Genomic DNA, 72,089 nt, shown 5'->3' with positions numbered 1-72,089 from the left:
TTTATTTTTATATAAGGCACTGCGCCAGGACCGGTATATATATACTACTAATATATGTCGTACCTGCTCGTCAAAAACATTGAATTATATGTATTAAATGATAGTAATTGTATAAAATAATAGCGCGTCATATATATGTATAATATATACTTATTTATTCAACGCTAAATACAAAAAAATATTAAATAAAACTCACCTGCCTAAATTATTGTTTTCTGGTGAGCTGTGATCTTAGTTGTGACTTGTTGAAAATGTTACAAATGGTAGCAGACTTGAAGTGCGCCATGCATTAAATCCCCATACTGTTGTTACTTGATATTATCTCTTTTAATACATGCATGCATCAATGGATACTATAATTATGATTAAATTCACTGATTACGTGGACAAGAAATTCATCACATTGTTAAATCTAACAGTGAAATTAATCATAATTACCTATATTTGAATGTTGATCGCCTCCACAGTGACCAGTAAAGTTATGGTCTACAATCAATGACAGATGAATATATTGTGAGAGAACATGACTGTTATAACGATATTACTTCAGACCAGATTCATTTAAAACAATATATGTCATACCTACTCGTCAAAAACATTGAATTATATGTATTAAATGATAGTAATTGTATAATATAATAGCGCGTCATTAATATGTATAATATATACTTATTTATTCAACGCTAAATACAATAAAAATATTAAATAAAACTCACCTGCCTAAATTATTGTTTTCTGGTGAGCTGTGATCTTAGTTGTGACTTGTTGAAAATGTTACAAATGGTAGCAGACTTGAAGTGCGCCATGCATTAAATCCCCATACTGTTGTTACTTGATATTATCTCTTTCAATACATGCATGCATCAATGGATACTATAATTATGATTAAATTCACTGATTACGTGGACAAGAAACTCATCACATTGTTAAATCTAACAGTGAAATTAATCATAATTACCTATATTTGAATGATGATCGCCTCCTCAGTGACCAGTAAAGTTATGGTCTACAATCAATGACAGATGAATATATTGGGAGAGAACATGACTGTTATAACGATATTACTTCAGACCAGATTCTTCTAAAACAATATAAGTAGTATATATATACCGGTCTTGGCGCAGTGCCTTATATAAAAATAAAAGATCACAAAGAAAACAATGTGTAAAAAGATCTGAAAATTGAAATGCAATTATAATAAATTAAATTATTTTTTCGCAAAACTTATGAAATTAATTAATTAAAATCCAAATGAAATATTTCTTAAAATATTTTTTAAAAAAAATCTAAATGCAATAATCAATAAAATATTTTTTAATAGAATTATTCTATTAAAAATAAAAATCTAAATGCAAAAAATGTATTAACAAGAAATTGAAAAAATTAATTTTAAAATTAAAAATATAATAAATAATAAAATAATGGATACAACTATCAAAAATTTTAATAAATTACAAAAAAAATGAAATGCAAAGAGAAATAGAAAAATCAATATTAAATAATGAAATCTTTGTTGAGTTTTGTAAATATGAATATTATAATACTTATAATAATAATTATATTAAAATAATGAAATATAATCTAAATAAAATTCCAATTAAAGGAAATATTTTAATTGTCGATCATGGAGATAATATTTCTGGAAACGGAAAGCCTTATGCTTCTAAAATACTAGAATCACCAACATGGCTTGAAATTTGTAAAATACCAAATGATTTAATAAATACAACCGGTACTTATTTTTTCAAATATCTCCATGATATTTGTGTCGTTAAAAATTTAGGAAATATTAAAATATGTTGTCTTGGTATGGGAGGTACAGATTTCGATCACAAATTGCTTAGAATATAACTATATTATTAGTTTAATTTTTAATAGAATTGTTCTATTAAAAAAAAATGTTCAATATTTACCATTTCCCATTTCCCATTCGGGTGAGCGTTATTAAAATCCAAAAATCTTTAAAAACGATTTTACACTATGTTACCACGAGGGGGACTTATAAAGAATTAAAATTAAAAATGTTTGACGCAAAAATAAACATTCTAACATGAATAGAAACGGAGTTATACTTAAATGAAAAATATGAAGCGGGGGTTAATCTTTTAATATGTAGTGTAGATAAGCATATAAAACATATCTGTGTTGATCCGACTTGAAAATACCAAATAATAAATGAAATATAGGACTTGTAATATTTAACTCTGTCGAATTATACGAACTCATTATTAATACAAAAAATTCAAAAAAAGATTCATTTAAAACAATATATGACGTACCTACTCGTCAAAAACATTGAATTATATGTATTAAATGATAGTAATTGTATAATATAATAGCGCGTCATGAATATGTATAATATATACTTATTTATTCAACGCTAAATACAAAAAATATTAAATAAAACTCACCTGCCTAAATTATTGTTTTCTGGTGAGCTGTGATCTTAGTTATTGTATCATTGCGCCCTGCAATAAATCTCCATGTTGTTGTTACTTGTTATTAACTTTTTCAATACATGCATGCATCGATGGATACTATAATTATGATTAAATTCATTGATTACGTTGACAAGAAATTCATCACATTGATAAATCTAACAATGACATTTATCATAATTACCTTTATTTGAATGTTGATCGCTTCCAGAGTACTGACCACACTGCGCACTGCAACAATGCAATGGTAATCCTTGAATTCTGTACTTGTGGTGCTGATTTCCATGTGTTTATAAGTTATAAAAGTGTGGATATCCGAATATCCGATATTCTAAGTATTTTATATAATATATAAGATATTCACACAATTACCTGTTATCCTCCCATTTCCACTTAAATACTCTTCGCATAGTGTAACATCGAAGCTTTTAGAGACGCTACAACTGGACATTCTCTTATCGTACGTTTTCTTACTGCAGTACACGCTGCAATGAATGCTGGTTTAACCAATCAAGTAGGCACAGGTACTGATATTTAAATGTACAATATCTATAAAAGTGTGAATATTCTATGTATTTTATATAATATTACACAAGTGACAAGTCTTACACACTCATCATATTTCTGCACATGGACTCTTCGGTCTTCGCATGGTCGATGAAGCTTACACATTTATGTCAACCGAATATTTATAGCAGCTTCAAACCGTATCTATAACAATTAACAATATACACACATTGAAAATAGACATATGTCTGTATCTATGAATAATGAGTACATAATATAATAGTGTAATTTTAACATAGTGAATTTCTCATTAAATTTGAATTTAAATTATGCTTCAAGGCTTGTTACAAAGAAATATTTAATATTTATGTTTTTTGACGAAAAAATGTTGATATATTATTTATAATTTATGTAGAATTATTATACTTAGTTACGTAAAAACAAATAAATATCTACTGGATAATATATTGTAGATTTAATAAGCATATATTATTTTATATTTATTATTGGAGTATTTAACAACTTGATCATCAATTGTGTGACATTTTATTTAATAATTTATTAAACTTACAAAAAATAACTATACCAGAGGCATATGAGTATATAATATGGCATGTAACCAAACATTTTGTGGTATACTCAAAATAATTTAAAAAAATATTGAATCAAAAAATAAGTAACTATCATTCATGTATTTTTCTTGATTATAATATATTTTGTTATATATTGTTAAGTGTATAATGCTGTAAATTTTGTCTGTTTACCTCCATAACAAGTGCCTACGCTTCAAAAACATTGAATTGCATGTTAGGATATCCGATATTCTAAGTATTTTATATAATATTACATAAGTAATGTAATCGTGACATACTAAAATAATAATAAGAAGATAAAATTGAAATTCGAGTCCCCTTCAAATATAATATGTATAATAATATAACATTTTAAATGAAAAAATAATATTTACCGAAAGCATAAATAATTCCGTTGAACGTTTGTACCTTCCAGCCGGAGGGATGAAGACGTTCAAACAAATAACGACAATCGCGTTTCAAAAACATTTACCACTGGCTATCGGGTAGTACGGACGTGTTGCGGAGCGCACGCCGACTGAATGACTGATGGCGTTAGCCGGCATGCAGCGGAACTGTTGCCACTGGCACTATCCACTTGCCCACGACTGTCCTGGCGGCTGGCTGCGCAACACGGTGTCACCGTCACCGCCTTTTATGAGAGCGCGGCTAGTATCGATATACTCACATTATCGATAGTGTTCTCTGACAATCGATATATTTATAAAATAATTTAATCGTGTTCTTTTATAATCATTTTTGTACGAGTTGTAAGACGCGTTAACTATTCAGTGTAATAATTAAAGTTAAAACTACAATTAAGAGGACGTGGACCCGCAAGTGTTGTCTCCGTATTACACACGTACGACATGGACAAAACGCGTTTACGCAGTCTGAGTAGAACTTGCTCAATTTTGGTTTTATATTAAAAATACCTATTATAAAATTGAATTGTGACAATATGTCTGAGGGCCAGTCGTGTCGTTTTTTTAAAAAAATTAAATTTTGAAAAGTTAAAGGTATTTTTAAAATGTATGATACAAATCCGACTGTTTAAGAAGCCACGATTTTATTCGTCATTTCTGCAGTAGCTCAACTGTAATCTGTTTTTATGTTTGAAATATACCTTTAATATTATGTCTGTTTGCGAAAAATGTACATGCACAATGCACAGATAATATCATTGTTTACGCACTCTGTGTTTGTGTCGTAAATAAAGACTGGCCGAAATTATAAACTACAAATGAATATAAATGTTGTTACATAAATATAAAACTATTTGTCTATTTATATTAAATACATGAAAGTTGTATGGAAAACGCCGATCATTTTATTTGAATACCACGACTAGCTGAATTAGGTATATAAATTGGAATCTAGGAAAAAAAATCCCCAAAGCTATATCTAACCGTACTGTTGGGTACAACGGCTGTTAAAAATAATAAAAATATGTACAATTTGAATGATAATTATTATATTATTATAATATTCATAAATATGTATATATTATATTATGATGTTGCTGTATAAATATTTTTTATTTATTTATAAACAGATAGGTATATACCCGTTACTAATAAAAATTAAAAATACAGTAAGTTGAATCTCAATTTGACAAATATTATACTGAATTTAAATAATATTCTATTATAAATGAGTTAATATTTTTAAAATTAATCGTATTCCTGGTTATGAATCCTAACATCTTAAATGGTTTTTTAACTTAAGTATTAATATGTAATTATATACTACAATATTATCAATTTTATAATAAAAGACAATAGACATAACTAATAACATTATCTAGACGAAAAAAAGTAATATAGGTAACACCTCAATTATTTATATCTAGTGGGAGGTAATTTCGACGACCATTATATAAGTAACAAATTTGTTTAGATTTTACTATAAAATTAAAGTATCATAGTCAATATATTATTTCTATTTACGATATACCTACGCCACTGGGATGAAAAAATGCAAACTTCTAATAAAATTTAAAGTTAAGATTATTATCTAGGCAATATCATAGGATTTTATATTATATTAATTTTAATATAGAGAGTTATACAAGAAGTTCCATCACTGGATGGATTCTTCTCTCAAGCCTCCAACCCATCAACTTCTACAGCGCTTGTACTCATTGTAAAAAAAATAAATTTATAGATAGTATATTAAATTAATGTAACACACACACAAAAAAGCGTGTTATGAGTTTATTTATTATTTTATGATGTACAATTATATATAAGTATTTGCTTTATGGATTTTGGATTTTATTCAACAGTACAGTTAGGTATAGCTTTGAGGATTTTTTTTCCGATTATATATATGACCATAAATTGCGTTATCGAAAAAATATAGTTGCAACTTTGAGGTTACTATATAATAATTATTGATTAGTTAAAATGTATTGTTTATTATCGAGATACTCGATAAACGTAGCACCGATTTTTAGGTGTGCTCATTTTTTTCCGGGCGAAGTCGGATGATCAAGCCCGGATTAAGGATCAATTGGGCACCAGGACACCATACACTTAGTGGGCCCCCTTTCAACGTTAACTTCAAAATAATTGCATATTGACGAATTTATATTATTGTATAATTTTTTACATAATATGTCATTGTACACGGGTTTTTTTTAACAATTATGGATCGATGATATGGAATTTCGTTAAAACAAAAAGACATGTTTCTTTATTTTTAACAGGAAATTTTTTTAGACACGCAGTTGTATACTAATAAAAAAATTGACTTTATTTTTTCAAAAGGTAACCACTATATTTTTTATGAATTCTGGTAAAGCTTTTTTCCTAAACATTTTGACAGTCAATTGATCAATTTTGGTTCGCTAAGTTATTAACTATGGTCCTCTAAAGTTTAGTATAATATTATGCTTTTAACTGAAATACCTAATTTACAAGACCTAAATAATTTTTTTTTATGACTACCTTTTTATATACTTCAATAGTTAAATCAGTAATCTAAAATGCTCAAAAAAAAAAAAAAAAATATAAACAAAATTGTAGGCAAACGTAGTTTGATTATTTATAGTAATTTTTCGTGATATAAAATTGAGAACAATTTTATTTTATAATTATTAATAATAATTTACCTATTATACCTAACTTACTTGAATATTTTTTTTTTAAACTGTATTAGACGGGTTAAAAAAAATATATTTTGGGGATAAAGACGGGCCCCCAAAATCAATGGGCCCCGGTACCGTGCCCCCCCTTAATCCGGGCTTGCGGGTGATACAGCTTATATTAATATAAGCATCCTAAGCCACAAGTCTACAAGTTACAACTAATAATATTAATATGAATAAACAGTGAAGCTATGTCCTACGTGAACGCGGTGAGTGCGGACGAATTATATTCTGACCATAGTTGAAATATACAAGCTTAGTGCATTAATTATACTTATACCCCTTCTAGATCAAATATTGCGTTCCAAACGCATGCGAAAATCAAACTGTTTTGTTTTTCGCCGCGTTTGCCGCGTTCACGTAGGACATACGTTTACAGACATTTACGTAGCTCTAGCGTAAAGGTTTGCATTTATACTGCATTCGCTTACGTAGATTGAAGTATTTATATTAAACTATTATAACATTCATTTTTCCAATAATAATTAATCTTAAGAGGACGCATATGTTGTCTTTGTCTTACAAACGCGTAACATACAAATTTACGCTCAGAAATTCACATTTTATGCAGTTAGCTTAAAAATTTGAGTCAGTCGACCTATTATGAAACTTGATGATAAGAAAATTATTTGTATTTTGTTGGATGTTTTTTTACGATAATTCAGTTTTTAAGTAAGTTATTGCGTGTATAATAAATGTTAATTAAAAATGCTAACAACTCATTTAAAAACTGAATTATTGTACAAAAAACTTCCGACAAAACACAGATAATGTTCTTACCATCAAGTTTCATAATAGGTCGATTCACTCTAATTTTTGAGCTAACGGATCTAATGCGAACATTATTTCTAAGTTAGTTAGGTAGGTACTTATTTGTAATTTTTAATTGTATAAAAATCACATTTAAGCATATCGAAGTAAAAATTGAATATACCTACTTAAAAACTTAATTAATAAAATATTTTTTTAACTGCACAAAAATATAGTACATTAAAAAAAAAAGGTGGATAAGTGGATGTCGCTCTGCTGTACAATAGGTTACAAGTGGGTCACTGTAATGAATGGTGTTAAATTTGAATTCAATGATATAATATCATTGTATAAGAAAAACGATTCTGAGCGAAAACGGTCAGTCAGCCTATGATATTACCAAGTATATTTGATGATATTATTATGAATAAAGTAATTTATATATAACCTATTTACGTGGAGCCTTGTTTAAAATTTTCAATCCATAAAAGTTAAACATTTTATACATTTTTAACTACAAAATAATTAATAAATTATAAATTTGATAAATGTTGTCAAAATTTGAACTTTAAATGCTTATAAAAAAAAATTGTGCCTATGTATTTTTAATATTTTTCAACTGCTATTAGAACGATATATCAGGAGCCTTTGATTAAATGTTCACGCTTTTTTACCCAACAAATAAAAATTTATTGATATTTATAGAAAAACAAGCTAAAAAAATTGAAAACTAACAATGACCGTAAACAGCTCAAAAACAGTCAAAATATTTTCAAAATTTTATGGTGTATAGAAAATGCTAATATAAACATTCAGTGAAATTTTCAAGTATCTGCAATCATTCGTTTTTTGATTACAATAAAATAAGAAAATTGTTACATGAGAAATCGAGTGAATATCAAATGTTGTATAAATATAAATTTCAGACGCTCATAAAAATTTAATTTAAGTTTCTTGTAGACATTTTTGTTTTGATAAAGGTAGACAAACTTATGAGTAATCTTATATTACATTTTCAAATCTTAGATTTAAAAAGAAAAATTTTTATGAATTCTCAACTCAAAATAATTTGCTATTATTCGTGATTTTTCCGTATTTTGTCAAAATTTGAACTTTAAATGCTTATAAATAAAAACTGTGACTAAGGATTTTTAATTTTTTTCATCTGTCTTTGAAACAATAACCTAGGAGCCTTCTATTAAATTTTCAAGCTTTTTTACTCGACGGATAAAATTTTATTGATATTTATAGAAACAAAAACTAAAAAAATTGAAAACGGACAATGGCCGTAAGTAGCTCAAAAAGAGTCAAAATATTTTCAAAATTTTATGGTTTATAGAAAATGCTAATATAAACATTCAGTCAAAATTTCATGTCCCTACGGTCATTTGTTTTAGAGTTACACCAAAAACCAAAATCGATTTTTTCGAAAACAGATTTTGCGTAAAAATTCCCGTTTTTCCTTAATTTTTCTTTTGTTTTTCACGTAGTTTTTGAAAAATACTGGGAAATTTTTACTTTTGACTCCCCAGAGTACCAATTAGATTTACTTTCCTATCAGAAAAGTTACTGTTGAAGAAAATCCAAGCACTTTTACTGTCCTAAAAGGTGATGACAGACACACAAAAAAAAAAAATTTTAAAAATAAATTAAAAAAATAAAAAAAACACACACATCATTGTAAAATCAATACATTCATCGCTTCGCTTAGAATCTAAAAGTTAACGAGTTCCTACCTATTTGGGAAAATAATTAAAAATTAAACCGACCTGCTTACGCCCTAATAAAACAATAGTTTGTCAGAAGTAAACCATCGGTATCTACTATCTATCTATATCAGTATGACGGTATTTCTCTTTCTATCTCTAAACCCATCCCATTATCCCAATATATGTTTGGTGAGAGCTTTTAAATATTGTATTACGTCGTAAAGAAATTGTAGATGCTACATATTTTTACAATCTATACTGAGAAGTGGATTCTGTATAAATGAAGGGTGCCAAGTAACCAATAGAAATGAGGTAGGAAGTTAGTTAGCAACTCTCTAGTCCCCACATTTTGGCAAGATGATTATCTTCATATGTTCGTTGCGGAAATACACACTAATGCAGTGTTTCTCAATCTTTTTTGTACCGCGACCCAAATTTCCCTCGAAACATCTTTCACGTGGTTTAACTTTTCAAAAAGTAGTTATAAAAAACAAAATTTGTTTATTACTTTTATTAGGTGTTTATTATTTTATAGGTTTATAATCAATATATTTTTACAAAATAATGTACTTTTAATAATAAGGCGTATATACGTAATATCCGTCGTAATAAATAAATATACCATGAATTATTATTTATTACCCACGTAATTATTGGTACTATATTACTATAATAATATAAGTATAATATTAATAATAATTAATTAATATACTAATATACTAATATATAATACTAATATTAATTTAACATACATTTCTTGAAATCTATATAATTCAAAAAAATTTTCACGTCCCACCAAAAATTGACTGACGATCCACTGTTTGTGAAGCGCTGCACAAATGTATACCCATACACACATAAAACTGTGAGGTTGTTTTGAGTTCTTTGTTAGTCAATTCCATACACATTCGAGCGTTAAATTTCGCTCAGGGCCCAAGGAGTGTTGATTTGACTACGCTGTGTACTTAACGTTTATCTCCAGGTAGGACGACCAATCTAAGATAGTCAAAATAACTATTATTTTTAGTTTTAATTAACTTCATAAAAATTATAGTTGCAACTACATAGCTATATGTTAACGCAACTATTTCATGGAGTTACAAAACTACTGATTTGTTTGTTAAAATGTGTAAAAAAAATGCAAAATGCATTAACGCACGGCTCGGTTTCGAACCGCATACAATGGCTAAAATGGGAATTCTTACCCAAAGCCTAACCGACTGAACAACTACCTAACACATCTTACAATGGGAAAACGGTATTATTTAAATGGAGATCTAAGTACCTATTATTTGACTACTAAGGTAAGATTAACTGTAATTTGTATATGAATTGCATCCCGATATCTGTTTATCGTTAGCAATAAGACAAAATTATAATATACATATTTATTTATACTACCATAATAGTAAAAATAGTAATGTAATCATTAACCAAACTTGTGATTGGTGGCAATCGGTTGATGACAATAATTGATATCGATATTACCTATAATTTATAACATTATTTTATCATGAATAAATCAACTACATAACTAGTTATAACAACGTTCATTTATACTTATTTTAACTGTTAAAATAATTCAGATAATGGCTTGAAACTTGTAGTAAAACTAACCATCCAAAAATATTAAACTAAATAACTTCGATTCTCAAAATTGCAATTCTAATGAGTTATTTCAATACCTTCAAATAGTGAAGGTACTATATTTAGATTAACGTTTCATGTCAGTTAATATGACTGACACATGTAGTTAACTTCAATTTTATTGGTCAAGAACATAGTAAAGAGTTAAAACAACTAGGTATCCCATTTCTATGTGTGTACTATATACATACGCTCAACACATAATTGATATTGGATAAGCTACCAAGCTCTAGCTGTAGTATTGTAGTATGTTATACTTATTATTCATACAGGAAATAATATTTTATAAAAGTATAATATTATATTATATATATTATAATACATTCCTATGGTAAACGGTAAAACAAGTCCGCGGAGAAAAAATTGTAACGTTCAGTGTATGCAAAGCTAGGCAAGTTAACCAATTTTTTTAACTAGTTAAAGTTAAGTTATCCTAAAATCAAAAATAACTAAGCTAAGTTAAAGTTAGTTTTGAAAAGTTACTGAATTTGAATAACTAAGTTAAGTTACGAATTTTCATGAAAATAATAACTAAGTTAAGTTAAAAGTTAAGTTACTTTTTTTTTAAATACCTTTAACTTACTCTTAAATGTTTTTTTTATCTCATCGTAGGAAAATAACTAGTTTTGGTATAAAGTAAAACAAATTAATAACAAATGCACAGACTATATTATTTTATAAATTATACAACTGTTTTAGATTATTGTTATAGCTGTACCTTACATACAGATAAAAATGATGTATTTGCAGTATAATTTAAATATTAGTATTTATTTATTAAAAACAATTAAATAGTATTTGAATCTTGAAATATGATTTTTTTCGATTTGTTTCCATTAAAATACAATAGAAATATAGAATGGAATCTAGTATAATATAGTACCTATTTAATCATATTCTACTCAAAAAATATAAATTAATCTACTGCTGCTAGTTCTGCTATAAAGCAAACTTGTGAAATTAATAATTGTTTTCAGTTTTAATGTTGTCTAATCTAAATGTTTCTTTTTTGAATTCGAAGGAAAATTTTTATAACATTGATATAAAAAAGAAAATATTTACAGTTCTCATTAAAATAAAAAATATTAAAATGTTACTTCAAAAATATTTTTACAGTCCTAATCTCATCAGCTTATTAAAAGTAGCAATCAAACTATTAGAACTAATAGAAGTGTTCAAAATGACAAAATTACTTAATTAATCCTAATAATTTATTCTTATTAGATTTATTATTAAAAAATATCATCGTTTGGTCATATGTTATTATTGTCTTAGTTACCTATTTTATAAGTCCAAATTTTACGCATGGTCATGAAGTTAGCCCCCCCACTTTGGCGGATTCACTTCAAACCAGCGGCAATATTTAGCAAATTAATTGCAAATAATTGCAAATTGGTTTTTAGGATTTGCAAATTTAGTGCACGCTCGCAAACTAAAAAAATGATTTGGGGGGGCTAACTTCATGCAGCCCCCCCACTTTGTCCGATCCGTTCCAAACCAACGCCAATATTTAGCAAATTAATTGCAAATAATTGCAAATTGGTTTTTAGAATTTGCAAATCAAAATTGGAATTTTGGCAAATTTTTTTGCAAATTTTGTCAGCCCCCCCACTTCGTCCGATCCGTTCCAAACCAACGCTAATATTTAGCAAATGAATTGCAAATAATTGCAAATTGGTTTTTAGAATTTGCAAATAAAAATTGGAATTTAAGTGAATTTTTTAAAAAATCGATAAAAGTCGCATTTTTTTATAAAGTACGAATTTTTTATCAAAAATCGATTTTTTTTATTTTATTAATTTTCCTTGAAATACAGATTTTTATTGATTTTTATCCAACAGATACATTTTTTCAGACTAGATTTTTTAAATTATGAATTTTCCATCAAACAGATTTGTATTCAATTTATATTTTTTACAAAAACCTAAATTGAATTAAATTCTAAATAAAATCTGTTAGATAAAAAAGCAATAAAAAAAACTAAAAAAAATGTAAAATCAATAAAAAAAACAATTTTTGATAAAAAAAAATTTGGGTAAAAAATTCACTTTAAAAATATTAATTAAAATATGTTTGATAAAATAATTTTATTGTATAAAAATTCTTAGTAAAATTAAAATCTTAAAAAAATCTGTTTGATAAAAAATCTATATTTAATAAAAAATCTAAATTTGATAAGACAGTTTATTTTTAAAATAATATGTATTTTAAAAAAGAAATCTAAATTTGAAAAAAAAATCAATAAAAATTTTGTATTAAATAAAAAAATATGTACTTGATAAAAAGATTTAGGTATATTTGAAAAAAAATCAATAAAAAATCTATATTTGATAAAACCATTAAAATTTGCAAATCAAAATTGGAATTTTGGCGAATCTTTTTGCAAATTTTGTCAGCCCCCCCACTTTGTCCGATCCGTTCCAAACCAACGCTAATATTTAGCAAATTAATTGCAAATTGGTGAAAATATATTTGTATTATTGTTATAATGTTTATGAATGTCTATGAATTTTACGAACACTAAAACTAACACAAAAACTAACACTTCTTGCGATCCGATCCAAACAAACTCCAATATTTAGCAAATTAATTGCAAATAATTGCAAATTGGTTTTTAGAATACGATTATATGATTATATGATTTATTATTTGTATTTTGTTTCTCTTATTTATTACACCATGCTACTAAGCAGTCTCGAGCTTCTGTAATATACATTATTTATGCACTATTTATAAATATTTTACTTTTAATAATTTTCAATAAACATAATTTTTACTAATTACTTTTAGTGTTTTGATATTTTGTATTTATAATCCATAATTAGTATATTCAATTTATTGTTTTTATTTAAAATTAATTCAATACTTTAATTTTAATCTTAATTAAATGTATTAATTATTTATGTATAAATCATTGTTATTAATTATTCTTATAACTTTTAGATACCTATACCTAGTAAACCTACATTATTTTAATTAATTATTTTTAGAAATCTTTTTGATCATTATTATTAAATTTAAAAAAATTCATAAACATTCATAAACATTATAACAATAATACAAATATATTTTCACAAATTTGCAACTATTTGCAATTAAATTGCTAAATTTTATATAATGCTGGTTTGAAACGAATCGGAAAAAGTGGGGGGCTGTGTGTATTAAATAAAAAATCTATATTTGATAAAACCATTAAAATTCAAAAAAACAAAATCAGTATTTAATTAAAAAATCTATATTTAATAAAAATCTATATTTGATAAAAAAATCGATATAAAATATATATCTGTTAAAAGAATCTATGTTTAATAAAAAATCTGTATTTAATAAAATGATCAATGCTAATAAAAACTAAAAATTAAAGTGACTAAAGATATAATATATATATTAAATATAATAATTATAATGATTCAAAATGATAAATCTCTGTTTTAAATATTTTTTAATCATTTAAGATTTTAATTTTACTAAGAATTTTTATACAATAAGATTATTTTATCAAACATATTTTAATTAATATTTGTATAATAATAAAGTGAATTTTTTACCCAAATTTTTTTTTTATCAAAAATGGTTTTTATTGATTTTACATTTTTTATTAGTTTTTTTTATTGCTTTTTTATCTAACAGATTTTATTTAGAATTTAATTCAATTTAGGTTTTTGTAAAAAATATAAATTGAATACAAATCTGTTTGATGGAAAATTCATAATTTAAAAAATCTAGTCTGAAAAAATGTATCTGTTGGATAAAAATCAATAAAAATCTGTATTTCAAGGAAAATTAATAAAAAAAAAAAATCGATTTTTGATAAAAAATTCGTACTTTATAAAAAAATTTGACTTTTATCGATTTTTTAAAAAATTCACTAAAATTCCAATTTTGATTTGCAAATTCTAAAAACCAATTTACAATTATTTGCAATTAATTTGCTAAATATTGGTGTTGGTTTGGAACGGATCGGACGAAGTGCCGGGCTGACAAAATTTGCAAAAAAATTCGCCAAAATTCCAATTTTGATTTGCAAATTCTAAAAACCAATTTGCAATTATTTGCAATTAATTTGCTAAATATTAGCGTTGGTTTGGAACGGATCGGACAAAGTGGGGGGGCTGACAAAATTTGCAAAAAAATTTGCCAAAATTCCAATTTTGATTTGCAAATTCTAAAAACCTATTTGCAATTATTTGCAATTAATTTGCTAAATATTGCCGCTGGTTTGAAGTGAATCCGCCAAAGTGGGGGGGCTAACTTCATGACCATATTTTACGCCTGCGCCCGTTAAGCTTTCTCGGCACCAACTTAATATATTTTATTTTATTTACCTGTTATTATTACTGTGATACCTGTGGTTCCATCCTTTTGTCTCGGGGCCTCTCATTATATTATTACCTTTTCCATTGGCGAAAATAGCGTATAGGATTTGGAGGGGCTAAAGCCTTACTTTGATAATATTGAATAAATTTAAAACAAAATGTAGAAATGTTAGGGGGGCTTAGCCCCTAAAGCCCCCCTTATTTGCGAATACGAATGAAAGAAATTCACGACGCCCCGGCCTTTGGGGTCTCGGCTCATAGTTGGCGTCCATGCTCAAAGCGGCGGGTAACCACATAACTCTCGAGTCTGCATGAGCAATATGTCTCGAGCTGTCACAAAATTATTATTTATTATATATTTATATTATGTATTATTATTAATTATGCATTTAAAATAGGTAATCATAATATTATTGTTATAAAGTTATACTTAAAAAAAAATTATTGAAAAAAATTTTATTATTTTAATTATAAATATTTTTGAATATGTTTTAATCGCGCTGTATATTTTAAATCAACATACTAGAGACAGCCTACTAGTCACCTTTACACACAATGTTATCTGGATTTGGAATATTGCCATTATATTACTAACGTCGAACAAGTAACTATTAAATAATATATCGCCATACCGGCCTACCTATAATAAAACTCTATAAACTATTTCACAAAATATTATAATATGGTCTCCGTAGTCAACAGTCATAGTAGTCATAACCGTAATACTGTAGCTATAATACAATAATGGATAGTATACAGTGTTAATCAAATATGTTAAAGAAAATATTTATCTTGGCTAGGTATCTATTTACCATCCAGGATCCAGCTTCCAGGTTGGAATTAATAGTCTTTAAGTCGTACGAATATTTTTTTAAACAATTTGTATGAACTACCTACTGAATAGTTTTATAATAATACTAAATATACTAATTAATATGAGTGATTGTAAACTCAGCCTTATTTTTTCAGGTAAAAATTACTGATATGTTAACTCTGCCGGAGTTTGCCAGAATAAAATATTATGCTAAGATCTTCTTATACCTATCTAATTCATAATTTTCTTATAACACTTTTGAGAACCATTTAGCATTACCCAGAGGACACCACGTGGAGGCGGTTCTCATTATCCTCCAAAAATTTTTTTGTTTTATTTTCATTTCTATATTATTATGCATAGAATGAAATTCCAAATTCTTACCTATATTAAGATGACGCCATACCCACATAGTGTTGTCTTCGTCGCACAAACGCGTAACACACCGAATTTACACTCAGAAATTCACATTTTATGCCGTTAGCTTAAAAATTAGAGTAAATCGACCTATTATGCAACGTGATGGTAAGAACATTATCTGTATTTTGTTGGGACGTTTTTTTACGATAACTCAGTTTTAAGTGAGTTACGGGCATTCTTAATTTACATTTATTATACACGCATAACTCACTTAAAAACTGAATTTCCGTGTGTATACAATCTATAAAAGTGTGGATATCCAATGTTCTGAGTATTTTATATAATATATTACATAAGATATTCAAAATTATTGATTAATATCTAAAAACTTCCTATAGAACACAGTTAATGTTCTTACCATCAAGTTTCATAATAGGTCGATTCACTCTAATTTTTCAGCATCGATATTTATTTATTTTTAAATTTTTAAATTAAACAGTCAGACAGTCACACTGACAATTGATACCGAACAAGAAGAAAAAAAAAACTGTGAAAAAAACGTCGCACTAACGAACAACAATATTAACAGGCGAAATAATTTGAACGCACGACGGGGAGGGAAACTTATCGAGCGGTCTGACAACCGGTGCAATGCCTGAATATCTCTGACTATTGCATCATTGAATGGGATGGGATCGGTACAATGCCGGAATTACTCTGACTATTGTATCATTGATCACCTCACAAACCGCTCGAAAAGTTTGACTGGGACGACTTCTTTCCTAGTCGCGCAAGTCTGCCCGGGTGGGTCTTACTACGACGTCGGAACACGGTCTAATCAACTAGTTCGGTCCGACCGGCCTTATATAGTTCTCAGAGGCGATCGCAATTGGGCGGTCTCGTGTTGTGTGACTGACCTTATGGTTGGCCGGTCCCGTGTTCTGTGACGAACACACGAAGCCGCAAAAGTACAACGCCGATGAAACACATAATTAATTATAATAATAATAGTGATAAGATAAATAATAATATAGAATAATAATAATATTCATGGTCTAAGAAAAATAAAATTAACCATAGATAATGAGTATCAAATGCAGCCCAAACAGTATATTTTATCAGTTTTATGAACTTTTTTTCATTTGGACGCGAATTTTTTCCTTGAGATTTTTTTCGGATACTTTTTTGTGGGGCTTAGCGATTATCCCTAATTGCACCTAAAGTGTAGTGTAATTTTATCTTAATTATCGTTATACAATGTATAGATCCAGGGCTCGTAAGTTCATGCACTAATCATTGGAAAAATAAGCATTAAAATATGCACTAAAAATGTCAGAAATGTACATTTATATGTACCCACTAAAATTTTTGATTTATGCGCTCAAAATATGCATAATATAAAAAATATTTACATATTAACACTTGGAACACTTGACTGTCGATTAAAAAAAATCGGCACCAAATTTCAATACAAAATGTTTCAAACTTCCTGCAACCGTTTGATTTTCTTTTGGGAATGTTCAAGGTGAAATATAAATATTTTTTTTATTGTATATGGTATACCTAATACAAAAACACGAAATCGAATGGACGAACGTTTGTTCGTCGGATGAACAAAAATTAATTAGAAAATATATTTACAAATTATAGGATAAATATTGTTCATTAGAAAATATAATTGCCGAAAAATACTTATGCTTAAATATTTTTTGTTAAAAAATAACAGTTTTCCGAAAAATATTTAAGCTTATTTACATTTTCTGATAAAACTTTTATTTAGACTTAATTTGAACAGAAAAATAATTCGTTCGAAAATATTTCAATATAAGAGTATTTCGTTTGAAAAACTAATTATATATCGGATTCGGGAATTACATTTATAATGCATTACGTTCAAAAACTTAATGAGTTACAAATTAAACTGGATGGGCTACGCCTAACCAAGCCCCCCTCCCTCGATCTAGTTGCGCCTATGGATCAAGAAGACACTCGATACTCACATAAATGTAAAAAATATTTTATTTGTTAATTTATGATAATGAGCTCTCCATTAATCTGTTTAATAAATTCAACAAATGTCAGGATAATGAACAAAACCGGTCACCGGCGTAAAATTTCGAAAAGTAGATGTTCATCGTTAACTGTAGGTATAATATAGTATAACAATTTCAAAAAAAATCGTAAAAGTTTTTTATTTCCTTGTATTTTTTACTTTGTAATTAACGCTCCCCCTGTATATATATTAGTGATGTACTGATATAGTATGTATTTATGTGTAACTATTACGTATATAGTACATTTCTGTAGTCTGCAGGGTCATAAAATACCGTACTAATGTGTCATGTTTTCCACCCTCCACCCATCCCAAATGACGGTAATCGAACTGGTTCCGAGATAGAGTCTACCTAGTAATATATTATATTATAGTTTTCGTCATTATCATATATATAGTATACTATTGTATACTTATAGATATACTGTACATGCTAGTATACAACATACTAGTACATAATTTTACTGATATTGGTAAATTGTGCACCTGCTTAATCAAAGCAGCCAATTATATAGAATACAGTAGAGAACTCTATAATATAGTATATATTATTATAGGTACTATAATTATAGTGGGTGATCACTGGGTATTTAAAACTGTTCATTAAATTTAAAAAAATTAATTACCTACATATCTACATAATGTTATGTGTCGGTGTATTGAAATTGATGAAAGTAAAATGTATACCTATTTTGAATAGGTAGGCTATTTATTAATATGCAGTACCCTATATAAAAATGCATTATGATCATTTAACATTTCAATTATTCTTTTGTCATCGTTCATTATCGAATAAGTATCATAATAGTCAATAGATATTACAATAGATATACGAATTTTGATGGTTTATAAAGTATAACACTACTAGCATTACAATACTAACCATCATGCTAAAAAAATATTTTGTATTTAACTTTTAAGTCAGGGACCAATATTGTGTATACAATTATGATGGGAGCCAATAATTGTATGCAAACGGTGTTTTTTCGCAGTACCAATAGTTGTCCTAGATCGGCTAGATTCCTAATGAACTCTTGTTTCTTGTTATTAATTGTATTCGTGGTTTTTTAATACCCATAAAGCGATTTGGTGCAATACAAGTGCAATACATAATATGTACCTACTAATGTATGTGCTCTTATATTTGAAATTAAGTGGGTGGTAGATATGCAAACGGAGTTCTTTCCCGGGACCAATAGTTCTCCTAGATCGGATAGATTCCTAATGAACTCTTGTTTCTTGTTATTTACCCTATGTAAACTTATTGGTATAACTTTTTACTGTTATCTGCATACCTATAGTAGATCAAATTTAAACCCCGTACAGTTTGTAGAATGTTAGGTATAATAACAACATAATATAATATGGTAAAAAAATATATAAATAGCGATAATGGTATTAGATATTATAATGTTATAAAATTTGTTTTATAAGTAAATTGTCAACACTCACAGTGGATATTTGATTTATACGCACGCAAGTCGCAAATACACACACAAATGATGATAGTACCAATATAATATAATAATTACGAAAAATATTTGATAATTATAATATAATATACTCATCAGTTTTTAAACAATTTAAGATTTAACCCCATAGCCCATGTGTATATTATGTGTCATATGTGTGTATATTTTCGTGCGTGCGGAAAAGTGTTAGTAAATAGCACGGTAAATTATAATCTACCGTGGTAAATAGTAATGCAAACTTTGTACCTATCTATCCTATCTCAGCGGGTGTGTATGCAATCAGCATCGCCATACATTTTACAACAGTATATGTGGATACATTATTAAATAACATAATATTCTAAACTGTATGTTGTACGGTAGTTAGTTATTAAAATAATATTCGCTGAAAACAATTTAAATTTGTATCTACACAGAAACGAATGTTCACATCAGTTCCATTATAAGGCGGGTTCTGTGTTTTGACTTATTTTACACATTTGTTAAACACAAATACACGTAATGAGTTACTCTGAACAGCGATTGTATTATATCGGTGGAAATTGTTCTGTAGCCTGGCCAACAGTTTTTTTTTATTTAAATATTAATGTCTTAATAAACTATTATTTTTAATATTTTTACTGTTTTAAATGGATAATTTTTGATAACTTCGATATGCTTAATATAATTTCGAACTAGGTAATTAGTTTATTAACTATAAGTTCCCACTTCCCATTGTTAAATTTAGATGAGGGGACAGAAAATATGTAGCCTTCATTTATTACTCGTAAGTCGTATTCTCGTATGCAAGAGATTACTAGATTAAATTTTAAATTATTGTAATTATAATTAACATAATAAATATAATAAAAGTTACAACATAATTTTACAACGTATCATTCCATATTTCAATGGGTAACCATAAGGCCATAAACCATTGAATAATAAATCACAAAAAATTACTTAGAGTAAGTATACTATTATAAATTATAATATATAGGTATGCCTAAAACATTTTTAAAACGTGTTTAATTTATTATTTGAACAGGATATCTACATTTTACATATAAATGTAATTTAAAGTGACAGATGGGTCAAGTAGGTCTACGGGTAATAATGTAAATTATTATTACCATACAATCGTCGTATATTTGAACGCCTTAAGGGAGGGGGGGGGGGGGGGGGTAAATAAAGTGTATTCGGCTAATCGGGAATACCCGAGCATTAAGTGTATTCTACATTTTTACCACCTGCATTACTTGTTATTTTGTGAACGAGAGTGGCTGTGTAGAATTCTCATAATAGGTACGTAAAAGGTTCGATGGTTATCAGTATCTAATATCCATTTTCAAGTTGAATACTCTAATGTCTGAGGGACTGAGTAAATACTTAATCCATTTCACATTCCTTGGTGAATACCTACCTGTATAAAATAAAATATATATTTATTATTACGTTAAATAATAAATTATGATGGTTCTTTTTCAGAGGTCATTTTATTTTTTTATTATTCTTCATTATTCTTCAGAAGATAATACCCGATGTTCACGTGGGGGCCCTAATAGTTAACATGTTACAAAATTAAATGCAAATTCATTCATAATACAATTAAATAATACACATGTCTCACATAAACTAAAATATCAATATAAATAAATACATATTTTTCTTTGTTCATAAATATAACACAGTAATATGTACAATTCGTATAGTTAATACAATATAAAGCTACTTATACAAAAGTATAAAACTAAAATTATCAATATACAATAGTTAATATTAATTAATAATTATTAAAATCCTCATAATATTATATTTGATGTAATAAGTAATGCAATAATCTAATAAATTTGTTATAAGTATGTATATATGTTGTTCTTTTAATAGCCAAAGCTTCTTTATTTTTTTTAATAATTTTGAAAGAGTCTTACTATGTTTAATTTCTAATGGTAATATATTTTTAATTATTGACCGATATAAGTACCTATAACCTATATGAATTATGTTAATTTTGTATGTATGGTTGGTACTTATTGATATTAGATATATGTTCAATATTATATCAGTGTTGTTTTAAAAGCAAAATTACTTTCATGTATATTGTAAACTCTAAAAATTAATACAGGGTATCCTAATGAATATATTATTTTTAACGAAATATGAATTGAAATATAGATTTGTGGTATGTCTACATCTTAGGAATAATATTTTCGATACTTTTATACCAATATAAAAAAATATGTGTACCTCTAACTTATAAGTTGTGAGTTCTTACCTCAGTATTTTCAGTAAAAGTATCTAAAATATAATTGTACTAGGTTATAACTGTTTTTAAGTCAACTAGTAGGTACTTTTATAACTAGTAATTATGGTGTTATACTAACTTATTTATACTAAATCTATTATGATACGTAAGACAATTATACTGAGGTACGTAATAACTAATAAGTATATACATAATCGTGCGGAAGATTATTATCCAGGCAACCCTGTGGGCTTTTTATTATAATTTAATTTTTAAGCGAGTTATGAGTACTTTAAGATGTGCACACAATTTAAAATTTTAAAATACTCATAGCTCGCTTTAAAATTAATAGATCAGGGTTGCCTGGATAATAATCTTACCTTTAGATTTTATAAGAGGTCAATTTACTCTAATTTTTAAAGTAACGGTTAGGCTACACGTGTTTTTCTGAGTGTAAAATTTGCTATGTTGTGCACTTGTAAGACGGAGACAACACATGCGGGTATCACGTCGTCTTAATAAAGAAACCTCCCAGAATATACCTACTAGACGAAAAAGTTAGTGAGTACCTACAAAAACAATTTTGAAAAATAATTTAATCTGAACATTTTAAAGTTATATAAATAAAACTACGTAACGGACCTTATACCTGAAATACTTTTTTAAAATGTGAATGAGATATTTTTGTTTTAAATTTGAACAAATTTTTTTTTGTTATTCACCGGTAATTCATTTCGTACAATGATTTCTTGGTATAGCAGTATAAAATATAAAAAATGAATAGCTATTAGTAATACATTTTATTTCGAAAAATAATCAGTATAAAGTAATAATTATGTATTGGATAACCCCAAGGTTATTGTGTATATTGACCCTTTGTTTGAACTTTTCTGGATAAAGATTATTTGTTATAATGGTCTTTCAAACATAAACAATTTGAATATTCAAATGTCTAATTAATATATTGTGCAACTTCCGAATAGTATCGATAACGCTTTTAATTTTACTTACAGACAATATAGGTTTTGTAGTTTGCGATAAACTATTGTGGGTAGCTAATGGCAACTTCACATTTCCATAATTAAATTGTTGTCTTATATATATTATATTATAAAATAATATATGTACATTTAAAAAATATAACCTCTACGCTTCATATTATGATCTATTCATTTTTATAACAAAATACATCTGTAGGTATAATGTAAAATTATGCATCGTGATGTTATCGTTATTATCATATTGTGCGTATAGTAATCATTTGTAATGCTCTATAAATTATCATAAATGTTAAAATAGTTTTTTTAACGTAATAATATGTTAACACCACATGAATTTCACAAGTGTCAAACTGTCAAGCGATTTAAGTTTAATATTATTTTATCGTCACGTCTTAATTTGCATTTACTCTTCGTTTTTAACGCTACCTATGCCCAGTTTAATCAGTTCTATACACTATTGTAAAATACTACAATTTCCCAAGCTAATAGCTTCCCGTCGTTCGTATTTCTCGTACACTGTACAAGTGTAGAATGTAGTACCTACTGTACATGTATGGTGTTTTAGATTCTATAATATATGTTTCTGATAATCTGACCGCTGAAAATTATCTTCTGAACGCATTGTCAATAAGGCACGACAAAACTACGTTATTAGCACGCGTGAACTACTTTTGGTTAATATTTAAGTAACATTTCGTTCAACGACCAGCGTAGGTCATACTATATAATATAAAGGACGCCCCACCTGTCGGTATATTTTTTTTTATAGGGCATACAGTATAATATTAAATAATTTTACCAACATCGTGGCGTCGAAATTCTTTTTTTCCAGCCGACGGCATATTTTACTTTTTGGTTCTCCTGAGATAATAACGAAATAGTATGCCGGTTTTACACGCCACATTGTACGCGTTTACGACCCCTGTCCTGTCACAAAGGGTAATCCAATATATTTGAAAAGGGCGTGGCCGGGAGAATGGCAGCTGCAGATGACTACAGGTATTTCGAGCCTTGCGGCGCGGCATTATGTGTATATATATACGATATATTATATTATTGTTATTGATGGGAATGAGAAAGCGTGACGTGACCTCGCACCACCCCTCTCGTCGATAAAACCACCCTTCGAAAAGCCGCCGAATTCTTCTCTCTAGAACATAATATTACTAATATATTTTATTTTATATTATACCACTGCCGCCAGAGTTTGCTTTGGACCGCACCCATATAAAATAACACGTATTTCTACCACGAAGCAGACAGCAATTTATATTATTATAGTGGTATAATTGTATTTCGAGAAACCATCGTCGACCCTTGTCACATAAAACATTTTTGTTCGTCTGGAATTTGTGTAGGCTTTCTTTGCCCTTCGCCTGGCGACCGATCATTATTTCTTTATAAATTATTAGTATTGTAAAACGTCCCGTGTGATTCGAATATACATAGAAAAAAAAGATAAGAAAATGTTGTAATATAAAATAACAACGTGTATTTCGAAGAAAAAACTATAGGTACCAGATTTAATATATATAATATTATGTTTTGATAAAATCATAATTAAATACAGGCAGTTGGCTGTAGAATTTATTAGATACCCAGAATTACAGTGTACCTCGTCGTGGCTGTTACGACGTATTTTCTTTAAAAAAATAAGTATAATATAGTACCTAAAAATATAATGTATAATATGGCGGATTGCCTGAACGTCTGTACCAATGTGATACATGACTTATGTTGTACTGCCTTTAAAGCGATGGTAATTTTAATGTTTGAATGTAATACCTAAATTATTGTGTAATTGTTCCATATAACGCTTTAAGACTACTGAAAGAGCTTGTATAATAATTAATAAGACCACAGTCTGTAATTTTCTGTCAGTCAGTAACTAAATTGTAATGATTATAATTTAATACGTTTTATTTATTTTTCATCAAATATATTAAAATAACATTGTTATTCATCAGTGATTATTTTAATTATGAATAATAATCACCAAAAGGATTATTTTTTGAAAATTTCTTATATTATTAAAATTACTAAATAGTAAATAACAATTATTCCATACTTATCTTTCTTATAGGAATATCTATATAGAAACTCTGTTCCTGAATCCCTCCTCCCACCAGACTTTGTATGAAATTCGGTGATATACTAATCGTGTAAACAATAACTAAAAAAAAAAAAAAATAATTTTCCTTATTTTTAACAATAATAGATATTCTATCATGAACAACATAGCACGGCATACGTGGCATTAGAAAAAATAATTTCATTAATAGGGAGCGGATGTTTATGCATTTATCTTATTTAAAAAAAAAATCTATAAATTAATATAAAAGAGTAAGATATAAAATTTGTTTCATTACTTAAATAATTCAAATTAACAACTTAATTTTGCAAACTTGTTGGATTTAACTAATCATGATAATTTAGTGCATATATTTTTATGATTTTTTTATATGTTTAATACTCCGTATACTTAGTTTCTTTCTAACATTTTCAGATTCACTGACAAGTTCAAATAGTTTAATTTTTTAATTATTTGTTGTTAGAGCATAAACTTCTACTCCTTAATCATTAACCAAATAAAGAATTTTTTATTTCAAGAAGCATATCAACTGATTAAAACATATTTGTATTTATTTTTAAGCTATTGCATAGCTTTCATAGCGTGCCTGGCGTGGTGACCGAAAAAAAATGTTCGTAGGTAACGAAAAAGCGTGGCTGTAAGCGCTAAGACAGCGGTTCCCAACCTGGGGGTAATTACCCCCTAAGCCCTAAGGGGTAAAAACACGATTTTTTGAGGGGTAAAAGTTAAATTATTTATTTTTATTTTAAATACTCATTTTAAGTTTACTCATGTAAATGATCATTATTTTTTTTATTACTCAACTTTTTTTTGATAGGGAGGGGTATTTGTTAATATCTAACCTGACTTATGGGTAATAGTCTCAAAAAGGTTGGGAACCACTGCGCTAAGATCTCTTCGCGCGGCGAATCAAACTAGTCGTACGCTGTGCTATCTGTGGTCGAAGGTCGGCGGTCGTCAGCTATTGTTTGCCGGTATATTTGCAGGTAGCAGGTTTGAATGTACCTATAATATACGATATATATTATTGATGAAATTAGCCATAAATCGGAGTTGTCGACTTGTTTCTTTTATTATCGGTCGTCGCGCTCAAAAAGTGTAACTTGAATTATTATCATACAAAAATAAATAGTTATAATTGCATGATAGCTATAAAATTGCTATGCAATAGCTTTACCGCAGCAGTCCCCGTGCTCCTCAGTTTTGATATTGCATTGTTTTTTCATTACTAATTACTCTGTGTACCATTGTCGTGACTACAATTAAAAATTATATACTCGACGACTACATTAAAAGTGTTAATGTATATTTTATTATACTTTATAGGATTATTTTATTAAATAAAAATATTATCCTCAGCATTGATATTACAAAATTGGTTTAATTACTTCTCGCTTCTATATTACTATAGTTAGGTAAGCTTACCCTGCGAGCGTGCTAAATTCCCGGCTTCCACACGTATTTTAATACAAAGCAATAATCTATAGTTCCAATTAATATAATTTTAAATTTTAAAAGAAATTGTTTAATCTTATTATTTTGGTAGTATACATATGTTGGATAGTATGAATTATGAATCTATAATAAATATTTATACAATAAATAATAAATTGTAATCTTAATATTATGAAAAATCGTAAAAAAGGACGTACCTACAAGCATAATATGTTGTCTCCGACTTACTAACACATAATAATATACCAAAACATGCGTCCAGCAGTTCCAATTTTGTGTATTTTGTTATCTTAAAAATTAGAGTGAATTTATAAATTTAGGTATACCTACTATCAAACTGAAATGTAAGAACATTAACTGTGTTCTCTCGTTGGGTTTTTACGATATTTTAATTTTAAGGTGAATTATGAGCATTTTCAAAGAAGAATATTTTATATTTTGATAATATATATTATGCGTCAGTAAAGGCGCGTACAGACGGAGCAGCTTTTTCCGCATGGTATTGCTGTGCGGCATGAGTATGAATACATAAATACATTTTCCGTGACTTTTTTTGATTCCGCACGGAAAAATTTCCGATCGGCCTAGTAGGCGGTCTACAATTCTACATCAAAGGAAAGCTGCGGGGCATGTGTCGCTCGCCTATGCCACGTGTGTGTGGACGTATTTTCGGCAAAGCCGCGCGGCATCAGTACTTATTTTTTAAGCAATTAGTAGCGGAACAAACTTTTTCAAATGCCGCACAGTGTAGACATGTATTTGCCGCGCGGCGTGCCGAGGGTCAACAGCTGCTTTGTCTGGACGCGCCTTTAAGAGTGGTAAAACGGAGATAACACATACACCTGTCGCACCCGCATATTATGCTGTCTTCGTCCTACACACGTACGAGTGTACGACATGGACAATGTTCGTTTACCTGTAGTTTCAATAGTATATGCTTCAATAGTTTTGATATTAGAGTGAATTGACCTATTATCAAATTTTAAGGTTAAAATATTTTAATTTTTAAGTGAGTTATGACTATGTAAAATATTACTATGTAAAATTTGTCAGAGACTATCGTGTTCCAGACTCAGTTAAACAATTTTTTTCCTACCTTTTCTGTGTTCCGATTGCGTCCTATTGTATATAGTAGGTAAGCGTTAAATACACCTAAAGCTGCGTCCACACTAGTTGTGCGTCACTTAAGATTTGGTTGCTATGCTTAAGCTATGCGTTGCTCTATGGATCGCTTGCGCTGCAAGAAATATTTGCGGCACAAATTTTTAAACAATATAATTTTGCTCAAGTGTGGACCCAGCTAAGTATATTTGGGCCATATGATGTACGTGAACATTGTAAAAGACGTGCTGTAAAGTCACTGTCAATCCAACCTTTAAAATTGATCAAAAACGAAATTTTAAACAATTTAGAACTATCTTCAATTTATTGTTCATAATGATTTAAAAACAGTAAGTTCGTAAGGCTATGTATATGACAGACGACGAAAAATATAAGTCCCGAATTTTCCAAGTCACGGAAAGACGTGTTTTTACTTTTTACATTTGAATTTAATAAAAACTCAAGACGATTTATGGTTTTATGGTTAACCATTCATATATATTTTCTGAAGAGTGAAGACAATAGTTTTGAGTGTATTACTTGTGATTTCAACCTACGATTTATGATCGAGCATGATTTTATAGATTTTTTTGCCGATGGCACATAAAACGACATTATTATATTAAATAAAGTTATATTGTATTTAGTAAGTAAGTAAAAAAAAAATTGTCCGTATATTTATTTTATAAATAATAAATTGTGCGTAAGTTATTATAAAAACCCGGTTTCTTTACACCTTACACAGCTACACGGGATTTTGCTACTAATGTAAATTACAATTTCTTAAAATGTTACATTCGTGCAACTTTTTGTACTTCACGGTGTACCTATGTGTCAGTATAAATTGTCACCCGCATATAGGAACTGCACTCGATCAATATTTAGCGGGTGGCGCAAACGGACTCACTAAATTTGACAACACACAGCAATAGTACTGAAACATAATGTAATATAGAGGCATTTTAAACGCAACTTTAATAAAACGTCTTGATAAAAATGGGTGGTTTCAGAACGTTATAAATAAATAATAATATTAAATAGGTACCTACTTATCTTATTGTTTTTCCATTTGTATTTATATTTATATTTATTTATTATTAGGTCATAATATTACATACATTATGTTATGACTAAATGATCCTTATGTAATACGAAATATGAATACATTTGAATTTTTAATCCTACTAATATATGATATTTAAAACCTAGGATTTTTACATATGGTACAATTGACTTCGAATTACCGAAGTATTTTTAAAATTAATTTTTTTTAAATATGTTTGATATATGTGATATATATACCTACTAATAATAAGATAAAAAAACAAAAAAAATAAAATTATAAAAAAAATATTAAAATTTATTGTTTGAAAATATAGTAAAATATTATGACACTCCTTAAAAAATTAATTATTTCAAAATGTGTATTAAATTATAAAATTATACATATATTTTTGAGTCTGTTCATTATTTTACCTACATATAGCATAATATAAATTATAAAATCATAAAATCAATATAATATATTATTTCTGTGTACATTTTATGACATTTATGTCACTCATGAGAACATATTATTAGTTGTACCAAACTAATTACGATGAAACACGATTGAGTAGGTGAATTATACCTTTTTTGCAACACGATTGAATATTTGGGCGATTCCATTTTCCTCGAAAAACGAAATACCGTTTTCCTCCACTGACCATTTTCCTCCAATATTTTAGTCAGTGTTGTAATATTACATTCCGTATTATAAAGATGGAGTAAGTAGGATTACATTTTCAGTTGATGATTACATTTTGGTACCGGCTATCTATATCAGCTGTCGATTAAGCCTAATAAAGAATATTTTTTATTTTTTTTGGCTGATTATCGTGTACACTGACAGAAAAACAAAAAAATAAAACCATACATCATTGTAAAATCAATACATTCATCGCCCTACTAAGAATCTAAAATTTAGGGGCACTCATCGAGATTACAATTAACATTACTATCCTATATTTTAAGTAGGACCAAATCACTCACATTAAATCGTCATCTTATCAAAATCGGTTGAGTAGTTTTAGAGTGCGTTGCATGCGTGTTTTTTTAAAAATATATAGATTATAGGTAGATAATAATTATAAATAAATATTGATTATTAATTCATTCTAGAATTTCATACTATTTTATCACATGGGCAAATTAAAAATAATAAATTGTGGTCGTCGCCAGTTATTTGTTAGCTTAAACATTAGAGTGAATCGACCTATTATGAAACTTGATGGTAAGAACATTATCTATGTTTTTTTGAAAGTTTTTTTTACGAGATTTCAGTTTTTAAGTGAATTATGCGTGTATAATAAATTATAATTGTAAATTAAAAATGATCATAACTCACTTAAAAAATGAATCATCGTAAAAAAACTTCCAACAAAACACAGATAATGTTCTTACCATAAAGTTTCATAATAGGTCGATTCACTCTAATTTTTAAGCTAACAGCATAAACCGTGAATTGCTGAGCATAAATTTGGTATGTTACGCGTTTAGAAGACGAAGACGTGCTATAATTTGTAGTTGTGTTTTTTTTTAATACCTATGTAGTTGAAAGTTGAACTTTTTTTATTTTTTTACATCTCAGAATGACATTTATTATTCGTACAACTTTTATCTAATATTCTAATGCAACAGCGTTTATCGTCTAGGCAACCTCATGGGATTTTTATTATATTTTAATTTTAAAGCGAGTTATGAAGTTTTTGATGTGTACAAACAGTTAACAATTTTAAAATAGTAAATACACATAACTTGCTTTAAAATAAAAATATAATAAAAAGCCTGTGTCATTGTATAGATAATAGTCTTAGGTACCTTTAAATTTTATAAGAAGTAAATTCGCTCTAATTTTTTAAACTAACGGATGTGTTTGGCCGAGCGTAAAATTTGCTATGTTACGAACTTGTAAGACGGAGACAACACATGCGGGTATCACGTCTGCTTAAGATAAGAATATCTTAAGAAAGAGAATAATATTTTTGATGCCTGAGGGAATGACATATCGATTTGTCTAAATTTGTTTAAACTTAATTTAAATTTACAACATTTTTTTGTTTATTTTGAAAGTCAAATAACAATAAAATATAAAATCGATATATCATTCCCTCAAAAATATTATTCTCTATCTTTTTTGGTATGGGTGATTTAACTTAAAGATTACATAAAAACATAGAAAAAATGAATCTGCGTTAATGCGTTTTATCTATGTTGCGCGTGGGTCAGAGAAAGAAAACAAATAGTGACACATCCTTTTATCACGGAGAGATTCGAGTGCTTCGTAAACTATCGGTAACTTTTCTACTAGGAATGTATGAACATCGTGTGACTGTGGAGCTCTCATTTAGTTAGGTATTTAATTATTATTCTCGATCACATTGGTGCATATGCGCATGACCCTGGTACCATAACCCGTATGGCTGTATGTACGTATCTGATATTGTGAATAATAATATTATTATGTAATTGTGTATTTAGTTTTTAAAATGATATTTTAAACGTATGTAATATAAAAAAATACCCAATACCATTGATTCTATAATATAATATATGAGGGGGACAGAGTGGCCGAGTGGACTAAGGCGTCAGTTGCGATGCTCACCGACGCCGGTTCAAAACCTCGGCCATGGATGGCATTTTTCTTCGGGCAAGACACGGTGTCCGGAGAGAAGTGCCACCATCCCCCTTGGCAGATACCTACGGATACCCACTAAAAAATCTACCAAACTAACAAACACACGTGTTTAACCTTCAGTATCCTCCCCCACGGTTAAAAACCACCCAAAGGCCTAAGTTGACGCGGGTTAATTAATAATAAAAAAAAAAAAATAATAATAATAATAATAATATAATGTATTATAAAATCAATGCTAAATCTGAAAAATACATAATAGTATAATAATATAATAATAATAATGGAAAAATACCGGGGAATAAGCTCTGTCGTAGGGTTTATGCGTACCTTGTAATTGAATAGGTCAATATATTGGATGTGTTAAATCCAATAAAATCTAATTACATATATATTTAAGACTTAAACTTAATGTTGGTTACTGTTGACATAATGATAAGTTCGATATATGAGGAGCAACATCACACACTCACGCACACTCCGCCAAATCATTCTATGGCCACGATTCAAACAAAATTACTAATGCGACCACCTCCAGCAATTCGCCGTCGTTTAGCGTGAGATGGCAATCGCAACGTGCAGCGAAGTATTCCTGTTGGCAAACCGGTCCGTTGTTAGAGTTCGTGGATTATCACGCGCAATGTCAATGCCAAAATATTATATTATTATGCCGTCCACCGTTTTTAATAATAGACGTACGACGATTGACGAATATAGTAAGTTAAGGATAGTGGTACGTCACAAAAAATGTTTTCTTTAACTCTTTTCGTCATGATGGACGATGATTATTGGTTATAGTTACTGCTGAGTGCTGACCAGTGGCCACATAATTTTCCCACTTAAAGCACGATGGTTACGGCTATAAATATCAATATAATACAAAGTCCCTGATATATTGTTACAATAGCAGTTAAAGAATATTAAAAATACATTGGCACAGATTACTTTTACAATTATTTTTTACAAGTACAAATGTTGACAAAATTTAACAAATTTCAAATTTTATAATGATTTTGTAGTTAAAATTATATAAAATGTTCAACTTTTATAGCTAAGGATTGAAAATTTAAAACAAAGTTCCACGTAAATAAGTAATATTAAGTAATTTTATTCACTATTATATCATTAAATATACTGTCATAAATTATAATAATGATATATTCCGTCTACGCTCAGAATCGTTTTACGTATACAATGATATTGTATCATTACATTAAAATATAACACCAACCATTACAGTTTGCACATTTGTACTGCAGAGCGATACCCACTTAGCCCACCTTTTTTAAAATCATTTTAATATGCTATTACATTTTGTTTAAAATTGATGTTACATATTAATGTTTGCATTGTAGAGTTATTATATACATAATATATTATACACACATTTTTTGAAACACTAATATCTAATATTTTGATCATAAAGTAAAATTAAGTGTGCAGTCCAAAACTGTATAAATAATATAGGACCTGGCACTGTAAAATATTAAAGACTAACTAAGACTACTTGGAATTTTCGTATCCGATTTCAATACAATACGTTAATCAATGAAAATACCACTAAACATTTTTTAATCACTTATTAGTTTTTATTGAACCAACGTAATTACGTAAATACTTAATATGTAGGTACCTATATTCCATAACAATCTTCTTAAGTGTATAAATTAACGACAGATACAAAAATATGTAGAAAAAATAAATAAATGCAACCATTATAATTTATAACATAAAAACTAAAAGAATTTCTGAATTAGGTACTCGTGAACTGGGCAACTGGTTTTAATAGTCATTCCCGCGTTTGAGTGGGAGCTTCGTCGAGGGGGGAGGGGCCAACTGTTATACTATATATTATAACAGTCTACACGGGCTCCGTCATTCTGAATTAAACGAAATATTTCCAAAAACGTACATCTTTATTCTTATACATCTTATACGATTCGAACTCAGTCAACCCACACGTCATTTACGCCGGACATTTAACAAGTATTTATCTTTTATAATACGCATGTTGCATGTACCTACATTACGATCGACGTACCTAGCCATTAAAATAAATACATTAGGTACATTACACTAACTTTATTTGGGATTTATTCACAAATCATTTAGGAAAAAATATATTTAATATCAATTACTAAACAAATTTTTCAGACCATTTACTATAGCCTATAATATAGCAATATAGGTATATTGTTGATTATGCATTTTATTTAAATTCTATATTTTGTTTAATTTATACCCACCTACTTCAGTTATCTACGTCTAACTGTATACGAAAAACGATTCTGAGCGAATATGGTCTATCAGCCTATATATAATATTACTAAGTATATTTGATAATATTATTGCGCAGTTTGAAGTAGGTAGGTAATTAATTTTTGCCAAAAAATTACAATTTGAAAATTTTATTGTGTTGTATAGAATAATATAATAAACTCTAAAAGTTTCATAGGTATGCCAACGAATATTATTTCAAATTACAACAAAATAACTTAAACCGTTATTCTTGGTTTTACTATGTAATTTCGTCCCAATTTTAATTTAAGATGTATATACAAATACCTGTGTACATAACTAAAATTAACATGATATATTTTTTATGAGAATTTGTTTTTAATTTTCAATCCTTAGCTATAAAAATTGAACATTATATAATTATTTAATTACAAATAATTTGGAAATTTTTGAGATTTTGATACATTTCGTCAAATATTCAATTTTAAATAATTATAAAATAAAGTCATGCCTATGAATCTTTAATATTATTTAACTGCTATAATAATTATAACTTCTTATAAGGAAATTTGAATTACATTTTAAAGCATTTTGAACCAACAAATTCAAATTTATTGACATTTATAAAATAAAAATATAAAAAATCAATTTTAAATGTCTATAAATAACTTTTCAAAACGAGTAATATATTTTTAAAATGTGATCATGTATAGAAATCAATAAATAAACATTTGATGAAAACGTCAAGTATCTATACGGTTATTAGTTTTTGAATAACAATAAAATAAGATAATCATGGTGTGGGAATTTGTTAATTTATGGGTGCATATCCAATGTCTAACTACAAACGCAAGGGAGATCTTGTAAATATTAAATTTTCAAAGCTTAGATATGAATAGAAATATTTTTATGAATTTTGTGTATTTGGTCAAAATTTCAACCTCAGACACTCATAAAAAAAATATTGTGGAATTACGCTCAACTCTTTTTTTTAATATCCACTAACAGCAATCACAACAGCAACTAATTAGGAACGTTATATTACATGTACAAGTGTTTTGGAGCGAAATACCTATAAGCGTTCCAATTTTATACTGACTTAAGTTTTACTTACTTCGATAATAATTTTGAAAACATAATTGAATTTATGGGCAATTATAAACTCGGCTAGATGAAAAAAAATGTTCAAAAGGTATATAGTAAATTCGGTCCATGTTTTTTTTAGGTAAAAATTATTCAGGTGTAAACTCGGCCCAAATAAAAAATATATACATATAATATTTTTGAGAACCATTTACCCAGATGACACTGTGAGGAGGCGATTCTCATTCCTATCCTCCAAAAATTATTTTCATTTTCATATGATTATGCATAGTAAGAATATCGTTATATAAATGTAAAATTTAAGTAATATGTTTCAATACTAAAAAATATAAGTAAAATGTATTTGCAGAATAAATTATGTCATGCTTATTATATTTTATTGGTCAAAATTATAGGGCCGATTTTACAATCGACTTACTTTATTACCCAACATTTCCGGGCCGAGTTTACAACAAAAAAGGTAACTGTGGGCCCAGTTTACATTTGCCCAAATTTATAATGAAGTTTTTTTATAATTCTTCTAATCAGAATTATAAAAAAAAATTAAAACCTATTTATTTTCATACAAATTTCTATAAATACGATTTATTTTTTAAATTTTAAGTAAGATTTTTTCTTTTTAAGAATTATTAATTTAAAATATAGATCAAAGTATCCAAAGTTGACTTAACAAAAATAAAATCTGCTCTAAAAATTATTTTCAGAGTAAAACTCGAATCGGTTTCTTTAAATTCGTTTAGGTTTATTTTTCTCCAAAAAACGGTTACTTCATACAATTTTCAAAATATTTCGTCTCTTTTAGCTGTTTACCGACATTTTCAATTTTTTTTAGTTTTTTTGTTTTAAATGTCAATAAAATAGTATTTATTGGGTCAAATATATTTTTACAATAGCAGTTGAAAAATATTAAAAATACCTACATTGGTGCAAACATTTTTATTAGCATTTAAAGTTTCAATTTCGACAAAATGTATCAAATTTAAAATTGAAAAATGATTTTTTAGTTAAACATTTATAAAATGTTCAACTTTTATAGCTAAGGATTGAACATTTAAAACAATGTCCACGTAAGTAGATTATTCTCTAACCAAAAAAGCTAAAAATATAAAATATAGTTTTTTTTTATAGTTATTTTATGTTTAAATTTGGATGAAATTAGATATTTAAACAAAGAAGAACGATTTTAGTTTTGTTTTTTATTTAAAAAATTTTATTAGTGGGTACTTGAAACTTCTACAGTTTATTATTTTATACAAAAAATATAATTTGACTTACTGGCTATCGTATTAATAATAATAATATAAATATAATATAAAATATCCTTGGCCGACAAATCGTCTCCGCTCAGAATCATTTATCGTATACAAATATACAATGATATTATATCATTGAATTCTAATTTAATACTATCTATTACAGTAACCCACTTTTAACGTACTATACAGCAGAGCGACATTTACTTACTCGCTTTTTTTATTGAGAAAACTTATAGTATGAGGGTTTATTTAATTTTCTATAAAAACTATTTTTTTTTAATAAATTAAAATATGCAATCAATATCTTTAGTGCATAAATGGTATACAGAGATTTGTTAGGTTGACGAATTACTTACTCTAATGGCCCAATTATTACCGACTTAAAGACCAGTATTTAATTATGTATTTATATTTTTAAAATATATTAGGCCTCACTGAGACAATATTATAATTTTAGGTACCTTATGATAATTTAAATACTCATAAAAGCTTAACCTGATAATTTATTATAACTTATAATATACTCAATAAATGTATTTTGTAACAAAATAAGAACACAATATACTATTATATTTTTAATGGTAAATATAGGGTTAAATAGTAATTTATAATTAATTTGTAACTCATAAATTGGTGTTGTACTTACACGATAATATAACATCTTTAGACAAGAAAAATAAAGCTTAGATAATAAATAAAATTCATCTTAATACTAGAAGTATAATATAGCTTAGATATTAAACTACTGATCTTAAATAATTTGTGGTCCTCAATAATATTGTATGTGTCCTATATTAAAACTATATTTTATATACAAATATTATTTTCAAAAATGTGTGGGTACCTAGGAACATTTAATATAAATTATGTTATTTTACTTCCATGATTTAAACTGTATGAAACCAATTTTATATATTTATCAAATACCTAAACACTATGATATTATTATTATTAACTGAAATTTCTTAATTATAAATTCTGTTTTTTATTTCTAGTGGAGGAAATAAAACAACTAGTCAGAGCATTAATAAATAAAACATCTTACAAAGACAGAAATGATTTATTAGGAAAAATGTTGGATTATTTGTCATTTGAATTTTCTGATTGCTACTTTCTGTTGGTTAGAGAGATGAGAAAAAGGGAAATTCAGAATAATACGCCACACCTTATAACTAAATGGATAAGGAATTCTACGGAGAAATCATTTATTAAGCTCAATGAGTCATTACTATTAGTAAGACCAAATAATTGCATTGCAAAGGAATTGCATACAGCAAATGTAACATGTATGTTGAATGAAACGATTGAACAAAGTATAAATGTTGATGCAGCATTGAAAATATGCAACACAATTAAGTGTTCGACACACTTAAGAGACGTATATGAGTAAGTTAAAACTATGATTTTCCTAATAACTGTTTTTTGAATTACAATCATATCAAATCTCTCGTCTAGGAGCACAAAATGTAATATTCAAACAGTATATCGAATTCACCAACGGGTAACCAACGAAAATGAAGTTCTTATAAAAAGCTTATGGGATGGTTATAACAATGATTTTGAACAGTTGAGTATCCAATATGGCCAACAACAAAACATCCCAGTTGCCGTCGATCGTATCACTTATTCGCCACAATTTAATAGTAAGATTTATTTAATGTATTTATATATTCTATCAACTTTTCAATTAGGAAAAATAAATAATTTAATTACCTATTTAAAAATTTGTTTTCAGTAAACCAATTTAGCAGTGGTGGATTTAATACGATTTTGCCCTCTAATAGGCACACTTTTGTGTGTAATAGAACACAAATATTTCCAGAACAAACAACCCTCAATCAATCATTGGTCGAACCAATAATGTTGTGGCTCACTTCCAAGAAGCTACTTAAGTATAAATGGTTTTTCATGAAACTTAGCTTCAATGAAATTGAAAAAATCAGAGAGGATAACATTGAATATTTTATATCTAAAGTTAATAAAAAATCGATCACAAAAGATGCGCAAAAAAAAATATGCTATGAGACAAAATTCTTAAGAGATCTTAAACTTAAATGTGAAAAGTTGATATTGGTAATGTATTACAATTAATAATTTATATGAAATTCCAAACTGAAAAATCTAATAGTTTCCTCTATATTTTCAGTTTTTGGATTTGGTAGTTACTCCAAATGAACTGTGTGAGTACATTACCGATGTTCAAGACGGTTCATACCCACTTTGCCAAATCCAAATTCGCCGACAACTCAGTTCACCGACAAATTATACCAGTTTTATAATATAGATATAATTGTCCCAATTCGCCGATAGGTGACAATAATTTTATCAAAAACGGATATGACAACGATAATATTATTATAGTATGTTGTCGATAAGTTCACTGATTAAATGTTTTTCCACACATCAGATCCATGGGAGTATATTATAGATTGATGAATTTAGTTCATTCCAGCCGTTTTAACAGTGAAGTTCGGAATTTAATAGACAATTAAAACGCTAGGGTTAGGTTAGTGCTTTCTAAAAATTAATTAAAATGGATCCAATATGATTTTTTTTTTTTATGTTATATTGAATAGGAAATTTTAATTTGACAATTAACCTATATATAATAATTTTTTATAAATTATATTGACTTTTATTGTATACCTAATATATAATATAATATACTTATATTTTTTTAGATTATCTATATATGAACAATTGAACAATTTACACTGACTCATATTTTTTTTTAAATATCGTATTATATATACAATATTTTTTTTTTAAAGTTATATTGACTTTTATTATATACCCAATAATATATAATATAATGTACTTATATTTATTTCAAATTATTTATACATGAACAATTGGACAATTTATATTGACTTTTTTAAGTATTATATTATATATATACAATTTTTTTTTTTAATATTCAACAAACTTGGGTTTCGGCGACGTGGAAAGACACGGTTCAAGACATACTTGTTTGTCCTATTCCAAATAATAACTGTATTAACGGTGACCAAATACAACGAGCCACAATGCTGATCATGAAAAAATTGTTATATCAACTTCTGGATAAACTTAGGAAATATTACTTTAACAGTTCATTGGAGAAGTCAATTAATAGATATTTAAAGTGTACATCAATGATCTCCAGGTATTCAGCATTCACAAACAATCAAGTGGAAGAAACAATCATTTTTGCTGAATTGTTGAAAAATAAATTAGAAAAACTAGTGCCGGGTTGCGGAAAAAATCATTCAATTCATTAAATATGAAGCAATAGTTAATATTATAATAATAAGTTCCGACCAGGTTTAGTGGCCTATGATTAGTCCATTAAATTAAATGAATCATTTTTACGCAACTCAGCATAAATAAATTATTTTTAAATCTGCAATTAATATTTGTATAATTAAAATAATTCTTAATCTAAAATTATATAGGTATAAGAATATACAAATTCAAATCTTTCATGTGCAGATTAACAAGGCTAGGCGAGTTAACTATTATTTTTTAATTTGTTAAATTAAGTTAACATAGAAAAATGTAAGTTAAGTTAAAAGTTAAAAGTTACCTTTATTTTTTTAACTTGTAAAAGTTACAAGTTAATTAGAAAACAAAGGTAACTTAACTTAGTTAAAAATCAGTTACTTATTTTGTCATACAAAATTAATAATTATACCTATACTCTGTCCCACGAGAGATCATGCCGCGCACTGACCAAAACTGGTTCCCCCACGCCACACCTGTCATATGGGAACCAGTTCCAACAGTAGGGTGACGTAGGGGGATACGCAGAACAGGCATGTTCTCTCGTGGAACAGAGTATAGGTACATTTTTTTAAAGCTAACAAATAACATAGTAATTCAATAAATGTCTCATAATTTTAAAATAAGTGTATGTATTAAAACTAATAACTTTAGGTACTTATATATTATACTTAAACAAAAAAATAATTTAATTATTTTTATGTATTTGTTTACATGATAGTTCAGAACTGCATTAAATATTATAATAATCAAATTCATTATTAGAATATAATTAATTGGTTACACAATTGGTTTTAACCCTAAAAACAAGATTATGAAAAATAATTTTCGACCACATGTGACAAAGTCTACAGACTATTTGTTTACCTATTAGTTTATGACTTTATGTTCACTATTAAAATCTACATGTAAACATGCAGTACAATCTTTGCAAGATAATTTCAAACTTTGTTGCCTACTTATTACGGGCCGGACATTCGGGTGGTTTATTTAAAAATAAAAATTAATTTTTCGATTTTTGTTAGTATTTTAAAAATAGTTTAACATAGGTATATAGTTTAAATATGTGAGGATAAAAACTATTTATAAAATATGATATAATTACAACTACCTACCTATTCACATTTTTTTTTGTGTTAATGATGCATATGCATCAGTGCCATGGTGTCTTATGAACATGAGGTACCTATTAGATCTATGTAATATATTACATAGATTATTACATTGTATGCGACAATTTAATTTTAGTGCCTGAAATATCAATAAATAATCGAAAACAATACGTCAATACAGCATTATTATGTTATGTTTTATAAAATTTATATTACTAATAGGAATGGAATACAAAAAATTATGTTTGTTGAGGTACTATCGGCTTCATAGAAATTGTATAACATTTTCTAATTAACAACACAAATTTAAATATAGATTTTATATATGTATGTATATAATATAATATATTTATGTGTGTATTTAATATATAATATGTAGTTGATGTAACTCAAAAATGAATAGGTAAAAATATTTTAATAACCGTAGACACATACAATTTTCACCAAATATTTATACTAGCATTTTTCATATATGGTAACATTTTCGGCATATTTTGATTCATTTTGAGCTAATATAGCCTTGATAAATTTTTTTAAAATTATTCTCGATAAAAACTTTTTACTGAGTAATAAAGCTTGACAATTTAATGCAAGGCTCCTCTTTAATGGAAGTTCAAAAATATAAAAGAAACATGATTTTTTTATATGCATTAAAAGTTAACACTTTGACAAAATTCTTCATTTTTCAGTTATTGAAATCCATAAATGTTTTTTTTCCATAGCTAACATTAGACATTTTAATAGATAATTCCCTAACAAATGTTTCTACCTTTAATAAAAATAAAAGGTTTACCGATAAGTAACATTAATTTTTTTATAAGGGTTTTAAATTAAAACTTTTATGATGTTGGATTTTTACCGGTAAATCAACGAATTTCATCTATTGATTTTTGATATTTTGTTGTAATTAAAAAACGAATAATGGTAGACACTCAACATTTTGAACAAATGTTAAAATTACTATTTTCCATTCATGGTTAAATTTTTAAACAAACTCCTTTATAAAATTTAGAAATGTGAGAACTTTTTCTTATGTTGTAAACTATTTTTCAGTTAGAAATTCATAAAAGTTTTTCATTTCATATCCAACATTAGAAATATTAATAGATCATTCCCCATAAATTGTCCTACCGATAACAAAAATAAAATTTACCGGGTAGTTATGCTATTTATAGCCATAAGATATTTTCGATTTAGAAAATATTGCCAATAACAAGGTTAAGACTTTTATGTAAAGTTGTTACCTATTTTGCATCATACCTATTAACTACAAAATATTATGTTTCATACTTTATGTACTACCATATTACTTATATTCATTATTATGATAGTTTGTGAATGTGTAAAATTATGTTTTTTTCGTAAGGTTGTAGTAGTTAAAGTATTATAGTTATGAGTTAATGACATTTTATAATATAGGTGTGCACAGACTCTAGTTCTAGGGCCAGCACAAGATTAATCTGGAACATTTTCCTATATTATATTATAAAAATAGAGCTATTATGTATTTTCAAAATAGGTCACAAATTCACGTTAATTACATACTTATAGTTATTGGCCTAGAAAAAATCCATAGTTGATATTTATATTATTTTATGGAGGCATACAAATAGAATAGATGCAGGTCTTTAAGTGACTTACATGAAGAAGAAGAAGAAGAAGAAGAAGAAGAAGATAACTTGCTTTAAAATTGAAATATTTAAAAACCATTAAGAGGACAAATAATATAATATTCATTAATTTAAAAACTTATGCATATGTATCAACTTACTATTTTTATTAAAAACAATATTTGAAATACAGAAATACAAAAATTACACAATTAACTTAGGTAGTATATTATGAGGATTTAACTCATAAACAATAAATGCATGTGAAGTAATTAAAAATCTTTCATCATTCTTATTACATTATTAGTTAATACATAATAGTGTACCATAATTATATATATTAATAATTTATTATAACACCAAATAATTTGAAACATTACAATATACAATATAATTATCTTAGCTTATAATATAAGAATTTAGAGAACAAATCACTTAGAAAATAAAAATATGTATTAAGCTTATATATTTTGTAAAACCATTGTAATGATATTTTTTTTTTTAATCAGTTATCCAAAATATAGTTTTACTGGTATTATTTGGTTACGAACTATAGTTACAAAAGTTAAGTTACACATCAACATCAAAGTGACAAGTATTAATTAACAGTAGAACAAGGGATATTTTAAATTTAAAACCTTTAAATCGCCTTAAATACAAAAATAAAGTTTATAGCCTATAGGATATAGGAATAAATAAGTTACATGGTTTTAAAAATTATTAACTTCTTCTTACAATAAAAACATTTAATTTAATTTTAATCATAATCTAATGTATAATTATGGATTTAATTTATAATTTACCACAAAAAACATAATTTTTCAAATATTGAATAGGTACAATAGTAATATTAATCTAAAAATATCGTTTTGAGATGCATTCAAAGAAAAACAAGGAAAATAAGTAATATCTGATTCCACTCAACATCACAAGGTTCTAAATTATTCCTATGATACCAAATTTAAAAACGATTGAATATATATAGTTTGTTATGAGCCTCTTCTAGTGGAAGAAGAGATTTTGACAAATGTTGTCTGCTTTTGATTTTTATTTACAACTGTCAACAATTATTTTCAACAAAATTACGTGACCAAATTCAACCAATTTTTAATACTGATGAAAAAAAATTTTATAAAATGAAATGTTGATTTGCCTATAATATATACTATACCGTATACTATACTTCTCTATTTTACTATACCTACTATACTATACTCTACTATTATCTAATTTGTAACTAAAAAACATAAAAATAATATTTTTAAAAATGAATAATAAAACATTTTTATCACTATTAAATCTACATATTATATCATGACTATATTAATCATAAATATACTTTTGTTGGAATACAAGGGAAAGGACAATTAGGAATTCTAAATACACTTCTCTGGATACAGTCATGTATTTTATCCATTGGATTTTTGTTCCAATTTCTATATAATATTATTATAATTTAGAAAATGTAAGTTATTATTCACTTCTTTAGATTGCAATGCATCAACTTGGAATCTTCATAGTGAACTATAAACTTATTATATTTTTTCTTTGAAATTTTCACTTCTGTACTAAAATTGTGATTTTTAAAAAATGCTAAAAATAAAATGTAATTATTAAATCATGATTATTAAATATTATACTTAACAAGCCTTACCAAATTTTTCTTTATCAACATACACTAATAAATCCCATATATTTTGTTTAATATGAAGATCCTTTAAATAATTCATTAGACGCGACTCATATCCATTTACATGTAAATCAACTTTAAACATACATAATACTATTTCACTGAATCCTTGAGAGTTGAAAGTCCGGAAATATATACCACCAATAGGAATACCTTCTTCCAACATAGCCAATGTTTGTATTTGTCTAATTACAAAAAATTATATATATAAATATGAATATAAGACTTGGCAGATTTAGTTTGAAAGAATGATGTAAGTTCAAAAACAAATCATATGAATGCCATATTACTTTAAAAATAATTATTTATTGTGTTTTATACCTAGGCCTAATAATTTATTACATTCAAACCATAGAATATCTAATCAAATATTATGACGAGTAATTTTGACTAACGTTGTAAGTAAATAATAAAAAGATCGAGTATATAACATATGCATTAGACATATTTCATACTCACTTATTTTTTTTTTTTGATTGGGAACCTATGAAATATTAAAAAATAAGCAAATTTAAATTCTAGATGTATGATTGCTATATTTTACAGTAAATAAGAAATGTATACAATTTCTATAAGACCTAGTTAGTTGATATAAATATAAGTATAAAACAAAATAAAATAATAAATTTAATCGGTAAATACATCCACATACTAAAAAGTTATAACAATTAAATTACATACTGTGCATTTTTTCTAAGGAATATTCTAAGTAATAAGATTCAATAATTAATTATAATAGAGGCAAGGACTAAAAATATACTTACTCATCTGTTTGCAATCTTGCAATGTATATATCTGGAAGTCTTGGCAATCGAGTTTGGTACATATTTCTTAGCTCTTTTCGGCATAACACACATTTTGTAATATTTGACAAACTATCAAATACTATCATTTCTATTCCTAATTGTTTGTCTTTTGCTTGAGTTTGACGTTTTTTATGGTTTGTTATAAACCCCTAATTAATATAAAAATAGTAATTACATTTTATTTTTAATAGTTAGTCAAATATTAAATACTTACTAAGACTTAATAACTAATGTAGGAAATGTTGAAAAAATATGAATTTTTTAACCTAAACTTGGAGATAGCTTGGTATGAATATAATTTATAATTAAGTACATTACTTCTTGTTATTATTAACTTGTAAGTTTTGAAGTAAAGTACCATAATTATAAACACTAAGCTAATGAACTAAATATATAGTTAGATAAAAATATTAATACCGTAAGTATACTTAATGTGATCTCTGGTGTCTCGTTTACAGAATCAACTGTTTATTGGAATCAAAAAATAAAAACATAAACCAAATCATATACCTACTTCAGTTCTGTAAAATTAAATTTACCTTTTATTAGAATGTCTGTGAACCAGATGATTGAATCACTTGTATGGCTTTATATAGTCGAAATCAGAGTTATTATAATAATAAAATAACATAATAATGTAATGTTAAGCAAATATGAAAAATAATATAATTTTTATTGTACACTTTATTTTCAATAATATGTATTTTGTATTCCAGCTACATTAAATAAAATGAATGACCGGCTAAATATTTGTGCCTGGTTGTTCCTGGCGTCACTGTAGAGGTCTAAGCCTCACATTGGGCACCAATTTGTCATGCATGCCAAATCACTTTGTCATATATTAACATATTATAATTTATAAAACAACACTATTAATATGAGAACTATTTATTGAGAATAATATGTTGAATCTTATTGACAGCTCCCTCCCTATCACCCAGTAAGGTATTAAGGATTTTTCTTGGAGGGTTATATATTTATGATGGGTTCATTTACTCAAGGCTCCCCACTCGGTATGTGGACAAAAAGAACCCCAGAAAAAGTAAAAAGTAAAATAAGCAAGTTAAATTGTCAAAACTATTGGTTGGGACTATTATTATGGCTGGGATTTTATATTCGTTAGAAATGTTCAAAGTATAGTTCACTATTAAATGTCCTGATATTTTAACTACTACTTTTGAGTACAACGATCCGAAAATTACAAACAAACATGTATATTTATCTAATTTATTCTCAACTAAAACAACAAAAATTGTTTATGAAATAAAAGAAGAATTAAAAGTATACGAATATACACTAATCCAAATATTTTCTGAAGCTGTATACAATTTACCAAAAGATGTACCTACATGAATATGTCATAGGAAGATATGAATGATATGATTACAAGATTGATTAGAAATCAAAGAAGAGGAAATGGTCCAGGTGTTGAAAATAATCTCAAAAAATTAATAGTTGAAGGTAAATGCGTACTATTTAATTTGAATGTACTATTTAAAATGTGCTTTTTTTTCATTGAATATAACAGAAAATATAAACTTAGGCCTTGTTAGTGATTCTTGTATAATAACAGCATAGGCATCATATATAATTTATAATTTAAAATTTATATCTAACTAAATTTTAATTATTATAGGTACTTATAGGCCAACTGGACGTAATATAAGATAACAACACATTATAGGTACCACCTCTTTTTCTACCCAATATGTGGAATGTTCACGAGATAATATTAGAAATAGATCATTTGATTAATTTTAATTTAGTTTTCTTTAATTTTTCAGTTGTACCTAGTTTAAAATTATATTTTTATAGCATCATTTAAATAAATTTTTAGTAGTTTAAAATATTTTTTAACTATTTTTTTTTATAAATTAATAATAGTAATTTAGTAGCTTATAATTTTTATACATATTATTTTATTTAACGTAGATAAACATAATAAAATATTTAATAATTTATTTGGTACTTTTTTTCGTGTACTTTTGTTCCTGGTACTATTTTTCATAATATCACCCCACTTACCTCCCCAATCAAAAGTTGGCTTAAAACAGTGATATCATAATATTATAAACACAAAATACATTGTTAACATTATTTATAATGAACATACACATAATTCATGACTCATGAAAGTCTTGGACTTCATTAAATGCTATACCAAACTATTCTCGTTTAGATCATAAGCCAAAATATCTCCAACTACTACAACGGTAATCGTATTTTTATTTTTAATTTTATCTTAAAAATGATTTTGTTAAGTATATTTACCTTTAAAGATGTGTTAGCACCAACATCAATATCTTCAAACGTATCAAGCATTGTATCTGTTGTTCCATAGTTTTTACACATATCATTATGTTTAACATCTGGTATTTTTAATGTAACTCTAAAATCATTTATCAAAATCAATTTTTATTTAAATTCATAATTTATATCTAGATAAATTAAAACTTATATTTAATAAAATAAATAAAATAATCAGCGTAACCTAACCTAACCTAACAAAACATACATTAAATTTTCAAATATAATATATTATGCACTTACATAAGCGGCTTCAGAGATTTACCAAGGGGGAGGGGCATTTTTTAGTTTTTTGTTTAATACTAAGGGTATTTTCCACAAATTACTTATTATTCCATGGTCTAGGGTTTGGCAATACGTGCCTACATGATACACATCACATATTAATATCATAATATGTTTTTTTCAGGCAAATTAAAATTGTTGGATATCTAATTCATTAATCTAATATAAGAAATTAAACATCTTTAAAAGCCTTGGGAGGGGGGGGGTCCTTGGAGCAGCCCTTGTACACAAGTGTTAGTCATAACTCATAATATTCATACCAACATATTTTAAAATATTAATAAACATTTTCCAAATTTATAACCACATTGTTTGATTTAGAACAAATGATTTTTTGGTATAATATTTTATATAAATTATAAATTACTTATTTAAGACCTAGGTACTTTTTAGACCATTTTTTGACATTTTTAGTGTATTTATAAATTTTTAAGTCCTTTTTATATGAGATTGGATAAAATTTTATAAAAATTTAGTTAAAATACATTCTAAAAGAATACAAATAAATATTATTTATTTTGCCTTGTCTACTTCTATTTTAGATTCTGAGTGGAACGATGAATGTATTGATTTACAATGATGTGTATTTTTTTTATTTTTTTTTTTTGTGTCTGTCATCACCTTTTAGGACAGTAAAAGTGCTTGGATTTTCTTCAACAGTAACTTTTCTGATAGGAAAGTGAATCTAGTTGGTACTCTGAGGGGTCAAAAGTAAAAATTTCCCAGTAGTTTTCACAAGCAACGTGAAAAACAAAAGAAAAATTAAGGAAAAACGGGAATTTTTACGCAAAATCTGTTTTCGAGAAAATCGATTTTGGTTTTTGGTGTAACTCTAAAACAAATGACCGTAGGGACATGACATTTTGACTGAATGTTTATATTAGCATTTCTATACACGATAACATTTTGAAAATAATTTGACTCTTTTTGAGCTGTTACGGACATTGACAGTTTTCAATTTTTTTATTTTTTTTTTCTATAAATATCAATAAAATTTTATTTGTTGGTTAAAAAAGCGTGAAAATTTAATATAAGGCTCCTGATATATCGTTCTAATAGCAGTTGAAAAATATTAAAAATACATTGGCAATAGTCACATTATTTTAAGGCATTTTTCTTGTTTTTTAGAGCATTTAAATCAGTTTCCTTCTTATATCACTTTAGATCTGAATCATTGTAACAAAAACCACACACAAACACAGATAATGTTCTTATCATCACGTTTTGTAGTAGGTTGATTCACTCTAATTTATAAAGTAACAAATCTAAACGTGATCTGTAAGATGGAGAAACCCCCCTCCACCCCTACAAACACCGTGTCTACGGCCCTGTTTGTCAACAATTAAGTCAGCCTACTAAATTACTAATATATTATTAATAATTTATTAATTACTAGACTAGCAATAAAAAATATACTTAGTAATAGAAATGAAGAATACTTACCCATTTGAACAATTGTTGTTTATTCTTTCAGGTATATTGGAAGTCATTCTAGGTGCAATAAATTGATTTTGGGTCAATTCATGTATTTTTAAGTTTAATCTATCTAAGATATAAATTTGATTAAAATTAACATGTGTTATTAATATAATATGTAACTAAAATAAATGACATACCTAAAATTTTTTTTGTAGCTGGAGTATTTGTAAAATTTGGATCCCATATAGGCGAATCAATTTCATACACTTCTTGTTCTAATAAATCCAAAAATCTATATCAAAAATATAATTTTTATTACTATAGTATTATTATAGTGTGTTTATGGAAATAAAATATATTTGGAAGTATAATAACTTTGGAATTTTATTCATGAATAAACGTTTTTTACTGAAGGTACAATTTTGTGATTTATTAATACACCAATTTGTGAGAGATTGTCTAAATACTTTTAGGGTATATTTTAATATATCCTGGCCAAATACTATACTGCTTGAATAACTTGGTTTTATTTTAGAATGATTGGAAAAGGAAGTAAGACAATGCTTTTGGTACCTAAAAAATATCAATTGATTCATTAATTTATAATTTATATAGGTACAATATTGTGTGTAGAAAATAATAAATGTATTAAATACCTTTGGTAATAAAATTTATAACTGTTACTGAATTTTAATTTATTGAGAAATGGAAGCTCCTCGGGAGTAACCCATATCCAATGATTAAAATGATCTAAAATTTGTCTGGAGATATTTAATGCCATTTGTAATTCCTAAAACATATAATTATTTATTTTTAATATAGGTAATTTAATAAATTTTAAATTAAAAAAAAAATACGTTCAAAATTTAAATATAATACAATTAACTATTTTTAAATTAAACTATGTTGCTAAAATTAATTCATCGTATTTTCATATAGGTGATGTAATATTATACATAAAAGAACAGTGTTTATAATATTATATTAAATTTAAATTATGAGTTTATGACATTATATTTTTTATAAAACGTCCAAATTATGTAAATATAAGAATATTGATATTGATGTTGACAGTGTATTCTTCAATTGGACTAGAATATTATATAATAATAGTTATTAATATATACATATATTATATTGTATACAGAGTCGGCCTGGTATACCAAAGGACCATGGATTAATTGTTTTAAGGGGCCCCTTAATAAACAGCCTTGGGTCCTGTAAAGAAAATTTGTGCCAACAACGGAAGGGCCTCGGCCATGACCAGGCCGACACTGATTGTGAACATTAAATTAGAGTACATTTATGTTGCTACATGTTGCAATACATAAGAATTAAAAACTAGGTTAAAATAATATTTATCCAGTATACAACAAAATGTATAATTAAGTCCTTAATCAGTAAGTTATAGTAGACTATAAATAATAGATTATGAAGCAACATAGTATACTTAGTTAAGCAATAATATATAAGAAATGAGAGTTTCACTGATCAGCTAGCTCAGTCGGTAAACCACGGAGTTCTTAATCTCAGGGTTGTTAGAGATTATAATCAAGGATCAACGCAAGTATGTTTTAGTGAACTTTTTTTTTTAATTTGTCGATTGTGGCCAATAATAAACTATTATTTTATTTTGTTTAATTTTATTGAAGACTTACAACGGTATTATGTGAATACTCATACAAACAAAAGTGCATAAAAATATCTTCTATAGCTGGAGACTCGAATGGTGGTATATCGGCTAAAACATCAATTGAAGAATCAAGATTTCTAAAATATTTTATTTCCTAAACCAAAAATAAAGACAATAAATTACAAATTACATAATAATAAATAAACAAAACTTGAATGGTAAAACTTACAGTCAAGGTTCAACATTTGAAGGACTTAGTAATTTAATATGTCATTGTAAATTAAAGTAATAGATAAGGGTAGGTATTTTATGTATAATGATTCATAGATGTTGAATACAGTACAATCATTGGGGAACTACAGAACAATCAAACAAGTTTAATTTTTTTAAATAAAATTAAAGACAATTTTTTTTATTTAATATTTATGACTGTTGTTAGTTTTAATTGTTGATAATATTATTTTATCAACAAGCAAATTTAACCTGTCATTTGTAGCACTATGCAACATTGTTAAAAAAACATTTAAATATCCTATATTGTATGCTACAATTATGTGGCATAGACTTATTGGAAAAAATAAAGTTAAGTATTAAACATTTGATTTAGATATTTTATTTATATGTACCTTTAATGTGATAAAAAAACAATTGTTGTATATTGTAATTATTCTGATATCCAAATATGACACCTGATAATATTAATTTAACAAATTATAATAATAAATCGTCACTTTTATTGATGCATCATCTATAAATTGTTGTCCATAGACAAGTACCCTGATCCATTACTTCAATTTATAATGACATATCAAACTAGTAAGCTCTTCAAATGTTGAACCTTGACTAAAAAATTAACTTACATGATATATGAGACCTTTATATTGTCTAGATCGTTTCAATAAAGGATTTGTTTTACCATCAGCAGGCAACTTTGACAGACGTTCTATTTCATCATTTATATTTTCAAAATCAATTACTAACATCGTCAAATGGTTTAACATTTTTTCTGGAGCATTTACCAAATGTGATACATGATCATCTAATAAAATATTAATTATACAAAACATAATTTAATATTGTTTGTATATATTTATATAAATATTAATAAAGGTTCTGGGCATAAAAGGAAATCATACATTTTCATAATTTTCAATTGGTAATATTACGATTATTGTTATTATTGTTATTATTCATTCTCAATTACCAAAATGGTAGTAAGCGTTCATTTTAAACAAAAGACAAATAAACTATTTTTAATAGTTTTGAAAATATCATTATACAATGGGCTCTATCCTTATATTTTTTAAATCGGTGATTAGTGCAGTTTCTTGGATATTAAATCATAAATAGTTAAAAAATAGTTAAAAAAAATATTAATAATTGTTTGTTATAAGTTGTATGACCAGAATATTGAATTGATATTTTCTTTTGATAGATTTTCTTGTTAATTTATCTTTAGGTAGCTGACAAGTATCTGAATATGACAGTACCATAAATTATAGCCATTTCAAGTATTCCATGAGGTTAGTATAGTTAATTATATTTTTTTTTTCAGTTTAAAAATGAATTCATTATGTTTCACTTAATTTGTCCATACCTAATATACATATACAACAGAGTAATAATAAAAAGGTACAATAAAAAACAAACAAAATTTTCTGACTATGATTATATAATATTATGATATAGATATACTTACATAGTTTATGGTTACAAAGAGATCTGTCACAAATAGAAATCATTGATTGTGCATCAATCTTCTCATTACAAATCCATCTATCGCAAACACAACTTAAAATCTAGAAACAAATTTTAAAATATTACAAGTAGCTCTATTACTCATTAATATGCAGTAATTAATTTAAGCATTTAACATACACAGACACTTTTAGTGTATGAAGAAAATAGATAACTATTTAAAATAGAATGTTATGTTGGGCTAAACATGTATGTTTAGTGAATATACAAGTGAATATAATCAGTTTATATTGATTCCTATAATCTGATTGGCACCATACTTCTGCGAGTAAATAATTATGTCATAGATCTCCGGTTCTAAATTTAACAATTCAATGGATCACAGCTATCATATCAATATGATATGTTGTAAGATGTTGAAAATTCTTCGATTTTTTTTATGAGATTAACCTTAAACAACACTCTAAATATGATGTACTGTGCCCTAGTGAGACCCATTTTAGGGTACGGCTCACTAATTTGGAACTTGAGAAATACTGTAAATGGTTCTAATCACCTTGAAAAAGTCCAACGCCAATTCTTAGGGTAGCAAGTTTTATTTTAGGCATTCAATATCCCCCTTATGATTACACTCCAGTCATAAATATTCCTGTCATAGACTCTTCAGTTGATCACAGACAGGTGTTAGTCATAACTTGTCCAAGTGATCTGTTTTTTAGACTCTTCGCTCTATTATCCAATAAGCTTTAAACTTCTACAATATTTTACACCTATAGTCTTTCAAATTCTCAAATTTAAAAGGAGTTACATAAATAACGAATCAATGCGAGCCAATGTATATCATCAATGACGATCCAACATTTGTTGTTTAATAATTTTTCTTTTTGATTAAATTACTTAATTATTTTGTATTTTATTTAACATTATTACTACTATTACGTCTACTAGGTACCTATTCTTATTAAATCAAAAATGTATTTACCTATTGCGGCTATTGACTATTTTATATTCAAAGGACACTGACTGTTAATTGTTAATAGTTAAACAAATAAATATAGAAATTTATGTTTAATATAAATGCTGGAAATGTGTTTGCATAAAATCAATAGGTACACCGACCATTAAGAATTTATAATATAGTCAATGTGATATAAATTCATAAACATTAGGCCTACTTATAGGTACACGGACTCAACACACTAGATTATTGATAAGCCTACAGCAAATAATAAAAATACACATAATAATAACTATCGTACCCGACACGGCATCTGACTTGAGATCTTAATGAGCTTATCCATTCTAGGGACAGTCATCACCACCGGCGTATCAGGCTGTCTGAACTTTAAAATCTCATCGGTGATATCGTCCATCTTCCGGTAGTTACGTAACGACCAACAGGCAACAATCCTTTGATGCGGTTTTAAATAGTTTTGATTGTAACTTTCCGTTGCACAGGTTGATACGCAAACACGACACCACCGCACCGAACAAATATAACAATGGTACTTAGTAAGTAGCAACAAGCGATGTCGCGGCACGTAAATAGATAACGAACGGTATGATAAGAACTAAGGAGACCGAACACGCGAACGAAATATCCAGAGTACCGACCGCGACCATGAATAAGAAATACAGAATGGACGATGGATCGGAAAAGAAAAACTTAATATTAAAGCCTAGCCACTCACTTGCACTCGTAAACTCGCAACTCGCTAGGCTCAGCTGGAAACGTGCCGTGTACAATGCGTGTAAATACGTAACATTGTGTCAGCAGCCTCCGACGCCTCCGTTCATGTTTGTTCAAAAAACACCTGTTAGGTGGCGCGCGCGCATTCTCCCTCACCAACATTCCCCGGAACGGGTCTGTTGCAGACTCTGCCCGGGTAGCCCGACCATCGGCACCTTCATTCTCCCCCCCCCCCCCCCCACCACACCACACACCATTTCACCGACGTACCTACACTGCGTTTTCAATCCGTCCGTTGCCTGTAAAAAATTACCAATATTCGAAAATTTGTGATTGTTCAACTCCTTTTGGGTGTAACTTGCTGCAGTAAGTTAAACTCAGCCATCTTAGTAGGCAATGTGCGAAAATTCGATTTGATACATGCCTGTACCCGGTCTGCCCAAATAACCAATGGCAATCAACAATATATAAATACTTATTTATACTAATTATTTCTCCTATAGTCAATAGCAACCATTTATAAACAAAAATTTCCATCGTAAATCTCGAAATCCCTGTTTGAGCACCTCCCCGGGTTGGGCCTACCGCGTCCAATATTGTGGATCTAAACCATTCAAGGACCCAATTTTCTTCGTGTTTGCGTGGCGGCGACAGACTTCTGTGTTATGGAAATCTGTGATTTCATAATAGTATCAATGAATCATACATCATATTGACATGTTGTTCTTAATTATTATTCGAATATTAAAAGTATATACAATTAAGAACATTTTTATTTTATAATTAATAATATATTACCTACTATAGGTACCTACTAAAATAATTTCGTTATTTTGAAAACTATTTTGAACGCTGAGGCTGCACGGCCATTTGTTGTTTTCGTCTTACAAGTACGTAACATAGCAAATTTACGCTCAAGAGAACACGTTTAGCTTCGTTATTTTAAAAATTAGAGTGAATTTACATATTATTATGAAACTTGATGGTAAGTATTTACATTATCTGTGTTTATATGTGGGTTTTTTACGATAGTTCAATTTTTCAATAAGTCATGCGTATATAATATAGCGTAACTTAAAATTTCTCATAACTCACTTAAAAACAAAATTATCGTAAAAAAACCTACATAAAAACACAGATAATGTTCTTACCATCAAGTTTTATAATAGGTCGATTCACTCCAATTTTTGAACTAACTGAGTGAAACGTGATCTACTGAGCGTATTGATCAATATTATTGAGGACGCATGACGTTTCGTCTCCGTCTTAGAAATGTATAACATTGCAAAACCGGTTTTTCGCGAATAAGAATCACTCAGGCTATAGTCTATTTATATGTTTTTACGGTTATATTCTAGGTAACTTAATTATAAAAATTATATATTATGTTATTAAAATACCTAAAATTAAATTTTAGCGTTAAAAAATAGAAAAAATGTATGCATATGTAAAAACTAAAAAAAGGTGGGCAAGTGGGTGTCACTCTACTGTACCACATTTATGCTTGAAACTTTAAAAAAGTACCTAAGTATAATAAGTTATGTAGATAATTTATGTAACTAGTATGTTGGTTTGTGGTAGTATATGGCGAAGCTCTTTATGGTAATATTACGTAGGTATTTTGATTAACTAGGGACGAACTTTTTTTATTACCTCTACTATGACTGTTCCAAGTTAAGAACTTAGTCTATGATATTTCGGAGTGATGGGCACAACCAAATCTAATCATCTAATTATTTGATTGTTTTATAAAACTATCGAATAATTTTGGTTTAAAATGCACGACCAATAATAATCGACCATTAAGAAAAACTATCGAACTATTGAACTATCAAAAAACTATCGAACAATTGAAAATTAATCAAACTATCGACATTTTTTTTTATTATCGCTCGAAACGACGAGCATGTGAAATTTTGAACCAGATTGCACACAGTTAGCGCTTATCAATTATTATTTATCAATTATCAAATATTATCAATAATTAATTCATTCGATGGGTTAATCAAAAAATCACTCGGTAGTTTTTCAAACAATCGATAGACAATCGATAGTCAAAACTAGTCTAACGAATGAAAACTATCGAGGAATTGATTAATAATATTATCTATTCAATTGAAAAATCACTCGGTAGTTGTTCAAACTATCGATAGTCAAACCTAGTCGGTTGCGCCCATCACTTAATTCCGTAAAATATTAATATTGAAATATTACTTAGATAAGTTTAATAAATTATTACATAGATTTAATACTTTAAAAATATATATACCTGTCTACTTATTTTTCTACAATACTACTTGTATCATATTATTCTTTATAGCCTATAAATAACCAGAATACCTGATTTAAAATTTAAAATATGCATAAATATTATCAATATTAAATAAGTAAGTAACTACATTTAATTTTATTAACTATGTAATTAATTGAACTAATAAAAATATATTCTTTAATTTTAAAATTACTAGAAATACTTAATGAATGTAAATACTAATTAGGTATTATATTTTCACCCATTTAGTATTTTTAAAATAAGAACATAAACGTTTTTTGAAAAATGTCGTAATTTTAAGACATTTTAAAACAAAACTGTTCATATTTTTCTTTTTTTACCTCCAATACGGCACACATCTCAATGTAGGTATCTAGTTTAATTAATTTTGAACAATCAACAAATGGCCAAAATGATATCAAAAATAACAATTTTGAATACAATAACAATTTATTATTATTACCTATTGTTGCCGTCGACCGTCGTCGAGGCTCGTCTGCTTTCAAAGACAAAATATTATCTACTTTTTTATTATTCTAAAAACAAACAGTATAGTCGAAAATAAGTCCTGGTAACCACAGGGTAGATGTCAGATGATACTGGTATACTAAAGATATAGATACATACAATTTGGTACTGGTATACATACTATTTCCATACGAATATAATATAGTACCTATTAAATACTAATGCATTATAATTATTTTCTTTATTAATTTATCTTAAAATGTAAAATTTTAGATTCTGAGCGAAACGATGAATGTATTGATTTTACAATGATGTGTGTTTTATTTTTATTTTTTTTTATTTTTGTGTCTATCATCACCTTTTAGGACAGTAAAAGTGCTTGGATTTTCTTCAATAGTAACTTTTCTGATAGGAAAGTGAATCTAGTTGGTACTTTGGGGGGTCAAAAGTAAAAATTTCCCAGTAGTTAACCGTAAAATTTACAAAATATTTTGACTCTTTTTGAGCTGTTTACGGCCATTGTCAGTTTTCAATTTTTTTAGTTTTTTTTTCTATAAATATCAATAAAATTTTATCTGTTGAGTAAAAAAGCTTGAAAATTTAATAGAAGGCTCCTAGGTTATTGTTTCAAAGGCAGATGAAAAAAATTAAAAATCCTTAGTCACAGTTTTTATTTATAAGCATATAAAGTTCAAATTTTGACAAAATACGGAAAAATCACGAAAAATAGCAAATTATTTTGATGAGAATTCATAAAAATTTTTCTTTTTAAATCTAAGATTTTAAAATGTAATATAAGATTACTCATAAGTTTGTCTACCTTTATCAAAAAAAAAATGTCTAGAAGAAACTTAAATTAAATTTTTATGAGCGTCTGAAATTTATATTTTTACAACATTTGATATTTACTCCATTTCTCATGTAACAATTTTCTTATTTTATTGTAATTAAAAAACGAATGACTGTAGATACTTGAAAATTTCACTGAATGTTTATATTAGCATTTTCTATACACCATAAAATGTTGAAAATATTTTGACTCTTTTTGAGCTGTTTACGGACATTGTCAGTTTTCAATTTTTTTAGTTTTTTTTTCTATAAATATCAATAAATTTTTATTTGTTGGGTAAAAAAGCGTGAACATTTAATATAAGGCTCCTGATATATCGTTCTAATAGCAGTTGAAAAATATTAAAAATACATATGCACAATTTTTTTTTATAAGTATTTAAAGTTCATTATTTTGACATCTATTTTCTAGTTAAAAATGTATATATTTTTAACTTTTATGGCCCAGGATTGAAAATTTAAGACAAGGCTCCACGTAAATAGGTTATATATAAATTACTTTATTCACAATAATATCATCAAATATACTTGGTAAAATCATAGGCTGACTGACCGTTTTCGCTCAGAATCGTTTTTCTTATACAATGATATTATATCATTGAATTCAAATTTAACACCATCCATTACAGTGACCCACTTGTAACCTACTGTACAGCAGAGCGACATCCACTTATCCACCTTTTTTAGTTTACAAATTACTAATGCGCACAAAAATATTATGCTGTCAATATTCAATACTATTAGCAATTTGCGATGGGCCCTTTCTACGTTACACGGTCAGAAATAATTCAGCTGTGTAAAATCGCACATCGAAGGTGGTCAAAGGTCAGACACGTGTCTGTTTTCGATGCTTCAGTATTGATCCAGGGGGACGGAGTGGCCGAGCGGACTAAGGCGTCAGTTATGCTTGTGCGCACACCGGCGCTGGTTCAAACCTCGGTTCAAGGCGGCATTTTTCTTCGGGCAAGTCACGGTGTCTGGAGAGAAGTGCCACCATCCCCCACCCAGGCATGGCAGCAGGCACATCGTCAAGGGGGGAGGGCTTAGGGGGCCTGGCCCCCTAAGAAAAGTCAGTGGCCCCGAACTGGCCCCCTTGAGTTTTATTTTGAAATATTATGGTGTTTTATTATCCCAAACCGGCTAAGTCTTGAATGTATATTATATGGTACTTCGTAAAGTTAACGATCGTATAACAAAAATTTAATTCCTATATTCTATTTTATAAATATTCGTCACTCAACAATTTGAGATAAGACAATAATACGTATATTAATAGATTGAAAACTAGGAATTCCAAATACGGGTATCGAACATACATTTGATAAACCACAACTACAGACAATACTATATAATAGTGAACCAATATAATAAAATAAACATGATCACCAAATAAACGATCCAACTTTCATTTGTGTATGTTGAAAAAATAAAAATCTGAAAAAAACTAAAATTCTAATACTGAGTAACATAAAAATAATAATTTTTTTTTTTAAAAGAAATTTCCTAAGAGGTTGGGGAATATTTCCTGTTTCCGGGAACATTCCTTGGGGAATATTCCTAATGGCACATCACTAGTTGTGTGTACAAGGTAAAAAGTAGGGAGAAACTTGAAACTATATATTCAAATATTGTATATAGTTTGCATATTAGCATGTATTTATTGTTTAGCACACACTGCAAACAAAACTAATAATATATATTATAATATATAAATATATTATTATACCTGTCAACCTAGCGCCTATTTATACTATTAAGTATTGGCCGATAAGTAAACATATTTACTATATACTATAACGTATCACAAGACTAAAAGAGTCCGATTACAATTTTTTTTTTGTTATCTACCTATTACTTATTAGTACCTATCTCTGAAAATGTATTTTTTAGTTTTTTACTCAATAAATGTGTGATGTTCTATACGTACCTACGTACGTACTAATTCATTACACAACTATATATACCTAGGTAGATACTTACCTAGACTTTTTACTCGTACAAAACAATCTACCGACTATATAACAAATGAATACAATTGTATTTAGTGTTTACATTGTGTCTTAATAGGTTGTTAGTTTATAACTAGGTACAATATAATTTGTTTAATTTGTATTAATTACCTATTAATTTAGCTTATATATACATCCGATTGACTTATTTATAATTTTAATAAATGTTATATCTTTATTATAGTACCTATTTATAATGTACGGTAATAAACTGTCCGGAGTAGGTATTGTAATTTGTAAGTAAAATAAATGTGGTTAAAGCATGATGCACTATGTATGAGTATATTATCATAATTCATAATATATATGCTATGTTGTTATTTATTATTTAATATCACTTTCTGTATTTTTAATCATTAGAAAATCAGTGAATAAATTTTGCAATAAAATGTGTAAATAATGAAAACATGTTTGTAAAATCGTGAATTAAAAAAAAATATAATTGTTAGGGTTAGGTATATTGCAAATTTGAATAGATCTTTGAATCTTTCATTAAAATGATTCAGTTTTATTTTAGCTTACCAATACATATAGGTAGGTACTATAAACTATTTAAGAAAAGTGAATGTTGTGTGTAGACTGTAGATAAATATTACACAATATAATGTGTATGTGTATCCGTTGTCACTCGCTCGTCAATAAGTTCCAAGCCCAGCGTAACCAGGCAACCCAGCAAACACCACTCCTACCAAGGGTCATAAATCAATCGAGGGTCCAAGGCAGGAACAGTCAAGGCGTGGAGGGTGTCGGGTGTGATATCCTTTATCAATTTTCCATGAAAACACTGTAGTGTACAGAACAGCCACTACACGATCTGTACACACTACACATGCGTGAACACTTGCGAGAGAGGAAATGAGAGAGATACATACACAAAGCGAATGTGTGTGAGAGAGAAAGTTTATCTCTACTCTATATAGTCTATAATAAAAATTACCTATTAACGTAGTAGAGTAGTGCAATATAACATAATATAGTGTCGCACCGTCCTTCGTCCTTTAAACACTATCTCGATTTACCAGCGCTTAGTAAAGTACTAAGTAGATTTTGTAGGCATATTAATAGGTATACAATAATTGTGTAGTGTGTTCGTAGATCCAACGACTATGGGTGGTGTGTTGAGTATTATACCAATACTATGTAACCAACGACAGGACCACAACAGACCATCGCCGCCGATCGATGAGTTGTTAATGTACAACAAGTGGAAATCGAACGATTTGCTGTATGAATATGTGAAGTCGAAGAGGCAGAGACTGCAGAACCGAGAAATGGGGCATACACAGAGATTAATAGCCAAGTATTCCTCTTGCAAGGTACGATACTACAATAGTACGATAGGTGTTATACTTATAATATACTTATATTATAAGATGGCAAGTTGCACAGTTTTCTATGAAGATGCATCACAAAATTCGCCCCATAGATAATATAAATATTTATTTACCACCAATTTATAGGGTATATTAAACATATATATAACAGGCGTGGTTACAAGGGGGGCATGGGAGCAATTCCCCCCCCACCCAAATGACCAAATGTCACGAAACGAAAAAAAAATATATATTATATTAATATGTCAAGCAATGATAAAAATTATTTATGCTTTTATAGCAACTATAAAAAAACTAAACTATTTAGGCTGTTATTTTTTAGTTTAAATGTACATTATAAATAATATTAAATAACTACATTGTTTTGCGGATCGTTCTATTTATAATTCGGTAATTTCTAATCGCACCGACTGACGACGTGGCGGATTCGGGTCGTCGTCTCATATCGTGATCGCCTGCATTTATATGCCTACCAGCTGCCGTTATAAATATTTTCATTCGGTATCATTAATTTTATTCTATGCCCCCTTTGAGCCGCCCCTGTTTGCTATATTCTCATATTTGAATAATGATGATTACATGTGTGGGTATTAAATAAATTAATAGCTGAATTAACATATTTACATTTTATTATATTCCATTAAAATATTTAACTTAATCATTTCAGTTTCCAGGTTGTAAGTGTAAAGGAGGGACTTTTACAGGAATTGAACGTGATAATTTTGGATGGATAAATAGTATTTGCACCCGGTCTGGTTGTAATCATCAACTATGTAAGTATATAAGAACATAACGTGAAGTCAATTTGTCACTAAAAACGTTATATAGTATCAGTGGCATGTCTACATGGAGGGGGGGGTCATATTTCCTCTACGGAGACCAAATTTTGTACATAATACAAATGTATATATCTAATATTATAAATATAACATATGTACATTTATTATACTGAATGACTATTAAAAATGTTATATTTCCCCCCCCCCCCCTTGAAAAAATCCTAGATACGCTACTGTATAGAATATGAATTGGTAATAATAATAATACGTATACTTTGTAACTCGTTTTAAAGTAACAATTGTTTTAATTGTACTGATTGCGATATAATTATATACCTAATAAACATATTTTTAATGTATTAATATAAATTATAATGATTTAATTACTAGGTTGTTTTTTTAAGATTATGAGCAAAATTATTTTTTTTTAAATACAAGCATTGCGAGCTCATTAGATGAGTTCAGTTAAAATTAGAAAAAAATATTTTTTTGAATATAGGTAGGTATATTAACAATTAACCTAACCTAACCTAACATTTGAATTATAACTTATAAGCGTAACTCGAATCCCCGAACAAAGGTCCGATAAAAATAAGTCCGAGAGTAAAAGTCCCAAATTTAAAAATTATTAAGAGGACGTCACACCTGCATGTGTTGTCTCCGTCTAACAAAATGTATAACATAGCAAAAAATATTTTGCTATGTACTACTATTTTGCTATTTACAACTTTTTTCCCACCACATATTTTGTTGTAGAACTACCAAATTTTCACAACACGTAAAGAATAACTTAATCTGCGAAACAGCATGTTTTTGTTTAATGGCACTATCCAATCAATTTTTATAAGGAAATGAAAAAAACAAAAAAATGAAATGTTTAGAAGCAAATAACTTTTATTGTATTTATGTAATCTAAAATATAGGCACGCTGTTGCATAGATAATTTTCTACCCTATGTTCAGAAATTTTGGAGCCATTCTTACAAACACAGAAAGATAAAAGTTGCAAAACAGTTTTTGTTATGTTGTACATTTGTAAGACGGAACAAAACATATGCGGGTGTGACGTCCTCTTAAGTTTGGTCACCTAATCTTTGATTATCTTTCAGTATCACACACTTGGTAGGACATCGTCATCCAACAATATTTTAACTCAAGTTAGAAACAATATTAGGACACGCCCAAGGTTATAGGCTAAAGATATATTTCTTATTTAATGGAGTAAAGTAATATTTGGTGTGTAATGTCATAATTTATGTATTTTTTTTTAATTTTAGTTTATTTTTACTGTGTATTTAGTGTGTACCTAATATAGATATACATTTTCCCCGACTTTTATTCGTGGACTTTTATGTCATAATTGATGTAATAATTTTAATTTTAATATAAAATAAATATTTTGGTGTGTAATATAAATATAAATTTTTACCGGATTTTAATTCCATTTTGCTTATTTTCGTCGGTCATTTTTTCGCCGGACTTTTAAGTAAAATACCGTGTAACTCAATTATTTTTGAAAACCCCGGTCCACCTATTTTCTTGTGGTTTATTTTTGATAGCCACAGCTAATAGTTTAATACAGATTACAACGCGGGAATGTACATTTATAAATAGATTCGATATCACGGAGTGATAACAGAGTGAATCATTAGTAAACAGCAGTGGCGTAGCCATGGGGGCTAAGAGGGCTATAGCCCCTTCCATGGCCCGTGTTGACCTTAGAATTTTATCAAGATTAATATATTATTTATTGTATTTGTAGTTTTTGTATTTTTCTGTGAGATTTAGCCCCCCCCCCCCCCATATAAATATCCTGGCTGTTGTTAGTTTTGTTACCGTTGTTGATTTTTTTTTTTATTATTTTTTTTTTATTTTTATTTTATTTTAATTCAATTTTAATTTAATTTAAATTTTATTTTTATTTTATTTTAATTTAATTTTAATTTCATTTTAATTTTATTTTTATTTCATTTTAATTTTGTTTTTATTTAATTTTTATTATTATTTTTTTTTAATTTGAATATTAATGGAGCGTCTCAATCTCATTCGTTTCAATCAGTCGAAGTTACGATCAGACGGGTACATCCACTTGCAAGTGCGCGACGCCATCGCTATTGAAGGAGAAAATCAGTGAAAAACTATACCAATAATTATACCACTTAATATTTTTTATGGTGAAACTTATTTACTCGATGATGGTCGCATATTTGATCTTGGTGGTATTGAGAGTAAGTCTCAATATTTTCTTAAAACCGGTCATATTTTTTACTCAAACCATCATCGAGTAAATAAGTTAATAAGTTAACCGTAACTATTTAGTGGTATAATTAATGGTATAATTTTCCACTGATTTGTGATTATGTTAAACTAAAATCTTCTAAGGTTAGGTTAGCTTAAGATGGTAGTAAAAACAAGTAAAATTTGGTGCTTCGAACTCAGTACCAAGGACTGAATGAACAGCATAAGCTTCATCTAAATATTTTTTTACCTACCAACATAATATATTTTGAAAAAATAAGAAAATCAAATATAAAAAGGTGGATAAGTGGATGTCGCTCTGCTGTACAGTAGGTTACAAGTGGGTCACTGTAATGAATGGTGTTAAATTTGAATTCAATGATATAATATCATTGTATAAGAAAAACGATTCTGAGCGAAAACGGTCAGTCAGCCTATGATTTTACCAAGTATATTTGATGATATTATTGTGAATAAAGTAATTTATATATAACCTATTTACGTGGAGCCTTGTTTTAAATTTTCAATCCTTAGCCATAAAAGTTAAAAATTTATAAATTTTTAACTACAAAATAATTAATAAATTATAAATTTGATAAATGTTGTCAAAATTTGAACTTTAAATGCTTATAAAAAAAAATTGTGCCTATGTATTTTTAATATTTTTCAACTGCTATTAGAACGATATATCAGGAGCATTATATTTAATTTTCACGCTTTTTTACCCAACAAATAAAAATTTATTGATATTTATAGAAAAAAAACTAAAAAAATTGAATACTGACAATGTCCGTAAACAGCTCAAAAAGAGTCAAAATATTTTCTACATTTTATGGTGTATAGAAAATGCTAATATAAACATTCAGTGAAATTTTCAAGTATCTACAGTCATTTGTTTTTTAATTACAATAAAATAAGAAAATTGTTACATGAGAAATGGAGTAAATATCAAATGTTGTAAAAATATAAATTTCAGACGCTCATAAAAATTTAATTTAAATTTCTTCTAGACATTTTTTTTTTGATAAAGGTAGACATACTTATGAGTAATCTTATATTACATTTTCAAATCTTAGATTTAAAAAGAAAAATTTTTATGAATTCTCATCAAAATAATTTGCTATTTTTCGTGATTTTTCCGTATTTTGTCAAAATTTGAACTTTAAATGCTTATAATTAAAAACTGTGGCTAAGGATTTTTAATTTTTTTCATTGCCTTTGAAACAATAACCTGGGAGCCTTCTATTAAATTTTCAAGCTTTTTTACTCAACAGATAAAATTTTATTGATATTTATAGAAAAAAAAACTAAAAAAATTGAAAACTGACAATGGCCGTAAACAGCTCAAAAAGAGTCAAAATATTTTGTAAATTTTATGGTGTATAGAAAATGCTAATATAAACATTCAGTCAAAATTTCATGTCCCTAAGGTCATTTGTTTTAGAGTTACACCAAAAACCAAAATCGATTTTCTCGAAAACAGATTTTGCGTAAAAATTCCCGTTTTTCCTTAATTTTTCTTTTGTTTTTCACGTCGCGTGTGAAAACTACTGGTAAATTTTTACTTTTGACCCCCCAAAGTACCAACTAGATTCACTTTCCTATCAGAAAAGTTACTATTAAAGAAAATCCAAGCACTTTTACTGTCCTAAAAGGTGATGACTGACACAAAAATAAAAAAAAAAATAAAAAAAAAACACACATCATTGTAGAATCAATACATTCATCGCTTCGCTCAGAATCTAAAATAAATAAAAAAATAAAAAAAAAACACACATCATTGTAAAATCAATACATTCATCGCTTCGCTCAGAATCTAAAATATTATATAGTTACAATAATTGTTATTTAACTTCAAAAGTGGTTCTTTATCAACAGCACACTCAAAAAATTCATGGGAAACAATTGGTAACTGAAAGTGTTCCATTAAGTCTGGTAAATGTTTATTCCGATTTTCTCTATCATACATGATCCATTTCATTAGAGATTTATACACCTATTAATAATTAGAACATTATTTAGTTGCGGTCAAGCCGTTTCGAAAGAGTTCAAAAACAACCACTGTGGCACGACATTTTTATATATTAGATATACATATATACTTGATTTGCTGTCGCACAATATCCGAGATCCGACGTAGTCGAATTGCCTACCAGGGTGGCTGAATTCCACTTATTGCTGCGAGTTACATCCAAAAGAATTTGAACAATCACAATTTTTAAGATGGTTGTCATTTTTCAAGGGCAACGAAGTGCACAGGCTCAGTTAGTTACAGTACAGGATAAAAAAATAAACTTCATTGTAAAATAAAGAAAAAGAAATCACAGAAAATGCAGCTATTGCATTCAAACAAAATAACACAACCTAAATTTATACAATGTTTAACTCATGCATTTTTACCAATTTAAAAAATTAAATTTTATTATAACATATATATTTTTTTATTTATTTTTAATCAATAGTGACAACTGAATTATACATATTGGACATATTACCTACATTACACACATTAAGTAACACAGTTTTTCAAAACAAGTAAAAAAAAACATTTTTAATCATATCTGTAGAATTTTTTGTTACAGTTCGAAGTCCATGTAAGAACAAGCGGAAGATGTTTTTTTTTTTAAGTTGGATGGGACTCAGTTATTATTTAAACAATTAAACATGTATGTTTATCAATTAGTATGTAGGTACCTTAAAACAACTCAGGACACAATTTGTACTCTAAGGTTTTATTGGGACTCAGTTCATATGCAGTCAATAATATAACTCAGAATAGTTTTACGAATATGGTTATCTATTATCTATATTAAAAATATTACAAAAATATATATAATTAATAATTATTTATGCGGGAAATAAGTTATAATTTATAAATATTCATTAGGTATTTTAATTATTACTTTGTTCACTGTTGTGTATATAAATCATAAAGATATTTATTATTTATTTAATCATGTGTATAATTTATATTTCCAATTTTGTTTAGCTGATCATATAGAACATTTAAGAGATGCTTCAACTGTGGAATTTACGGTGTTAATGAAATTGATATTTGATATCATTAATACAAAACTAACTTTAAAAAATGTATCTAAAAAGCCCAAATCAGAGAGAAATATTTTGTTAAAATTCATTTTCGAATTAGTTTATAATGTATGTTATTCGTAATTAATACACTTTAACTAAATGACTAACTGTGTTTATTTATGTCTTAGGTATTGCATAAAAGTGTCCTCATTGACCCATTTACACTCCCTAATATTGATACAATTTATGGGTCTCCACCATTTGAAAGGACTAACATAGAACAAGTCTTGTTAAATTTTTGTGTGCATATCTTTAATGACAATAATATTTTGGTAAGTCTGGACGTCTGATATCAAATAAATTAAACTTAAGCTTGTAAAAACAAATCTTTCAGATCTTTATACAAGAATTAATTTATGTAATCAAAATACTCAATAATAAAAAAAATTACTTCACAACATAGAACAATTTAAAATAGCAATATTATATTATTATGTAAACATCACTAAGGTATTAAAATATTTTTGTTTTTATGTAATGGTAATTTATGGCCTTTTAACTTAGCTTAGGTGACAAAAACTTTATATTATTATTTATATTTAAATATTAAAATGTAGGTACCTACACAATAATGTATGGTAAATTGTTTTATTTTGAATGAGCCATAATATTATTATGTAATCATTTTTAGTGTGTATTAATAATTTATTAATATGTAAATACTCTATGTACTTTTATACAATATTTATATTTACTTCCGCCAATACTTACAATAACATTTAATTTGTTTAAATTATGTATATAATAACTCAGAACTCTAAGTGTGATTGTTATTAGTAATAAGAATTACAGCTCATCCCATAGAAAAAAATTAAAACCAATACCATGAGTTTTTGCACAACATTTCCGTGAACTAGTTAACCATAGTTATAATGGTAATGAGTTATTAGTTCCTAAGATATGCTTCAAAAAGGAAAAACTTCATAACCAAACATCCAAACATAACTTAAGTAGATATACATTTTCTAAACAGTGTGACACTGTGGCTAGTATCATAACTCATAAGTAATTGAAATAAATAAATCTTGGTATTCACCAAAATTATTTCTTGTCTACATTTATATTATATTTAAAAAACTAAGAAATCGTTCAATTTAACTCTAAAAAAATATCATTGTAATACACATGGCCTCATTACTCCACCCAGAATACAAATATGTGAAGTAATATAAAATGTATAGTTATAGTTTATAGTTTATCCCAAACAGAAATTTTTTGCTTAATAATATTATTATAACATTATAATAATGAATAATATTAGTTTAACGTTATTATAATACCATTATAATATAATCATTACAAAATGTTGTTCGGGATAATCTTCAGCTAGGACTATTCAAAGTTTATAATATCAATAATAATGTCAACAACAACACAATACCTGTTTACAAAATGGATATTTTAAAAATTATTTTAAACTAATAACATAATATTAGTCAACAATATTGCATTATATTATGTTTCAGGAGTTAGAAAATGCACTTATAGTCACCAAATTTGTACTAAAATATTTTGATACATGGATGTGGAACATTCCACAAGAACTACTGAAATATAATTCTCAAGAATACTCGAAAAGTTATAACTACTATTATCGTAGGTAGGTACACACTACACAGTAAATTGCATGCACATAAAATAATATCATTTATCAAGTGTACAGATTAATGGTATATTATGTTTCGTTTATAGATTTTTGCTGCATTGTTGCTTGCCAAGGTGCATTCATTCAATTTCTCTACGATACAGACCTACTAAGATTTTTGGTCAAGATGTCTTAAAATATACTCTGAAAGCATTCAGAATTCAATTGCAAGTTTGGTGTTACAAAAAAAATATATTGTGGGAAGAACATACAAAATTATTTTGCTTGAATTATTTTCCTATGTAATTTAGTGTGAGCACAAAAAATTGAATAACAATACTTAATATTATTTTATTATCTCAGATACATGGATTTATTGGAAAAGGAAGTATTCAACGATAAGTCACCAATATGGGACATCAATTACAAACTTCGAGAACGAAAAACTAATATTTTGGAATATTAACTAAGAAGTAATTATTATCTTGTGCTGCTTGATTATAATTTATATTTATTATAATTTTAAATTAATAGCTAGAATCCAAAGTAAATAAATTGAAAAGAACCCGACCAATGAAAAATAAAATAATATAATATATTGTAATACATATGTAATGCCCAGGTCTTATTTTTAATTTTATTGAAATATTGAAGGTAATAAATAATTTTTTTATGATGAGACAATTTAAAATAGTTTCTTTGATAATATGTGCAACTTCTTTTAAAATGCAGTAATTTATTTAATGATTTTAAATAAACTTTTTTTTATAATCTCAATTATTTATAAACAATTATTTAAATTTTTAGATGTTGGCTGATTCACATTAAAATATTCTTAGTATGTACCTACCTCATATTTAATTAATTACATTTTTAAGTTAACTAATTTAATATTTTTTTAGGGCTTACTTATTATTTCTCATAAGTAAAAACAAATGAAAGCTTAATTATATCATTAAATCATAAATAAATACTTAAAAACATAATAATATAAGTACAAAAACATTGTTATCCATTACCATGTTTATAATTGTTTATAACAATTACTATATAATATTTACTATTTAGTAATGATATCTATTAAATTAAGAAAACATTTTATTTTACTCGTATTATTCGCACCTTGATTGAAAATAATATTTTAAAATTGAACTTCACTCAGAAACATAAATATTAAATATATTGTCTGTTATTAAACATTATAATTATATATAATATATTTATGTTAAAAAATTTAGGTATTACAATTTATTAAATATTAGAACTATATAAATGTTATTCATTTGTGATTTTTAGTTAAATAGAAAAAAAAATAATACTTTAAGTACTTGTTTTTAAAAAAAAAACATTATTAAATAGTAAATACTATGAGAAAAATATGTGAATAATAAATTACATTTAATTATTTCTTCATAAATATTTTCAATACCAGACAATTGTTGTATATTGAGTTTTGTAATATTACAAAATTATGAATATTAATAAGACCAATTAAATTGAAAAAAAAAACCATCAATTATATAAATTATTAGGCTTTGTTATTCATTAGTTTATCATACCCATAACAGTTACAATTAAAATACAATTATATTTTGTATTAGCATTTAAGTTGATTTATAGCATGTTAATCTGTAAATCAGTGGCGTATTTTCAGTGACAGACAACCAAGTTAAATCTGTCTTAATTTTTACGTCTTATATCTAGGAACACGTTTAGTGTCAAATTATTATTGGTTTTCAATACGAATATAATTTAATAATATTATGATACATTTTGCTTCTTAAAAAAAATTGTAAATACGCTACTCCCATAAATACTTTTTTGTTTGCTATATTATTATTTAATATGTTATTTATTAGTCTATCTAAAATCTAAATGTTTAAGTGTATAACTACTGTACCTGATGATTGTCACTGTGATTCTGGTTTAGTGGACTGGAGCAAGATGGATATATGGTTAAAATTACCCACTTTCACTGTCTTAATTAAATATTTTTCTAACATATTTGTATCTTAATTTTGTTTAAAAATTTGGATCATCCATGAAATGAACAAGTTTTGGCTTTCACAATTTAAATTAATACATATTGTTAAATAGATAGGTATTTAACTACAATAATATGAGAACAATTTTCAATTTATATGGTCCAATAAATTGTGGATATTTTGTGGAAATTATGTAGATTGAGTTTGAATTTTCAAAAATATCTGTTAGCATAAATTATAATAAACCAAAATTTTAAATGGGAGAATGTTATTAAAATGCCAGTTTATTTTTTAAGCCCCCGTAAAACTTGCTTTGTGGTAATGATCGGTGGTTGTAATTAGTGAATATAGCAAAAAAAGTTTTCACACATTAATACGACCAAAATAATTATGCTAAATTAAATTTCAAATACAGAGAGCGGCATAAGTCGGTTCCCGCTGTCTGGTTATCGAAAAACTGCTTATTATTATTAAATTGAGGAACCGACTTTTGCTACGCCCTATATTGCTATCCTTAAACCATAATCCATTCCACTATTATTTCAGTCTTAAAGGGAATTATCTGTTCACAGAAAACATTTTGGGTTTTAAATAAACTGTGTCTAAATTATTTGGTTATTCTAACTTTAAGAGGAACGGCAGCATTTAAATTGTATAGCTATGACAAAGCAATAGAACTTTCCATAATTTTCTGGAGATTATACTAAAAAATTGTTGTTATTATAAATTGGAAAACAAACTACCTAGGAAACTAGTAACCACATGCCAATACAATTTAAAGGTAAGTATTTAATTTAAACCATGTATAAAACCAAAACCAATAGATTTAAAAATTGTACTCTCATTATAAATACCCACTGTCGTTCCTTTTAAGTCTTATAACAATTTAATTTAGTCGTAATAAATTCAATTACAATAATAATATATACATATTATTTAGTGTATTTTAAATATTGTTAAAAATGTTAATAGTTTATAATTTATACTAATACTGAAAAAAAAAATATTTAAAATAAATATTTGCTATAATTTGTATGCTAATATAATATATTATAATAATATTTAAATATATTTTAGCCATTCAATGTATTGTCCTGTTGTGTTTTTATATTAATATTAAATGTTAAAGCTTATATTATTATAATTTAAATAAAAATAATATACCTATAATAAGTGTGTAAAAGTAATCACATATATATTATTAAATATTATACTGTTTAAGATCTTTTATTACTTTAAAAAGAGTAATAATTAGGTTTTCACATTATGGACATAAAATGTCATAATGATAACAAATTAAATCTATTCATTTTATGAAAATACATCGTCAAACAAGCGCGCCTGTAGAATAAAATCCCACCCGGATACAGATGAAAATTACTTATAAATTATAATCTAATATTATAATAGGTATAGTGATATTGATAATATATCAAGTGCAATCATCAAACAATTGTAAGATTTGTTAATGATACGAGTACGAATAATGATAAATGATAAATGATTTTTAATGATAAAGTACGAAAACTTTCTTTTGTTTTTAACGGATGCTGCTCCGCATAGGCTTAAAGCTAGCGGTAATGTATTTAGCGACTGTAAAAAATGTATTTCTAAAATTTCCTGTAGAGTAATACAATTTAGAATAATATCCTAATTTATGCTATATACCTGAGCCCATCATTATTCGGTTAGCAAATAGCAGCTGTCGAATACTATTCTAATAATTTCGAGAAAATTAAAGAAGTCATTTCAAATCTTGATTCAGATACTGCAATCGCTATTGCAAAAACTACTGATAGTATGCAAAATAATGACCTAAAAAATCATTTAACACATTATATTTCCACAAATAATTGTTGTTTCTTGATTAAAGTATTAAAAAAATTAGAAACATCAAATCTAACAATAATTTAAAGTCTTAGCAATAGTGGAAATGCAGCAAATAAATTAATGAAATTCAAACGCATGCCTCACTATGCGCCCCTAATGGCCAATTATGTATATTATTTTTAATGGCAGGTAAGCCATAAGGTCTAG

At 27.1% G+C, this 72,089-nt stretch overlaps 2 protein-coding genes and 1 long non-coding RNA gene across 4 annotated transcripts; 1 reads left to right on the top strand and 2 right to left on the bottom strand.

Annotated features, from left to right (window-relative positions):
* Nucleotides 1-2,817: 2,817 nt before the first annotated feature.
* On the bottom strand, nucleotides 2,818-4,039 carry LOC132948204 (uncharacterized). The gene is made up of 3 exons (XR_009665008.1): nucleotides 3,913-4,039; nucleotides 3,048-3,149; nucleotides 2,818-2,987 (listed from the first exon to the last, which is right to left on the bottom strand). It is a non-coding gene; the product is annotated as an uncharacterized LOC132948204 (long non-coding RNA).
* Nucleotides 4,040-42,459: 38,420 nt separating this feature from the next.
* Nucleotides 42,460-53,536, bottom strand: LOC132949032 (histone acetyltransferase KAT2A-like). 2 transcript variants are annotated; one of them, XM_061019783.1, is made up of 12 exons: nucleotides 53,014-53,536; nucleotides 51,756-51,855; nucleotides 50,917-51,095; nucleotides 50,082-50,210; nucleotides 49,080-49,213; nucleotides 48,799-48,996; nucleotides 48,621-48,715; nucleotides 48,448-48,550; nucleotides 46,684-46,801; nucleotides 44,371-44,561; nucleotides 43,571-43,791; nucleotides 42,460-43,509 (listed from the first exon to the last, which is right to left on the bottom strand). In XM_061019783.1, the coding sequence occupies exons 1-12, from the start codon at nucleotides 53,125-53,127 to the stop codon at nucleotides 43,394-43,396; spliced, it is 1,698 nt and encodes a 565-aa protein (XP_060875766.1). In that variant the 5' UTR covers nucleotides 53,128-53,536; the 3' UTR covers nucleotides 42,460-43,393. The 2 variants fall into 2 exon arrangements, with proteins under 2 accessions (XP_060875766.1, XP_060875767.1); XM_061019784.1 differs by lacking the exon at nucleotides 53,014-53,536 and adding an exon at nucleotides 52,737-52,759.
* A 6,612-nt stretch (nucleotides 53,537-60,148) lies between these two features.
* On the top strand, nucleotides 60,149-68,533 carry LOC132949196 (histone acetyltransferase KAT2A-like). Its single transcript, XM_061019962.1, has 7 exons — nucleotides 60,149-60,358; nucleotides 61,044-61,149; nucleotides 66,382-66,548; nucleotides 66,611-66,754; nucleotides 67,949-68,082; nucleotides 68,175-68,369; nucleotides 68,431-68,533. The coding sequence occupies exons 1-7, from the start codon at nucleotides 60,149-60,151 to the stop codon at nucleotides 68,531-68,533; spliced, it is 1,059 nt and encodes a 352-aa protein (XP_060875945.1).
* Nucleotides 68,534-72,089: the final 3,556 nt, after the last annotated feature.

Source organism: Metopolophium dirhodum, chromosome 7 (genome assembly GCF_019925205.1).
Source record: "Metopolophium dirhodum isolate CAU chromosome 7, ASM1992520v1, whole genome shotgun sequence".
Taxonomy (NCBI): domain Eukaryota; kingdom Metazoa; phylum Arthropoda; class Insecta; order Hemiptera; family Aphididae; genus Metopolophium; species Metopolophium dirhodum.
Note: the sequence above shows the minus strand (reverse complement) of the source record. Positions and strands in the feature narration are given on the sequence as shown.

What these genes read in the sequence shown, in the direction of transcription:
- LOC132949032 (XM_061019783.1), bottom strand. Translation starts at nt 53,127, where the DNA reads ATGGACGATATCACCGATGAGATTTTAAAGTTCAGACAGCCTGATACG. An exon ending in ATAAAGGTCTCATATATCAT is followed by an intron (nt 50,211 to 50,916) that starts GTAAGTTAATTT and finishes TTTTTGGTTTAG; the next exon opens with GAAATAAAATATTTTAGAAA. An exon ending in AGTATTCACATAATACCGTT is followed by an intron (nt 49,214 to 50,081) that starts GTAAGTCTTCAA and finishes TATATGTTTTAG; the next exon opens with GAATTACAAATGGCATTAAA.
- LOC132949196 (XM_061019962.1), top strand. Translation starts at nt 60,149, where the DNA reads ATGGGTGGTGTGTTGAGTATTATACCAATACTATGTAACCAACGACAG. An exon ending in CCAAGTATTCCTCTTGCAAG is followed by an intron (nt 60,359 to 61,043) that starts GTACGATACTAC and finishes TAATCATTTCAG; the next exon opens with TTTCCAGGTTGTAAGTGTAA. An exon ending in TGGTTGTAATCATCAACTAT is followed by an intron (nt 61,150 to 66,381) that starts GTAAGTATATAA and finishes AATTTTGTTTAG; the next exon opens with CTGATCATATAGAACATTTA.